The sequence below is a fragment of the Labeo rohita genome, chromosome 21, assembly GCF_022985175.1.
Source record: "Labeo rohita strain BAU-BD-2019 chromosome 21, IGBB_LRoh.1.0, whole genome shotgun sequence".
Classification (NCBI taxonomy): Eukaryota; Metazoa; Chordata; class Actinopteri; order Cypriniformes; family Cyprinidae; genus Labeo; species Labeo rohita.
In genome coordinates, this window is record NC_066889.1 from 11,332,701 (window position 1) to 11,391,544 (window position 58,844).

The 58,844-nt window shown below is 36.8% G+C and overlaps 5 protein-coding genes across 7 annotated transcripts in view; 3 read left to right on the forward strand and 2 right to left on the reverse strand.

Moving 5' to 3' along the window:
- Window positions 1-4,611: 4,611 nt before the first annotated feature.
- Window positions 4,612-16,762, forward strand: adra1ba (adrenoceptor alpha 1Ba). The gene is made up of 2 exons (XM_051093918.1): window positions 4,612-5,823; window positions 11,407-16,762. The coding sequence occupies exons 1-2, from the start codon at window positions 4,896-4,898 to the stop codon at window positions 11,949-11,951; spliced, it is 1,473 nt and encodes a 490-aa protein (XP_050949875.1). The 5' UTR covers window positions 4,612-4,895; the 3' UTR covers window positions 11,952-16,762.
- Window positions 16,763-21,076: 4,314 nt separating this feature from the next.
- On the forward strand, window positions 21,077-33,023 carry ttc1 (tetratricopeptide repeat domain 1). 2 transcript variants are annotated; one of them, XM_051092875.1, is made up of 8 exons: window positions 21,077-21,186; window positions 21,744-22,277; window positions 22,412-22,472; window positions 24,307-24,419; window positions 24,752-24,788; window positions 24,987-25,135; window positions 27,914-27,968; window positions 32,540-33,023. In XM_051092875.1, exons 2-8 carry the CDS (start codon window positions 21,768-21,770, stop codon window positions 32,674-32,676), a joined length of 1,062 nt encoding a protein of 353 aa, XP_050948832.1. In that variant the 5' UTR covers window positions 21,077-21,186; window positions 21,744-21,767; the 3' UTR covers window positions 32,677-33,023. The 2 variants fall into 2 exon arrangements, with proteins under 2 accessions (XP_050948832.1, XP_050948831.1); XM_051092874.1 differs by having other exon boundaries at window positions 21,102-21,175.
- A 3,543-nt stretch (window positions 33,024-36,566) lies between these two features.
- Window positions 36,567-46,517, reverse strand: pwwp2a (PWWP domain containing 2A). 2 transcript variants are annotated; one of them, XR_007825063.1, is made up of 3 exons: window positions 45,445-46,517; window positions 36,777-40,559; window positions 36,567-36,677 (listed from the first exon to the last, which is right to left on the reverse strand). XR_007825063.1 is itself a non-coding variant. In XM_051092872.1 (2 exons), the coding sequence occupies exons 1-2, from the start codon at window positions 46,509-46,511 to the stop codon at window positions 38,624-38,626; spliced, it is 3,003 nt and encodes a 1,000-aa protein (XP_050948829.1). In that variant the 5' UTR covers window positions 46,512-46,517; the 3' UTR covers window positions 36,567-38,623. The 2 variants fall into 2 exon arrangements, 1 of the variants encoding a protein (XP_050948829.1); XM_051092872.1 differs by having other exon boundaries at window positions 36,567-40,559.
- A 3,092-nt stretch (window positions 46,518-49,609) lies between these two features.
- On the forward strand, window positions 49,610-51,446 carry fabp6 (fatty acid binding protein 6, ileal (gastrotropin)). The gene is made up of 4 exons (XM_051092451.1): window positions 49,610-49,745; window positions 50,882-51,057; window positions 51,143-51,232; window positions 51,308-51,446. Exons 1-4 carry the CDS (start codon window positions 49,679-49,681, stop codon window positions 51,368-51,370), a joined length of 396 nt encoding a protein of 131 aa, XP_050948408.1. The 5' UTR covers window positions 49,610-49,678; the 3' UTR covers window positions 51,371-51,446.
- Window positions 51,447-58,282: 6,836 nt separating this feature from the next.
- Window positions 58,283-58,844, reverse strand: part of ccnjl (cyclin J-like) — an 18,197-nt gene continuing 17,635 nt past the window's right edge. Inside the window, exon 6 of the mRNA XM_051092272.1 lies at window positions 58,283-58,844. This exon is cut by the window's right edge and continues 1,649 nt beyond it. The gene's annotated coding sequence lies outside the window, so the exon portion shown is untranslated.

Genomic DNA, 58,844 nt, shown 5'->3' on the forward strand with positions numbered 1-58,844 from the left:
AATGACTGCATGCTTTCTGCTGTTTGTGTGTGTGCTACATTAGAACCAGACACCAGAAAATGTGTTTTAGAACGAAAAGTGGTACTTAAGAGCTAAAAATAAGTGTTTTTAGAAAGTTGTAGACATATGGCATGTGTGAAAGATCGGTATTGTATAACCGCACAGTCCTTATGGGACTCAAATGGGCACCTAGATGCCACCGTGCATCAACAACCTTGATATTGTTTGCAAGTTTTCCATATTTTAAATCGCAAATGATCCTAAGAATAGAGCGGCTGGTATGTCCATTGGCATGCTTTCCAGTTGACATTGTATTACATTACCTGACAGCAGGCTGTGAAGCTCAAGTGACCGATTTATTATAATTTATATCTGTCACCATGAAGGCTAAATAGGTGTATGACAAGCAACATTTTGTCCTTTAAAATAAACTACAGTGCTGTCTATTTTTATGTTAGTAGTACTAAATTTATATTACTAGTAAATAATCCAGTCATGGACAACATCTTTATCAATTTCTCTAGTAACTATTAATTAGTACTTTTGGCTTGTATTTATTAAAATAGTCAGTAAAATAGTAACAAATTACACGTTTATGCCATTGAATATCATCAGATAAATAGTGGCTCAGATATCAAATATTAATTTCAAATTAGAATGTATTTGAAAGGTTAGCAGCACTGATTCATATTTTTGTAACTTATACAAGGATGCATTTATTTGATTGTACTGCCTGCTTAAAATGGGCTGGAAATTAAAAATCACAAACAGAATTATAGAGGTGACAGCAATAATCAAAAGATGAACATTTTATTTTTAAGCAAAAACAAACATGGACAAAAATATGACAAATTGAATTTATTTGGGTGAATACAGCATAGTTTACAATATTACACACATTTAAACTTGTTTAACAAGCATTTTTTAAATAAAAAATGTAACATTTTTAAGTGTAATCCAATATTTAATAATCCATTAAAAATCTGAACAAAAACAGCTTAGTTAAAGAAAAACTACCCAGCACCTGTGTAAAAAATATTACAAAACGCAAAATGACCCAGCAAGCTAAACCCAGTATTTGGGTTGTTAGAGTGCAGAAAAACTACCCAGCACCTGGATAAAATGATTAAAAACAACCCAATAAAATGACCCAGCAAGCTGAACCCAGCATTTAGGTTAAAAAAATAACCCAGCATTTTTTTAGAGTGCAGAAAAACTACCCAGAACCTGGGTGAAAATAATAAATTCAACCCAATAAAATGACCCAGCAAGCTGAACCCAATATTTGGATTAAAAATTAACCCAGCATTTTTTAGAGTGCAGTAAAACTACCCAGCACCTAGGTAAAAACATGAAAAACAACCCAATAAAATGACCCAGCAAGCTAAACCCAGTATTTGGGTTAAAAAATTAACCCAGCATTTTTTAGAGTGCAGAAAAACTACCCAGCACCTGGGTAAAAATAATAAATTCAACCCAATAAAATGACCCAGCAAGCTGAACCCAGTATTTGGGTTAAAAAATAACCCAGCATTTTTTAGAATGCAGAAAAACTACCCAGCACCTGGGTAAAAACATGAAAAACAACCCAATAAAATGACCCAGCAAGCTAAACCCAGTATTTGGGTTAAAAAAATAACCCAGCATTTTTTAGAGTGCAGAAAAACTACCCAGCACCTGGGTAAAATGATTAAAAACAACCCAATAAAATGACCCAGCAAGCTGAACCCAGCATTTTTTAGAGTGCAGAAAAACTACCCAAAAATAATAAATAAAAATAAATAATAAATAATAATAATAATAATAAATAACCCAGCATAAAAACTAACATAAAAACTACCCAGCACCTGGGTAAAATGATTAAAAACAACCCAATAAAATGACCCAGCAAGCTGAACCCAGCATTTAGGTCAAAAAAATAACCCAGCATTTTTTAGAGTGCAGAAAAACTACCCAGCACCTGGGTAAAAATAATAAATTCAACCCAATAAAGTGACCCAGCAAGCTGAACCCAGTATTTGGGTTAAAAAATAACCCAGCATTTTTTAGAATGCAGAAAAACTACCCAGCACCTGGGTAAAAACATGAAAAACAACCCAATAAAATGACCCAGCAAGCTGAACCCAATATTTGGATTAAAAAATAACCCAGCATTTTTTAGAATGCAGAAAAACTACCCAGAACCTGGGTAAAAACATGAAAAACAACCCAATAAAATGACCCAGCAAGCTAAACCCAGTATTTGGGTTAAAAAAAAAATAACCCAGCATTTTTTTAGAGTGCAGAAAAACTACCCAGCACCTGGGTAAAAATAATAAATTCAACCCAATAAAATGACCCAGCAAGCTAAACCTAGTATTTGGGTTAAAAAATAACCCAGCATTTTTTAGAATGCAGAAAAACTACCCAGAACCTGGGTAAAAACATGAAAAACAACCCAATAAAATGACCCAGCAAGCTAAACCCAGTATTTGGGTTAAAAAATTAACCCAGCATTTTTTAGAGTGCAGAAAAACTACCCAGCACCTGGGTAAAGTGATTAAAAACAACCCAATAAAATGACCCAGCAAGCTGAACCCAGCATTTAGGTCAAAAAAATAACCCAGCATTTTTTAGAGTGCAGAAAAACTACCCAGCACCTGGGTAAAAATAATAAATTCAACCCAATAAAGTGACCCAGCAAGCTGAACACAATATTTGGATTAAAAATTAACCCAGCATTTTTTAGAGTGCAGAAAAACTACCCAGCACCTGGGTAAAAACATGAAAAACAACCCAATAAAATTACCCAGCAAGCTAAACCCACTATTTGGGTCAAAAAAATAACCCAGCATTTTTTAGAGTGCAGAAAAACTACCCAGCACCTGGGTAAAAATAATAAATTCAACCCAATAAAGTGACCCAGCAAGCTGAACCCAGTATTTGGGTTAAAAAATAACCCAGCATTTTTTAGAGTGCAGAAAAACTACCCAGCACCTGGGTAAAAACATGAAAAACAACCCAATAAAATTACCCAGCAAGCTAAACCCAGTATTTGGGTTAAAAAAATAACCCAGCATTTTTTAGAATGCAGAAAAACTACCCAGCACCTGGGTAAAAACATGAAAAACAACCCAATAAAATTACCCAGCAAGCTAAACCCAGTATTTGGGTTAAAAAAATAACCTAGCTTTTTTTAGAGTGCAGAAAAACTACCCAGCACCTGGGTAAAAACATGAAAAACAACCCAATAAAATTACCCAGCAAGCTAAACCCAGTATTTGGGTTAAAAAAATTAACCCAGCATTTTTTAGAGTGCAGAAAAACTACCCAGCACCTGGGTAAAATGATTAAAAACAACCCAATAAAATGACCCAGCAAGCTGAACCCAGCATTTAGGGGGGGTACTTTTATAATGATGTAACTCGGTTACTAACTCTATTAGTTACTATTTACTATTTGTTAGAAGTAACTAACTATAACTAATTACTTTTAAATACTGAGTAATATTCAGTAATACTCAGTAATAATATTATTAATAATAATAATAGTAATAATGTTCAGTAATACTCAGTAATATAATACTGAGTAATAATCAGCAACATGTACTTTGGAAATGTAACACGTTGCAGGTTACAAGCTACCCTATTTAAAATTCAATTAGCTGTGTAACTATTTTAATTACTTTATTAAAGTAATGTAACTGATTACATTTGATTACTTTTCTCATTTTTTCCTAAACTGTTAATCATTTTGAAACATTTAAAGCAGGCAGGATTAACCTTACAGTGGGGCTCAACACTCATTACTGTCAGACTTTCAAAATCCTTCAGCACTTGAATTAAAATTATAATAATTTAATTTTTAAACAGCCACCACAAAATCAGACTTTAGCACTTCTTTTTTTCCTTGAGATCATTCTGAGGTTAATTACAGATTTAAAATCAGGCCTACTGTTTTTGAAAACAAATCTTTTTATGGCTATGTTAGGAAACACTTGCATCTAACAATGCCTTGGAAAAAAAACGTTTAAAGAATAAAACATATACACAAACCCAAATAGGAAATAAAACAGTTATCAGATAAGCATGTGTCCTAAACTGATGAAACATTGGCGTCTCATATTTTAAAGTAGTCACTGCAATTTTGGAAAGAAATCAGTCGAATCTGTATGTGTGTGAAAATATTTAGATGTAACCCGCTTTGTAATCATTAACATTTAAGTAACTGTAATTTAATTACACATTTTTCTCAGTAACTGTAACAGATTACAATTACATGTTTGTAATTAAGTAGTTCCACTATATGTAACTAGTTATTCCCCAACACTTAAAATAGGGTAAGGATTAGGGCTTTAATTAGGGTTAGTTGCATGTAATTATACATAGCCTAATTTACTGTTATTACTATGGTAAATTCATGTAACGTGCAACAAGGAAGCATTGTGTGACAATAAGTCACTATTAGATTACTCGTTAACGAAAAACAGCAGATACTCGTAAGTTTTAAGATGATAAAGGTTACATCGGCTTGCCATAAGTGTACAGGTTAATAGGCCGTGAAAATGTTCTGCTTTGCGAGGTCTATTCGTGTCTGCCTGTATAGTCTCCATAGGGGAGGGGGTTTGGTGAATGCAGGAGTGGTCAGAAGCAGTGCGCTGGATCAGCCGGGAACACCAGGAGAGACACTGCGGAGAACTCGGCCAACCAAGTTCCAGACACGCACATCTTCAGCTGGACTTTATGCAAGGTTTACAATTATGGACTTTTCCTATTTTGCACTTATTGCGCAACAGGACTCACGGATCCGTTGAATTTCGTGTCTATCTTTTTTTCTTTAATATACAGAAATAACAATTTGCGCATTTGGCGGTGAGTGCTGCTCTTAGTTTGGTATGGAGGTACTGCAGAGGCAAGATGAGTTCTGATACAGATCATGCCGTGAACTTCTTGAGTAATGCTTCCACCGAACTGTCCGACGTCTCCAATTCGAGCTCCGCGGGCAACGGGACCGAACCGAGCTCGTTCAGCCTCAGCCGCGCGCTTCCACTGGGCATGGTTCTGGGCGCTTTTATTGTGTTTGCTATCGTGGGCAACATTCTCGTTATTCTCTCTGTAGTGTGCAACAGGCACCTGCGCATCCCGACCAACTACTTCATCATCAATTTAGCCATGGCAGACCTGTTGCTGAGCACAACCGTCCTGCCGGTGTCCGCCACGCGTGAAATTCTTAACTACTGGGTGTTCGGGAGGATTTTCTGTGACATCTGGGCTGCGGTGGATGTGCTGTGCTGCACCGCATCCATCATGAGCCTGTGCGTGATCTCCATAGACCGCTACATCGGGGTGCGTTACCCGCTGCAGTACCCGAGCATTGTGACCGAGAAACGGGCGCTCTTGGCCATGCTGGGTGTTTGGGTTCTCGCATTTGTCATCTCCATAGGACCCCTGCTTGGGTGGAAAGAGCCTCCTTCGGAGGACGACACTGTGTGCCTCATCACGGAGGAGCCGTTTTACGCGCTCTTCTCCTCGCTGGGCTCTTTCTACATCCCTTTAGCGGTGATTCTGGCCATGTACTGCCGCGTGTATATAGTTGCCAAAAGAACCACGAAAAACCTCGAGGCTGGAGTGATGAAGGAGCGCATGGACTCCAATGAGCTGACGCTCCGGATTCATTATAAAGGCTCTCAGACGCAGGATGACTGCAGCAAAGGCCACATGAGGAGCTCGCTGACAGTCAAATTGCTCAAGTTTTCTAGAGAAAAGAAAGCTGCTAAAACGCTTGGTGTTGTTGTGGGCATGTTCATCCTGTGTTGGTTACCATTTTTCCTCGCTCTACCCATCGGTACGTATGATGGTTTATTCATTATAACCTACAAACTTTCTATCTCAATCCTCACAAGTTCCGCTGTTTAACAAATCAATTTCTTCCTTTTATTTTACATTCAACTTTTTTACAGTTAAACGTTTCAGTTACTTGAAATGTTTTGAAGAAGGAATTCGTGGGGCTTAATATGCTAAAATAAAGCCTTTTTTCTTAAAACCTCAAATTACTAATTACAAAAACAGCGTTTTAAAGTTTATAGCAAATATGTTTGCTGCACTTTATATGTAGAAAGTTAAAAAAGTAACAGAAGTTCGCATTTTGTCAAATTATCTGTTGGAAAAACCTGTTTTTTGGTTGTCCAGTGTGGTCTACCAGCCAGATCCATCATTTAGACTAGCTAGAAATCAGATTTGTAGCTCATACATTACAGCAAACATGTAAACAGCTATAAACTTGCTAAGCTTATGATCTGTCCCACATAAAAGCACATTTTAAGCCTAGTTCAGTCATCCTAGTTATAATTCTGACCACTCCTGCATTGTGTTATTGTTGTGGCATGAAGGAGTCCCAGGACATACAATTTGAGACAGTCTGTGCAGGATGGCCTATTATTTCATTAGTCTATCAGAAGAAATAAAGTTCAACCTTGGATAAATGCAAGACAAACCCATGTGACATTACCACAATAATTAGATTTTTATAATTATTTGTAGCATCGTGTGTCTTCTGTGGAATTTATTGGCAGTTATAGCTGTTCCTGAGGTGGATGGTTAACAGCAGAATGCATGCAAATTATTCTGTTGGCTGTAGAAGCATGTTATATACATTATATCACTATGCATTGCAAGAGACAGCATCATAAAATATCATGTTATATGAGACCCTGGACCATAAAACCGGTTATAAGGGTCAATGTTTTGAAACTGAGATTTATACATACATAATAAGGATAGAACAATATTTGGCCGAGGGTGTAAAAGAGAAAATCACCCTTAAAGTTGTCCAAATGAAGTTCTTAGCAATGCATATCACTAATCAAAAAAATTTGGATATATTTACGGTAGGAAATTTACAAAATATCTTCATGGAACATGATCTTTACTTAATATCCTAATGATTTTTGGCATAAAATAAAAATAGATCATTTTGACCCATACAATGTATTTTTGGCTATTTCTACAAATGTACCTATGCTACCTAAGACTCGTTTTGTGGTCCAGGGTCACTTATTATATTTTGAATAATAGCATGTTTATAGTTTATTTTAGTTTAGTAGTTACTACTAAAGCATGCAAGGCTGTTACAGTTGAATGAACAGTTGCACATTGCTATTGGCATAATTTAAAATAATCATGTGATTTTAAAGATTGAATATCAAGATAATGCCCTTTCTGACACTTTAGAATGTGATCCTGTTGCCAGGAAAAACTGCATGTCTTCAGCTCGAACGCTCAGTTGGCAAATTCATGTTCTGTTTGTGGTACCCAGCTCAGAGCTCTCGGTTATTCAAAACATATTGAAATAAAAACGTTTGCTCATGAAAAGAGCAGTTTCAAGTTCTGTCAGTGGAGGTTAATTGCGAAGATGTAATTTATGACACCCCCCTTTGCAGTAAATTCTAACGTATGAAGCCTTCAACGTCTGTCGTGTTAACCTGACGTGTGGTCATTTAATTTAGCAATGGATGAGTGACTACAGAGCCGTTCCCTGAAGCTTGCTGAAGTCTCCTGGTGGAATGCATTGGAGATGCCAATGTCTTCAGAGCTCTCTCATTCCCAGGCTTACTCCCTATCTGAACCCAGAGGTTTCTGATGAGGTGTGGGAATATAGGAGAGGTACTATTCCCACCACCGAAAAATCTGGTCAAAATGTAATCACCCTCCTATATTCACTTTATGACCCAGAAGTTCAGCTCCCAGTGACCTTCTAAAGGGTCATATTAGCAGATGGGCCGATATGTTTTTCCTGCAAATGAGTGAGGAAATATTTTGAAGGAAAACATAGTCCATGTGTTCGAGCTTGAGGAGTTAACTTCCCTTCTTTGAGTGGCCTTTGTTTTCATATGCCATGTTATGAATATCGGAATGAACTGGTGTATGAGAAGATTGTCATTTTTGGTTGGACATTATAGTTAAAGCAATAGTTGACCCAAAAATGAAAATTCTGTTATTAATTACTCACCCTCTCGTCGTTCCAAACCCGGAAGACCTTCGTTCATCTTCATAACACAAATTAAGATATTTTTGATGAATCCGAGAGCTTTCTGACTCTGCATAGACAGCAACGCAACTACCAAGTTCAAGGCCCAGAAAGATAGTAAGGACATTGTTAAAATAGTCCATAGTCCATGGCATCATTGGTTCAACCATAATTTTATGAAGCGACGAGAATATTTTGTGTCACTTTATTCAACAATTTCTTCTCTTCTGTGTCAATCTTCAATGCATGTTCACAACATGCTCTTACTACTTTTCTGCTTGGGCATTGAATGTGTCAATTGCGTTGCTGTCTATGCAGGGTCAGAAAGCTCTTGAATTTCATCAAAAATATCTTAATTTGTGTTCCAAAGATGAACGAAGACCTTGCAGGTTTGGAACGACTTGTGGGTGAGTAATTATTAACAGAATTTTAATTTTGGCGTGAATTATCCCTTTAATATCCACAGGCGAATGTTCAACTTCCTTTAATTTTCTCACTTTTAATCATAATATCTATTGTTTTATTACCATAAATGGTTTGTTGAGTGTTGATTAAGCTCAAAATGCTGCAAACATTAATTTACTTGCTTTGTTATAATTAATTGTCTTTTCTAAATGGTAGATTGAATACAGATTGAATACAGAATTGAAAAATCAATGAGCACTTTGCCACTAGGCCACATGAGAGTTAAGTAATGTGTTTTCTCAGGGCAGTTCATCCTATTTTTGGCAATGATTTCTACAGACTTTATTTAATCACAGATGAGTTAAACAACTAAATAACAAAGCAGTTTCTCTATCAGAAGAGAAACCACTTGCTTAAAGAATAAAGGTTGTTGCAAGATTGTTTGTTGACTTCTTATAGTGCAGATTGTCTTAATTTATTGCTTCTCTGGCTGAGAGATTTCTCAGTGACATGTGATTTAGAGAAGGAAGAGGCGAGAACATCTTAACGTAATGGAATAATTCACTTACTGGCAGAGATAGGAGCTGACCAGAGGCCTCACACCTGTGGCTCTTCTTGAAGTGTGGTAATGAACCCAAGTCTCATCCGGTTCTGTACTGATACACATCATAATGAATTAGACTTCGGCCATCCATCCTTTTCCTGTCAGAGGAGTTATTGAAAATACATAACATATAAAAACGTATTATTTGTTGACTTATTGAGTCGAAAAAATGGTATGGGCTGCACAAAGTAGTGAATTCCTCAGGGATGAGTGAGTTAGTAAACACATGAGCGGAGATGAGCTACAGTCAGAGTCTGGAAAAGCATGATGGATCTGTGTGACCTTTTTCTAATGTTTTAAAGTCCGGCGGAGTAGAAACCTGAGAAAGATTTCCAGTTAGAAAATAGGACCGATTTTCTGGCTTGTTTCTTTAAATAGATAGTTGATTTAAGCTGGAGTACAGTTGTAAAAGCATTATAAATCGTCCTCATGAGACATAGATTTTAGAATTTAAAAACTTAAGATAACCATTTTAATAAAAGCTTACAGAGTGCACAGCAAAGAACAGGTTATTCAAATTATGCTCTTTATGACAGGATGAGTGTGTTCAAAAATAGACTTGATTTCTAAGACCGAGACAGACTTAATATTGAATTAGAGGCTTAGAAATATAAAATGTAATTTCATTAAACCTTTCAAGAACATACAGTTGAGGTCAAAAGTTTACATACACCTTGCAGAATCTACAAAATGTTTATTTGACCAAAATCAGAGGGATCTTACAAAATGCATGTTTTTTTTTAATTTAGTACTGACCTGAATAAGATATTTCACATAAAAGATGTTTACATATAGTCCACGAGAAAAAAAATAGTTGAATTTATAAAACTGACCCTGTTCAAAAGTTTACATACACTTGATTTTTAATACTGTGTTGTTACCTGAATGATCCACAGCTGTGTTTTTTGTTTAGTGATAGTTGTTCATGAGTCCCTTGTTTGTCCTGGACAGTTAAACTGACTGCTGTTTTTCCAGAAAAATCCTTATGGTCCCACAAATTATTTGGTTGTGCAGCTTTTTTGTGTATTTGAACCCCTTCCTACAATGACTGTATGATTTTGAGATCCATCTTTTCACACTGAGGACAACTGAGGGACTCATATGCAACTATTACAGAAGCTCCAAACACTTACTGATGCTCCAGAAGGAAACACAATTCATTAAGAGCCAGGGGGTGAAAACTTTTGAACAGAATGAAGATGTGTAAATTTTTATTATTTTGCTTAAATATCATATTTTTTTCATTTAGTACTGCCCGTCAGAAGCTACAGAAGATACTTACATGTTTCACAGAAAACAAAATAAGTTCAATTTACCCTGATCTTCAAATTCAAAAAGTTTTTACCAACCGGTTCTTAATGCATTGTTTTTTCTTCTGAAGCATCAGTGAGTGTTTGAACCTTCTGTAATAGTTACATACGAGTCCCTCAGTTGTCCTCAGTGTGAAAAGATGGATCTCAAAATCATACAGTCACTGTTGGAAATTTCAAATGCACAAAAAAAAAAAAAAAACAGAATCTGTGGGACCTGAAGGATTTTTCTGAAGGACAGCAGGCAGTTTAACCGTTCAGGACAAACAAGGGACTCATGAACAGCTATCACTAAACAAAAAAACACAACTGTGGATCATTCAGGTAACAACACAGTATTAAGAAAGTGTATGTAAACTTTGAAACAGGGTCATTTTTATAAATTCAACTATTATTTTCTCTTGTGGACTATATTTAAACATAGTCCATAGTTCAGGCCAGTACTTAATAAAACGTAACATGCATTAAAATAAAAGGTGTATGTAAGGTGTATGTAAACTTTTATTGTTGAGAACATTTTATTATTTTATAAATTGTATTTAATACTGTCTATATATATATATATATATATAGCAGTTTTATGCAGAGAGATTTTTGCCTTTCTGACACATTTTAATGAGAAGTAATCATATTGTCCCAAAAAAGCAAAAAATCCATTGAATTATTTGTGAAACAGAAAAAAAATATAGTGTTTGTGACACATTTTAATGATAGCTAAAAGAAGAAAGAAAGAAAGAAAGAAAGAAAGAAAGAAAGAAAGAAAGAAACTATTTGATTTTGTGTTATACTGCCTTTTGATTTATGCTGATTTTAAGGAAATGGAAATGTCTTTTGTATTGTTACAGTGATGAGACTAATGAAGCACACTCAGATATCTGTTCACACAATGACAGAGAATATGGGGGGAAATATAGTTAATGTCATTAGGATTAAAAAGATTTACAAAAACGTAATGGTTTTGATTCTTTATTTCTGTAGAGTACATGTGGGTTGATAAAGTCTGCCATCTATTGGTGAAAGATGAAAAAGCATTGTACATGCAGGGTGTTTACAAAAACTCTCTTTTATTTCTCATATTTTTAGGGTCGTTTAACACCAGTTTACGTCCTCCTGAAACATTCTTCAAAGTGATTTTCTGGCTGGGTTACTTCAACAGCTGCCTGAACCCCATTATTTACCCCTGTTACAGCCGTGAGTTCAAGCAGGCCTTCATTCGGATTTTGCGGTGCCACTGTCAGCAGAGAAAACAACAGGGCTGGAGGGCGTACAACTACCGCGTCCAGACGGGCTCGGGCAACCAAGTCTACACAGACACAAGCTCCATTTGCATGAACGGCAGTCAGCAGACCCTGGCCCCGGTACAACCCAGCCCAACGTTATTCAGCTCTCGTCCAGCATCAGGCCTTCTTCCAGGCTGGGGCCCTTGTACCTCCTCTTCCTCTTCCTCCCTATCTGGGAGCCCTTTTCCTGGTACGATGAGGTCCAGTACTAGGTCGATGAGTCCTTGCAAAACTAACAGAATGGCTTTGCTGTTTTCCAGTGGGTCGCAGCATGTCAACGGACAGAATGGGAAGCGAGAAACAGAGCATGGGTCGATATCTAGACACACACCGGAGACTACAATCTAGTGACTTTCATGCTAGTGATTTCTCCGTCTCGCAGTTCTTTCTGGACGGATCTGATACATTATTCTAGACGTGAAATGCATTGGGCAACTTCTCATGCATGTCAACATTGTTTGATTTGAGAGTTGCTGTTCCTCTGTACGAAATTATCTACAGGCAGCCAGTAATTATTGCAAAAAAAAAGCCAAACCAGGTGATTAGGACGCATATGCGAGTAAGTAAATAAATGTACATGAAATATTTATTTGAGTTGATATTATGTTATCTGCATATTGTCTTAAAGCTTATGCTAAGAACAAAAATGGTCTATTGCAATATACAAATCAACTGATCGAGCAACAAGACAAACACTACAACAATAAAGTAATATGTGAACATTAAAGTCCTCTGAGGTAATTTTCACTGCAATCAACAGCTAAAATGCACAAGTGCCAAAATTGCGTTTGCATAAAACATCATTTACTGACCCTCATGTCGTTCCGAACCCAGAAGGCCGACAAAAATAGTACTCTTGTGAACGCACGTCAAAGACTGACCAAGAAAAAAAGATATTATTGAATGAAGATGCACATAAAGTATTCTCGTAGCTTTGTAAAATTAAGGTTGATGTCACACTGATGTCACATCAACTATTTTAAGGATGTCCTTTCTATCGTTCTGGGCCTTGAATGTAGTAGTACAGTTGCAGGGTCAGAAAGCTCTTGGATTTCATTCAGAATATCTTAATTTGTGTCCCGATGATTAACAAAGAAGGTCTTACAGCTTTGGAATGACATGAGGGTGAGTAATTAATGACAGAATTTTTCATTTTTAGGTGAACTAACCCATGCGTGATGGCGAATAGTGCAACTGTTCCCAATTGCTATTTCATTTGCTTCTACTTTCCCATAGGGATTTTTGAAATTTCTCTCTTAAAATACATAGACCAAACCAACCAGCTATGAGGTGAAGTACATTACAAACGTCAATTTGAGGCAAAAATGTGTTTGAAAATTGCACAAGACTGTGTATCTAATAGCTTTATTAAGGGAAAAAATCCAATGATGTATTGGTAATGACATAATCAAATTAAAAACAATAGATAATTATTCATTTAAATGCTGATAATACATACAAACAATATATTTTACATTTATTACAAAATATTCATATAGTTGAGACTGAATTCGCAGTACTTCATGGGAGTGGGTGAGTGTAAAGAGTTCTTTGGCATGCTTGGTTTGTTGCAGTTCTCTAATTGGTGGAGATTTCTTTACAGCAGTGGTTCCCAACCACGTTCCTGGAGGCCCCCCAACACTGCACATTTTGCATCTCTCCTTTGTCTGACACACCCAGTTTAGGTCTTGGAGCAAAGCCACTGGATGGCTAGCCTGCAACCATTAGCAGAACAAGAGTAACTGCTAAAGCTAACACTTCCGCTCTGGCAGTATGTGGGAAAGGAGACCAGAGGCTGTTTTCTTTGAATGGATGTCAATGGAAGAGAGGCTTCACTATGCTGAATAAACAGCTTTTAGAGGAAATGACTTATCATTTAATGAATCAACAGCCTACCTGCTAATCTTCAACATGTTTTACACTAAACAATACTTTTGGATTAAACTATTTTTAGAATTTACCACAAAAAATGCTGTTTTATAAGAGAAGTCACTGACTTTTTGCGACAGGTGGGATTCAGCTTACGGCACTTCTCATTCATTCCTATGGTATCCGATTGAGTGTCGCACAACTATGACTGAAATTCAGTGACATCAAGGCTGTAATGTGATTGGTTATTAAGGGACACGTGATCCAAATTAGCCGTTACGCTTTCTCAAATAGTAAATAATACGGACCCTTTCATCTGCCTATGGTAAGACAGTCTCTGCTTGGAGTCTCTACTACTGAACTGATGATCTGAATCAGGTGTGTTTGATCAAGGAGACATGGAAAACATGCAGTTTTGCTGGGCCTCCAGGAACGTGGTTGGGAACCACTGTTTTACAGGATCATGAATAATGTAATTTTTCATCACTGTCAAATATGATTATATAACCTGATCATACATACATATTTTACGAGGTGGCTATTTTGTACAAATTCAGACATTTTGTGAGAAATGTATACGTTTTGTGAGAATTCATACGTATTTTATGAGGTCCAAAACCCCGCCCTTAAACCTACCCCTCATGGAAAACATACAAAATCACTCGACTGAGCTTGTACGTATTTGTACGAATTAGCCACCTCATAAAATATGTACGAATTGGTCATGAGATAGCATTAGATTTAAAAAAAAAATCATGCAGGCTGATGGCTTCAGCGTGAATTACTCACCTTCATGTCGTTCCAAACCTGTAAGACCTTTGTTCATCTTCAGAACACAAATTAAGATATTTCTAATGAAATCCAAGAGCTCTCTGACCCTGCATAGACAACAACACAACTTACATGTTCAAGACCCAGAAAGGTAGCAAGGAAATTGTTAAAATAGTCCATGTGACATCAGTGTTTCAACTGTAACTTTATGAAGCTAGGAGACTACTTTTTGTGTGCAAAGAAGACAAAAATAATGACTTTATTCAACAATTTCTTTAGTGAACACGGCAACTGCGCTCAGATCTGTGCCAAAACAATCGGTCCAGGATCGCCTGAACGAGGTGGTCTCAGCTAGATTGAAAATGAACTCTGGAGCGGCTCAGTTGTAGTGAGAAAACAATCCGATCCAACTGACCAACGAACCAGGTTATATCACGATGTATGAAGGGAAATTACAGTTCCATGAAAAGCAGTAGCTTTGTTGTTTTACTAATACCTCTTAAAATGAACCTGTGAATGTCTGTTTGTTGGCAGGTCTTTGACATTCAAAATCAAAGCACGCCTTCCCTGGTGAAAAAAACAGCATATGCTGGTAGGTATGTTTTGGTGCTGGTTTAAGCTGGTCCTTTGCTGGTTTATGCTGGTCCTTTGCTGGTTGATGCTGGTCTTTGACCTGCAACATGACCAGCATAAACCAGCAAAGGACCAGCAAAGGACCAGCTTAAACCAGCATCAAAACATACCTAACCAGCATCCCAGCATCAAAACATACCTACCAGCATATGCTGGTTTTTTAACCAGGGTTTTCATTTTATAATGCTGTCTTATTGCTCTCCTTGTAGTAGGTGCATTATAAAAATGTTTTCCCAACGAATTCTGAACTCCTGGTCAAAATTATAAAGCTGTTGTTGTTCCATCCTGACGGATAACAGCGTGGAATCATGGAAAGTAAACTGTAGAACGTAGAGGACGGTTTACTTGCGCATGACTGGTATTAACACATTCGATCCGTTTAAAAACTTTGCCGTATGAAAGCGAACTGCGCCAAGAATAAAAAGCAACATTGTAATAATTTTAATCCCTGTTTCAAAACAAAGCAATCGATCTACATGTGTGAAAGCATCCTTTGACGTGAACTTTTACAATAGTACCACTATTTCAACTGAACGGGTCTCCTGAATAAGCACTGAAGACTGATACGGAAGAGAAGAAATCTGTATTTTTTGTACACAAAAAGTATTCTCATAGCTTCATAACATTAGGGTTGAACCACTGATGTCATATGGACAATTTTATCAATGTTCTTACCACCTTTCTGAAGATGAACGAAGGTCTTACGGGTTTAAAATGGGATGAGGGTAATGACAGAATTTTCATTTTTGGTTGAACTGTCTCTTTCAAGGTTTAAAAGTTAGAGGTAAAAATCAGTTTTCCTATGGAGAAAATAAATGGGATATTTATTTCTGGAACCTTGCACTCTAAGACTATATAGCAGTGTTTACTATATTTTTCTTCATTTACAATGGTAATTATTGCAGAAATGCATCATCACAGTCTGTGAAAAATCTCTGTCCGTTCCAGAGACAGATGGGTTGGAAATCTGGGGTTTTCAGAAATACCAAAATCACTACTTTATCATCAATACATATGTATTGTTGTGTATATACTGTTTTAAATTTGTAGATTGTGAAGAGTCTATATTTGGCCTGTTTGATTGTAGTGGCTATGATTGTAGTAACGTTTGCATGAATAAAGGGATCAGCTCTGCACCTGGACTTGCTGTGCACAGCTGTGAGCAGCACTGATACAACTCAGTATGACTTGCTCACTGGTCTGTTCACCTCATTTATTTATTTCCCTTTTTGATCTTCATGTTATTCTTCAGGTTGTGTGTCAGTTTTATAATAATGCTTATTGGACTGGTCCAGTTAGATTGACAGTTATGACGCCTTGTGATGTCCAGTTCAAAAGGTGAGGGAGTTGAAGATGTCAGATGTCTAAACTGAGCTTGGTTTGGGGTCATTACAGCACACTTTTTAACAAATGAATGGATGGCATGAAAAGCTAATGTTTGACTGAACTCAAGGTACAAACCAACATATTATGTGTGCTTTGAACCAGCAAATTGGATTCTTTCAAGGTGTAAATGTGTTATACAAGCAGACTTTGTACTTAATAAGAAAATGTGGTCATTGGTTCTACATTTACTGTTCAAATCAGTGGGTATAAAAGGAAAATATATTTCAATTTAATTCAGCCTTGATTTGTTTGTTTTGTGTTACAGAAAAGTTTCCAAGGCAAACATCAGTGCTTTATTAGCAAAAAAAAAAGAATGTGTGCGTTCCTCCTGATATGTTTTTCTCCTTCACACTTGTACATCTTATTTACTAAGTGGACCATATCAAATTTGTCTCCCTATATTTAGAGTGTTATATTGTGTGCTATAGTAAATAAAGACTTATTTTCCTTTCTCTCAAGACAAGTGCATAATGAAGAAATAAATTTCATTTGTGAAGGTCCCTGTTGCCATGTCTTTGTTACTGTGTTCTAAACACATGACACATGATACCTTTAAGATGACAGATGATACCTTTAAGATGATACCTTTGGAAAATACAGTGCCCTCCACTAATATTGGCAACCTTGGTAAATATGAGCAAAGGCGGCTGTGAAAATAAATCTGCATTGTTTATCTTTTTGATCTATCATTCAAAAAATTCACAAAATTCTAACCTATCACTGATGTAAAACAATGGAAAATGAGGGGAAGATCTCATCATGAAATAAATAAACATCCTTTTCCCAAAATAACAGCTCTGGGTTTTCTCCTATAATGCCTGATGAGTTTGAAGAACACCTGACAAGAGATCAGAGACCATTCCTTTATACAGAATCCCTCCAGATCCTTCAGATTCACAGCTCCATGTTGGTGCTTCTTCTCTTCAGTTCACCCTAATCATTTTATAGGGTTCAGGTCAGGGAACTGGGATGGCCATGGCAGAAGCTTCATTTTGTGCTCAGTGACACATTTTGATGTTGGATCATTGTCCTGATGGAAGATCCAACCACGGCTCATTATAAGATTTTTAACAGAGGCAGTCAGGTTTACATTTTTTATCTGTTGGTATTTGATAGAATCCATGATGCCATGTATCCAGGACCTCCGGCAGAAATATAGGCCCACAACATTAAAGATCCAGCAGTATATTTAACCGTGGACAAGGGGTACTTTTTATCCCTGTTTGCACCAAACCCATCTGGTGGGTTTGCGGCCAAAAAGCTCTTTTAAATTTCATCTGACCATAGAAGCCAGTCCCGTTTGAAGTTCCAGTCATGTCTGACAACTGAAAATGCTGGAGTTTTTGGATGAGCGAGGAGGATTTTTCTTGAAACCATCCTAAACAACATGTGGTGATGTAGCAGCTGCTTGATCTGTTTTTTTTAGGCTTTCTGACTCTAAGACTCAATTAATCTCTGCAGTTCTCCAGCTGTGATCCTTGGAGAGTCTTTGGCCACTCAAACTCTCCTCGATATAGACGCACATCTTTTTCCAGGCTGATTTGTAACATCTTTACTTGATTGGAATTTCTTAATTATTGCCCTGGTGGTGGAAATGTGGATCAGTGCTTTAGCTCTTTTTTCTACAGCCACTTTCTATTTTGTGAAGCTCAACAATCTTGTTCTGCACATCAGATATTCTTTGGTTTTGCTCCTTATGATGGACGACTAGGGGAATTTGGCCTTTGTGTTCCTCATATTCATAATCCTGTGGGACAGGAAGTCATGTCTGGACTGAATGTCATGGTCCTATTTACACTGGTGTGCTAAAAAATGTGAATATATATGGGAATATGCTAGAGAGATATTTTACTCATATGAAATTCTAGGGATGCCAATAATTGTGAAAAACATTTATTTCATTTCAATTTATTTATTTATTTCCTCCGCCTTTCAATTGTTTTTTTTTTTTCAATGAAAGGTCAGGATTTTGGGATTTTTTGAATGAAAGATTTTGAACGCAGATTTATTTTCACAGCCGCATTTGCTCATATTTACCAAGCGTGCCAATATTTGTGGAGGGCACTGTACATTCAAAGATGTGTCCTTTGGTATCTGTGATGTTTACATATGGACAAAGTGTGTTTATAATTCATGTGTTTCATAAGCATGTGCAGAAGTCACCATATTCCCGAGCAGTCATTTAGAGAGTTCCTCTTTTTTTGTTTTTGTTGTTCATTTCAATCACTTTTATTGTGATTTCTTTATCATATTGTTTTATATTTTGATGCTTTCAAAATGAAGTTTTCTTCATTTTATTCATTTTACATTTCGATTACTTGTGGACTATTGTGATGTTTTTTATCAGCTGTTTGGATTCTCAGTCTGACGGCACCCATTCACTGCAAAGGATACATTGGTGAGCAAGTGATGTAATGCTGCATTTCTCCATATCTGTTCTGATGAAAAACAAACTCATCTACATTTTGGATGGTCTGAGGGTGAGTATATTTTCAGAAGTTTTCTTTGGTGAAATTCTACTGAAAAAAAAAATGAAACATAAAAGACAATTTGCAACTATATCACGTTTTAATGTAACCACAGCCAGTATCGTGTTTAGGCAACACACACCATGCAAATTCTACTTCTAAGAGCCCCCAAAACTCTAAACATGCCCCTGTCACAGCACAGAGCATCACTTCCCAATAAAATTTCATATTTGTAATACTATACTAGCAAATTTCTGTTATTATTGTGACTCACTTCCATTAGATAAACACTGCAAGTAGGCTAGCAGTGCTTGTAATGCTTTGTTTGGCGGCGCTTGTAAAGTTTTCATGTTGCTTATTTTCCCTGGATGTCACGTTTGCCTCTATATTTAAATGCCACATGTATCACAAGACCGTGCATGAGCATACCAGGATGTCACACAGACTTCTGTTACTATCTTGGTCCTTCTCTCTCTTTTTATTTTCACTGTTGTCAGTGGAAAAGTGAAGTCATACACTGAGAATACATGTGCTTGTTATATGTGAAGTTTTAAGGGCAGTTTCTTCCTATCAGTGGGTTTTACGATCTTTTGCTATGCCAGGATTTAGCAGGTGGCCCACAGGCGAGCCAGACACAGAACATAGCTGGACGTGTTATGAGCCAGAACTGTCTATCATGTCATTCTCTCAGCTCCTCAACACATCAAGCTGCCCAAGCGAGAACTCGGAAGTGAGAGAGGAAGACTGCCAAAACTCAGACTGGCTTCATGTTAGTATTCCTGTTCCGCTGGCCTCATTTAACCGCTGTTGCATATACACTCAGGGTCAAGAACAAAGCCCTACACGCTAACCGCACAAACAATAAACAATGCAGCCAAATTAAAAAAAAACTGACATTGCAGCCAAAATTCTAGGGTGAACTGTGCAGGGGTGGAGCAGTGTTTGTTAATGTTGAAGCACTGATAAAAGCTTTATATTCTCAAAGTTAAATGTAAGCATAACAATTTTTGTTAAGCACAAAAATATTTTCCTTTTTTGTGAAAAGATCTACATCACTACTAGAAAATCATGTCATGAACAAGGCGATTTTTGTAACATGGTTATTACTGCCACATGCTGGTCTTACCGCTTGATCAAGGAGGATGGCACATATATAATGTAGGAGGTCATCCAATAATTTTGTTGATGTTCCATGTGGATTTTCCATTTCAGTACATTTTTGACAATAACTAATGACTATATGACATTTAGACTCCTGATAGGTAAAAAAAATCAATCGTTAAAATGATCTGAAATGTATTCATCATCTGAATACTGAATAAATAAGCTTTCTGGAATCTGAGGGTGCAAAACAAAATCTAAATATTAATAGAATCACCTTTAAAGTTGTCCAAATGAAGTTCTTAGCAATGCATATAAATCAAAAATTAATATAATTAAATTAATAAAATTAAAATTATATAAATCAAAAGTTTTGATATATTTATGTTATAAAAATTTACAAAATATCTTAATGAAACATAATCTTTACTTAATATCCTTATGATTTTTGGCATTAAATTTTGACCCATGTAATGTATTTTTGGCTATTGCTACAAATATCCTCGTGCAACTTATGACTGGTTTTGTGGTTCAGGTTTACATAATAATTATTTTTATTACTAAATAAAAAATATAAATGATAATCTTTCTGTCTTTTTTTTTATTAATTTACTTATTTATGTATTTACATTTAATTGTATCTTGATATTTAAAAGGCAGTCAGTAGTGAATAGTAATTGTCTCCCTTTTCCTGCTTTCTTTTTTTTTTCTTTTCTTATTTTGCTTATAAATACATTGTAGCTATTTATTAATCATAAATCCCAAACTTTTTGTCATTTTATTAAATCGCTTATTTATTTAGCTACTTACATTTTATTACCTCCTGATAATCAATTGTTCCACTGATGTTCCATTTTTTCTATAGGTATATTTTATTATTATTATTCTGTTAATATATATATATATATATATATATATATATATATATATATATATATATATATATAATATTTTTTGTGTGTATATATTGTGTGTGTATGCTAATTATGTCGTTTTAACGATATAACATCTGGTTATTACGAGAAAAGATGTCGTTTTAACGAGAAAAAAAAATGTTTTAAGGAAATAACACCTTTTTATTACGAGAGAGGATGTTGTTTTCTCGTCATAACAAAACATCTCGGTATTACAACATAATTGAATGGAAAATATATGTGTGTGGCAGCAGTGCGTCACCGTAAGTTATGTATGATGATATGTAAAATGAAATCCACTCTACACAACACAAATAAATGTTTCAGTAAGCAAATACGAACTCGTACTACATATCCCAGAATCCTTTTCTACCCATGCGTCACGGACCGAGGGATTAACCGGAAGAGACGTATGGCTCCTTTCTAGAAGGTGAGGAAGAGGTACTGAGTGGTTGTTTTTATCTAAAATGTTCTGTTTAAAAGTGTTTTTTTCATGTGACCTGTAAATATCAGTGCAAATGAAAATTAAACTTTTAAAATAACGTTTGTGCTTGCCAGGTGTACAGCTGATGAAGTAAAATCAGCCCTGTTAACACATGTGCTAATAGTATGTTTTGACTGATAGTTTTGCCTGAATTGTACTACATTTCATAGTCGAAGGCTGTTATGGTTTCTCTTTTTATTTAATACATGCAAGAGGAAACAGTTTAATATAAACTAAGTATATTACGAGGTATATCAGGTCTAAAGTAAAAATGACACGCGAGTCAAAACCAGTTTATCAGAGTCTTGTGATATTTAGCAGTACATGGTTGTATAAACCGATGTGTGTAGGCTTATTTTAGACTTATTACATACTTGCTTTATATGGCTGTGTGAAATAAAATGGGAGTGCTGTCGTTTTATTCATGTGAGATAAATGTATGATCATTTTTGCAGTGTTGGAGATGAATGTAATTTAAGGTCATTTATATTTGCTTTACTTGAATACTGTTTAGGTTGTGGAGACAGCACAACTCCAGATGGAGATGGAGTCGGAGTCTGAGACGCTCTCGGCCGTCATGGCTGACAGCTTAAAAGTGTCAGAGACTAGAGAAACCACTACAGACCAAGAGGACGACTGTTTCTATGATTGTGAGGACACATTACCTGGAGAAGATGGACACACTGACGTTAAACGCACAGAGAGGGAGCACAGCGACAAGCTGGAGTCAGATGATAGGACAGAAAATGAGAGACTAGAAAATATGGATGGTACTGAGCGGTTGTGTTCGGATAGCTCATCAGCAGAGGATTCTGAAGGGCACGAGGACAGTTCAGCTGAAAAGACACATGACTCTTTAACAACCGACCTGGATCCTGGGAAGGACAATGATGAAGAACAGGAGAAATGGGATAGGTCTGTGGAGAGCGACGAGCTGAAAGAGGGCGACTCTGATTCAGAATTTAAAGAAGAGACGGTCAAGGTGAACGAGTATGATGAGGAATACCTGCGTGAGCAGGAGAAGGACCTGACAGAAGAAGAAAAAGAGGTGACGGTTATTCTGCTCTTATTATTTTCTTATGTCCTTTAAAAACTTCAGTTGTCCTATACCACTTTTCACACCATAGTTATTGATATTCTCACTTGATTTTGATTTAAAAAAAAATTTTCTTCTAATTACAGAGCAGAAGAAAGGAGAGTTTAGAGCTGAAGGAGAAAGGCAACGCACAGTTTAAGAGTGGCGGTAAGGAAATCCCACTGTTCTTCATTCACACCTATTTTTACCACTACCTTCTGTTTATATATGAAAGGTTCACCAAAGATAAAAAATTCTCTTATTCAGCAAGTATGTATTTAATTGATCAAATGTAACAGTAAAAACATATATAATGTTAAAATGTTTGATTTCTACACTACCAGTGAAAAGTTTTTTTTTCAGAAGAGGCTTCAGAAGAGAAGCCTGTTCTGCTCCCCAAGCCTGCATTTATTTGATCCAAAGTACAGCAAAAAGAGTACAATCTTGAAATATTTTTACTATTTAAAATAACTACTTTATATTTAAATATATTTTAAAATGTAATTCATTCATGTGATCAAAGCTACATTTTCAGCATCATTACTCCAGTCACATGATCCTTTAGAAATCATTCTAATATGCTGATTTGCTGTTCAAAAACATTTATTATTATTATTATTATTATTATTATTATTATTATTATTATCATCATCATCAATATTTAAAACAGCTGACAGTTGAGTTCTTTGATGAATAGAAAGATCCAAACATCAGTATTTATCTGAAATAAAAAGCTTTTGCAATATTATATACTATACCATTCAAAAGCTTGGTGTCATTTCTTTTTTTTTTTTTTGGTTGGGGGGAGAAATTATAGAAATTAATTAGCAAGGATGCTTTAAATTGATAAAAAGTGTTACAAAAGATATCTAATTTAGAAAAATGCTGTTCTTCTGAACTTTCTTTTTCATCAAAGAAACCTGAAAAAGTATTCTACTTAGCTGTTTTCAAAAAAAAATAATAATAATAATACTAAATTATGTTTTTCTGAGCAGCAAATCAGAATATTAGAATGATTTCTGAAGCATCATGTGACTGGAGTAATGACGTTAAAAATTCAGCTTTGAAATCACATGAATAAAATACATTTTAAAATATATTCAAATAGAAAACAGTTATTTTAAACAGTAAAAATATTTCCAAATGTTACTGTTTTTGCTGTACTTTGGTTCAAATAAATTCAGGCTTGGTAAGTAGAAGAGATTTCTTTAAAAACATTAAAAATCTTACTGTTCAAAAACTTTTGACTGGTAGTGTATTTCAAATAAATGTCGTTATTTTGAACTTTTTATTTTATCAAGAAATACTGAAAAAAAAAATGCAGTTTACACAAAATTTGAACCATTTTCAACATTTATAACAATAAGAAATGTTTCTAAAGCAGCAAATTAGCTTATAATGATGCTGAAAATTCAGCTTTGTCATTACAGAAATAAATTACATTTTAAAATATATTTATATATTTTAAAAAATATTATTATTGTATTATAAAATATATTTATGTTTACAGACTTAATGAACCTACGTGTTTATATATTTTTTAAAAAAACTACCAACCCCAAACTTTTGAACAAAAATGTATTTAAAGGTAAATCAGAAGTCAGTTGTACTTAATAATTGTACTATGAAAATCAGTTAATAAAAACTTCAATTTTAGTCTATTTTTGCGTCTCATTTTGGAGGCTGCATCCTCCGGATGCCGCATTTGAAGGCTGCATGCGTCATTGGGGCAATCTCATTTAAGAAAAGTAACCATTAAATTGCAACATAAAAAATAAATTACAGTATTTTACACCTCACAAGGGCTAACTAAATTTTATTACGTTACTTATCTTAAATAAGACATCTTTGATGACGCAGCCTCCGAATTGAGACGTGACCTATTTCTTCTAAATTGTATGTTCATTATGACAAATCCCTAATGTTTTTTTGCCTGAGGCTGTTTCATAGATTTCAAAGCTAACATGTTTGTGGATGAGCTTCTGACATGTCATGTTTACAGAGCATGTAGAAGCTGAAGAGTCTTACACAGCCGCCCTGAGAGTGTGTCCTGTGTGCTACGGTAAAGAGAGATCCATACTCTTCTCTAATCGAGCTGCCGCACGCCTGCATCAGGTGAACTTATGGGTGTTTTTGTACACTTATAAATGTATATTTCTTTTTTGGAACAGTGGAACAGATGCACACTGCTACATTTTGTCCCTATGAACAATAGTTTGTTTAAATGTCCTCTGAGGACACATAGTGTTTGCTTACTGTGTTGCATCACATAGATATATTATGTATTGTTAATAATAAACATGCATTGTTTTTTTTTTTGTTCTTTTTGCATAACTCTAGATCATTGACTTAGTATTCTTCCAGTATATTTGTACATGATTATTCAAGTGTTCCTTTATCCATTCATAATTTTGCATTAAACTTTTTTCCTAATTTTCATCTGCCAGGATAAAAAAGACAGTGCTATCAGTGACTGCTCTAAAGGTAAGAGCGTATCTTGCACACATTGTGTTCTGTATCTAGAGAAAGAACATGACTCACAACACACATTTTATGGCTATATTTATTTGCTGTATCTGATGTATATCTTCATTTCCTTTTCCTGTGGAAATGTAATTTGACATTTGAACTGCCATGAAACAAAGGCACTGGAGACAATGTGTATTGTCTTGTCTTCCACAGCCATAGAACTAAATCCAAATTATGTCCGTGCCATTCTGCGGAGAGCAGAACTCTACGAGAAGACAGACAAGCTTGATGAAGCTCTAGAGGACTACAAAACTGTCTTGGAGAAAGACCCAGGCATCCCTGCTGCTAGAGAGGCCTGTATGGTAAGCGGTTCTATATCACCGGTTCATAGCATTTTGGACTCCAAGACTCCAATTGTCTACAACAATATTCGAATTCTCAACACTGCTGAATACTGTAAATTATATATTAGATTTCCAACTGTTTTAACCAATGATTTTACATCACTTTTACAGTTAATGATTCACCAGATAAGGATTATTGAAAATATGTCAGTTAAATGCCAAGCTCTGTCATGAAAATCTAGGTGGTGCAGGCTGATGATATTCACAATGTTAAACTACTTGGCACAAGCTGATTGGTTCATGTTGAAAAAAAAGCCAGTGAGCTTACTATATTATATTTAAAAGGCTGGTTAGCATTCAACAGAGCATTTCGCAGCGCGCTTTCACAGTTACTCTGAAACCCTCCACCTCCCCAGCTCCACCTGTATAGATCTGCTACAGCTTATTATATACAGTCATGGCCATAAATATCAGCACCCTTGCAAATCTGTCAGAAAATGCAACACTTCTCTCAGAAAATTGTTCCAATTGCAGATGTTTTGGTATTCACGTGCTTATTGTTTTTGTTTGCACTGCAACAACACAAAAAAACAGAGAAGAAAAGACAAATTTGATAAAAATTTCACACAGAACTCAAAAATGGACAAAATTGTTGGCACCTTGTCAAAATTGTAAAAAATAATTGCTTTTCAAGCATGTGATGCTCCTGTAATTTGTATTTAGACACACCTGTGGCAAGTAACAGGTGTGGGCAGTATAGTAATCACACTTGCAACCAGTTAAAATGGAGAAAAGTTGACTCAACCTTTGTTTTGTTTGCCACACTGAGCATGGAGAAAAGAAGTGTAAAGAGTTTTGAGAGAAAAAATAGTGGAAAAACATGGACAATCTTAAGGCTACAAGTCCATCTCCATAGATCTTAATGTTCCTGTGTCCACTGTGCGCAATATCATCAAGAGGTTTACAGTCCATGGCACTGTAGCTAACCTCCCTGGACATGGACGGAAGAGAAATATTAATGAAAAATCACAACGAAAGATTCGAATGGTGGATAAAGAACCCAGATTAACTTCCAAACAAATTCAAGCTGATCTGCGGACACGGGGTACAACAGTGTCAGCCCGCACTGTCCATCGCCATCTGAATGAAAAGGTACACTGCAGTAGGAGACCCAGGAGGACACCACTGCTGACACAAAGGCATAAAAAAAAGCAAGACTGGAGTTTGCCAAAACTTATGTGAGCTTTTTTTGTAATGGACATCATGGCACTGTTTACAGAAAAATAAATGAGGCATTCAGAGAAAAAAACCCAGTCCCTACACAGTCCCTACAAGAAAAAAACACAGTCCCCATGGTGGAGGTTCAAAGATGTTTTGGGGTTGCTTTGCTGCTTCTGGCACTGGATGCCTTGACTGTGTGAACGGTATCATGAAATCTGATGATTACCAAAGGATTTTGGGGCGCAACTTGGCCAGTGTCTGAAAGCTGTGTCTCCACCAGGGGTCATGGGTCTTCCAGCAGGACAATGACCCGAAACACACTTCAAAAAGCACTCAGAAATGGTTACAAACAAAGAGAGGAGAGTTCTGAAATGGCCAGCAATGAGTCCAGATCTGAATCCCACAGAACACCTGTGGAGAGATCTCAAAACAGCAGTTGGGAGAAGACATCCTGCAGATCTGAATGACCTGGAGCAGTTTGCAAAAGAAGCGTGGTCCAAAATCCCAGTAGAGAGGTGTAAGAAACTCATTCATGGTTACAGGAAGTGATTGATTTCAGTTTGTTTTTTTTTTTTTTTTCCCAAAGGGGGTGCTACCAAATATTAAGTTAGGGGTGCCAATAATTTTGTCCAATGCATTTTTTGGGTTCTGTGTGGATAAACATGTAAGTACCAAAACATTTGCAACTGAGAGAAGGGTTGCATTTCCTGACAGTATTGCAAGGATGCTGATATTTTTGGCCATGACCGTATGCTACTTGTGCAACAGCTGTATGTCTTCAATACTCACAGTACTGTATCTATGTATTGGCAGTAGCAAGTTCCTGTAGTTGTTTTGCAGCAGCAATAATCTACAACAACAGCAGCAATTCAACAGCGTATCAGATCTGTTTTGCCAAGACCAAATACATTAACATTGTCCTTTCAATTTCCATGCTAAAATTTTCTTTGAGAGCTGTAATAAAAGAAATTGTTTTATAGCTTGGCAGTAGCTAAGTAGAAAAATGTATATTCTTCATCAAAATGACTGTGGTGTTTTAAGACATTCCAGGTCTAGAAATCACACTTCTTCCCTACAAAAGTCTAGGTTTTCCAAGTTAATGGAAAATCCTGATTCTTTAATGAGAAAAAACAGTTGTTTAGCTTATTTTATAGCCTGTCTTATTTTTAATCATTTTAAGTCATCTTGGGGACCACTTGGAAGTCTCCTGAGGCCTTCTAGTGGGCCCAGGCCAATTCTTGAGAGCCTTTGCTTTTCCTAATTATCATTAAGCTTGAATATATCCATCATCTAATATATGTGTTGCATTGTTGTTTGAAAATGTACATGTCTGATGCATTTTAATATTTCATGATTTTGAATGAGAAGCCTCAAAATATGGTGTTTTGTGCACAGTGAGTGAAAGAAAATGTAAACCATTTTGAAACAACAAGAATAAGCAGTTGGGACTTTATTGAAACTTGAAAATTGAAACTTGAAAACTGAAACTTGAAACTTTTTTTTCAGTACTTTTAAGAGTTCATTGTCAAGACACCACAGTATCTTGAAATTTCTCTTTCTGTTTGTCTTTCACAGCGATTGCCACGGCAAATTGAAGAGCGAAACGAGAAGCTGAAAGAAGAGATGATGAGTACGATTCAGTTTTTCTTATAAAAAGCATATTGTGATTATTTTGTCTCATATTGCAATTGTTATATGACTTTGAATTTCATTTAAAAATGTCTTCTATTGCTAACTCTGAGACATCCAGACACTACAAAACAAAAACACTTGGGTTCACTCTTTACAAGAATTAACTAAGACTACACATTACAATACAAATATTTACATCTTAAAGTGCTGCTATTATGCTTTTTCACTTTTTGAACTTTAGTCAGTGTGTGGTGTATATGTTTGGCCATAAAAAAGATCTACAAAGTTACAAATCTCAAAGTCCACTCCAAAAGGAGATATTTCGTTTTTAAAAAATCTCTTTTCAAGAACTACAACGAACAGCTCATTTGGACTACAACGTTTGTTTTCCACATGCAATGATGTCACAACGCGGTCCATTAGAATATCATTAAAATAAATCCCGCCCACAGAAATTTGAATTGTTGGAGGGAGGGTAGGCAAGGTCGGGGATTAGCCTAACTTTAGCAATGCAGAACCTTTTCAACGAGTCGCAGCACAGCGGGTATAAACACAAGCATTGACTAGAGTGGCCACTTCAGAGCTGTAACGCGCCGCAGACGTGCAGCACAGGGGGGTCAAAACACGTACCGAAGCCGTGATCTACTGTTGCTGTGTTGGAGCCGTCATGTATTGGCGTTCTCGCAGGCTGATGACTGGACCCAACACTACTGTAGAGTATTATTTACTCGCCCTCCATGCATCTTAGGTGTATATGACTTCCTTCTTTCAGATGAATGCAATCCGAGTTTGGCACTCCCAAGCTTAAGAACGGCATAGACGGGTGTTTCTCTTCATCAGTCCAAAACAAGTCCAATAATATGCATCCATCCATAATAAAAAGTGCCTCACATGGCTCTGGGGGGTTAATAAAGGCCTCCTGTAGTGAATCGATATGTTTTTGTAAGAAAAATATCCATATTTAAAATGTAAGGATCACTTTAATCTAGCTTCCGTTAACAGTTGTACACAGAACCTGCTTCTTTGACTAGGGGCGTGGCATTACGGAAACACCGTCTAAGCTGTTTGCCAATCGCAACGCAGTGGGAGAGCTAACCAGCTTCATTAAACCCGGAACTAATCGAGCCTTATGTGCCAGGCTGGGAGAAATGTATTGTAATAATATAAATGATTAAAAAATGCATTAAAATGAAAATTAAATGTGTTTTTCGAACCACCAACCATGAAAGCCTGTTCTAGTACACCCCCAAAACAAAATCAAGACTTTGTAAAAGAGCATAATAGGACCCCTTTCAATTCTTCTCTTTCAGTGTTCAAACACTCAAGCTTTTATTTTGGCATAGTATTGGTAAAATGCTTGTGGCAGCTTTGAAAACACTATTCACTATCACAACTATTTATAATCTCCATGCAAATAAGTGAATACAGTGCCTCTCTTTATTCTGAAACATGCAGTGCAGCAGACTATTATACTTCTTAATTAAATTGCAGCATTTGATTTGCTATCTGCAATATTCTAAAAATTTCAGCACCTTAAAGTGCATGTAAAATCGCTCCAAAATATGAGTCAATATGACTACACAGTAATTTAGTAACATTTATATGGCTGCAGAAATGGTGACATCAGTCTTTGAGTGCTGCAGTGCAATAGTGCTGTTAATTTTGAAGGTTGTCTGGAAAAAAGACACACGGTTGCTCTTAAGGATATTGCTATTAGAATGTTCTGGTCTGATCCATTAATTAGTTTCAAAGAGTCCTTTCAAATCAAAGAACCTTGATTTGAAAAAGCCCTTGTCGCATAAACCCTGTTTGAAATCTCTAATGCAGTCTTCCTGAATTTTTCATTTCCACTAAACTAAATTGCACTGCATTGAGACAAAGGTTTGTTGCTGTTTGATAACTGGCCACATTTTAAAACGTGTTGCTTTTTTTGCTGACACTATCATTTTTAGGTTTAAAAAATGCTTTGTAATAAAAATATGACATTATAAATCAACAGCACAGTCATGAAATGGCAGTTACTGGAGACTGATAAATGGAAAAATATTTGTTTTTTATTCCACTTGGTCATAATTCACATATTATTTTTATTATTATTAAAATTATTGTTAATAATACATGCATTAATTATGCAATAATACATTTATATATTATTATAAAGTATTATAATTCTAATGTCTAATTATTTTATTGTCAAAAAGCAGAAATATAACAATTAAAAGCAACTAGAATGGTTTATATATCGATTATCAGACACGATAATAATATTGGTATCACTATTAAAACTACATCTAAAAACTTTTTTGCCTAACAATAATTTTAGTTTTTAAAAATTCAGAATAAAAATGACTTTACAGTGTAAAACAGCTGCACAGCATGAAACTACATTTACTAGAGAAAGATTAATAAATGGCAAATTCTTCCTTTTCAGTGTCATTATTCACATAATAATGGTTATTATCATCAAGTGATAGGAATGATAATAAATTATGTATTTGTATAAATGTTTTAATCCTAATATCTAATTATTTTGTTACGGTGTCAAAAAGCAAAAATAATTTAAAAAACAAAACAAAAATGATTTATATATCGATCACCAGGCAATTAAACATTAATAAGTTTGTATTAATATTGATCATAAACTTCAGCTGATCGGTAATATGGGAACTAGTGTAACAGAGATGTATAGTTTTCTCTGCTGGTTAAATGTTGCTGCGTTTTCTCCGAGCACATGCTGCTATTGTTTGTTTCAAGCCACTGTGTGTTTGCTCTAAAGATCAGATTTCTAGTTTGAGATAAAGACTGTTGCTGTCAGGCTGAATTTCCTGCAGTTCTGTGTGAGGGTGTGGTTCAACACTTCATATTGATCTCACTGCAGTCCCAGTCACAGAGACAAAGCTCTCCACAATCACATTACACCTTTAGACTTTTCAACCTTTTTTTTTGACCAAGGACCACTTGATGGTAGATAGTTGGAAAAGGGAGATCCCCATTATATATTGAACAAAATGTAGTGTTGCCTTTAAAGCCTAGTCTGTGAAACATATTTAGGACCAAGTTAATGCATTTACACATTTATACATTGTTATAAGACTTAAATTGATTGAAACTCTAAAAAAAAATCATTGATGGACGGAGTATTTTTATGAAGGAGGGATAAACATTTAGACCAGCTTTTAGTTGTTATATTGTAATTTTGTTTAAAGCATATTTTCATTTTATTTCATAGAAATACACTACAATGTATTTTTTTTAATTAATACCTTTATTCAGCAAGAATAAAACTGACCAAAATTGACATTTAAGACATTGTTACAATATGTTATATATATATATATATATATATATATATATATATATATATATATATATATAAAATACAAATATTTCCATGAGCACCAAATCATAAAATTAGAATGACTTTTGAAGGATCATGTGACCATGTGATCAAAATTATAGTAATGATGCTAAAAATACAGCTTTGCATCACAGAAGTAAATTACCTTATTAAATAAATTCAAATAAATAAAATAAAAAAATAAAGTAAAAATATTTTACAATATTTCTGTTTTTACTATAATAAATGCAGTATTGGGGCACAAGAAACTTGCAAAAACGTCTCTTCTGCTCGCCAAGCTTGCGTTTATTTGATCCGAAGTACAGCAAAACCAGTATTTTTTTATTATTTAAAATAGCTTTTCTATTTTAATATTTTAAAATGTAATTTATTCCTGTGATCAAAGCTGAATTTTCAGCATCATTACTCCAGTCTTCAGTGTCACATGATCCTTCAGAAATCATTCTAATGTGCTTATTTGCTGTTCAAGAAACATTTTTTATTATCAAAATTTAAAACAGTTGAGTACAATTTTTTTTTCAGGACTCTTTGAATAGAAAGATCCAAAGATCAGCATTTATCTGAAATAAAAGCCTTTGTAACATTATACACTTATACTATTCTTTCTTTTTTTTTTTTTTTTTTTTTTTAGATATTAATAAGAAATTAATACTTTCATTTAGCAAGGATGCTTTAAATTGATCAAAAGTGATGATAAAGACATTTATAATGTTACAAAAGATTTCTTCTAAACTTTCTATTCATCAAAGAAATCTTAAAAACCGCTACTCAGCTGTTTTCAAAATAATTATATATATATATTATATATATATTTTTTTTTTTTAAGCAACAAATTAGAACATTAGAATGATTTCTAAAGGATCACGTGACTGGAGTAATAATGCTAAAAATTTAGCTTTGAAATCACATAAATAAATGACATTTTAAAATATATTCAAATAGAAAACAGTTATTTTAAAGTTATAGTAAAGATATTTCAGGATTTTACTGTTTTCCTGTAACTTGGATCAAATAAATGCAGGCTTGGTGAGCAGAGGAGACTTCTTTAAAAAACATTAAAATCTTACTGTTCAAAAACTTTTGACTGGTTGTGTATATGTAATTAATTTTAAATATCATAATTTGTTAATACTACTTGTTAAAGACCCCTCCTGTATTTATAGCTTTTTGTTGTTAACATATTTTATTTCCTATCTCTTTTCTCTTCTCAGGTAAGCTGAAGGACTTGGGCAACATGATTTTACGACCCTTCGGTCTCTCCACCTCCAATTTTCAGGTCAACCAAGATTCAAACACAGGATCCTACTCCATTAATTTTGTTCAGAATCCAAATAACAACAACAGATAACTATCCAGAGTCTTTTTATAAAGGGACACAACAGTCAGCTGCCCCACAAGTGTTCAGTCACTCTGTGACTACTCAGTGCACTAATTCATTGATGCAAGTAATGTAAGCTGTTTTTCCATTGACCATTGTCAGCTCATGTCAAGTCGCTTTTGATTTTGGGTGAACTTTTAAGCCTGTATTATATAGAAATTAAGTTGTTTTTGGCATGGCAGAATGTTACATTTGCTGTGAAGCTGGTCTCTGTGATCCAGACTGTCAAAAATCATGAGCAGTGAGATAATGGCCTTCATCCAAACTGTGTTCAACCTTACCTGCGTTCACATTAAACCAGCGATTATGATCCTGTATGTTTTATCGTTGTCATTTCTTGGATGTATTTAATACAGCATGATTTAATACCAAAGAATACAACACACAACTTGGTACAAGGCAAAAAAAAAACAGGTTTAATTTCATAAAGAGATATACATTTAATACAATAATAAAACAAATTTACGCCCACGACCACCATCTTCATATGTATAGTCAGGAGAGCGCTCCGATTGTACTGAAACGCACGTATGTACAACAGTTTCTCGCTCACTCTTAATTCCCTTTTTACAGGCCTCAGGTTGAGCGTGTGCAATGAATGATGCTAACAGGAAAACCTTGAAGCAACTGCGAGATAGAAAAGATGCTTTCTTACTATCACGTTTGACTTGTATATTTAGAAAATCATTTAAAAACGAAGGGTAGCGCAAAAAACTCGACTAATGGCTCGGAGTGACAGATTGCATTGATCGTTTAAAGGAGAAGTCCACTTCCGAAACTAAGATTCACATATAATGTACTCACCCCCTTGTCATCCAAGATGTTCATGTCTTTCTTTCTTCAGTCGTAAAGAAATTGTTTTTTGAGGAAAACATTGAAGCGTTTTTCTCCACATAATGGACTGATATGGTGCCCCGAGTTTGAACTTCCAAAATGCAGTTAAAATGCGGCTTCAAACGATCCCAGCTGAGGAAGAAGGGTCTTATCTAGCGAAACTATTGGTTATTTTCATTTAAAAAAAATACAATTTAAATACTTTTTAATCTCAAACGCTCGTCTTGTCTTGCTCTCCCTAAACTCTGTGTATTCTGGCTCAAGACAGTTAGGGTATGTCGAAAAACTGACCGTATTTTCTCCCTCAACTTGCAAAATCATCCTACATCGCTGCAGAAATACCGACCCTGTCTTTGCAAAGTGAACATGCAAAGAAGATCAAACACTCTTAACAAAAACAGCGATATAGGGCGGTTTTGAAATTGAGGGAGAACATGAGATGGGAGTTTTTTTTTAACAAATCCTAACTGTCATGAACCGGAACAAAAACAGTCCATGCAGAGTAAGACATGTGCCTTATGTAAATACAAGGGTTGTCATAAATAGTCTTAGTGATTTGACGTTTGGCATTTTAAAGTATATAAATTGTATTATTTTTATTAAAATAATCGATCGTTACCCTAGATAAGACTCTTCTTTCTCGGCTGGGATCGTTAACAACCGCATTTAAACTGCATTTTGGAAGTTCAAAATCGGGGCTCCATATGGCGAAAAATGCTGAAGTGTTTTCCTCAAAAAACATAATTTCTTCACGACTGGAAAAAAAAACATGAACATCATGAATGACAAGGGGGTAAATTATTTGTGAACTGTTGTTCTGGAAGTGGACTTCTCCTTTAATGTATGGTGCCACAGAGTGGAAAACTTCAAGCTCTCTTCAAGAACAGTCTAGACTGTATTAAGGCTCAGAATTTCTCAATATAAAGGAGCAGAGATGTTGGGAAAGAACATTGGGATTTTATCCAAGACTAGAAGCACAATAAGACCCAATCCTCTGTTAATTGTACTGTGAAGCATAGCACATGCAATATTTATTGCATTTTACATCAAATATTTTTATAAGTTATCTTCATTTTTCTCTTTCTTTACAAATAAACACAAAAACCCTGCTTTAACGTGTGCCGGATCGCCACCTTAACAATCCACAACGGCTGTAACTCCCCTGTGCTGATCTGTATTTGCAAGTGTCCTTTCACATGCTTTAAACACAAAAGCCTGCGTAAAGAAAAATCTGGTTTGAAAAATTTCAGCATGACGGATCGGGAAATAGGTGGAGAGTCTGTAAATCATTGTTATAAATATATAATTCTTTTCTTAAATAAAAATAATTTCTCCATTACACCTGCATGTCCAAATGTGGATGGCTCCTCTCGTCTTACTGGCTCTTGACCAATGGCAGTGCTTTGGGCAACAGACCAATCAGCAGCCCTTCAGAGTTGCAGCACTGGAGGGAAGAAAAAAAAAAAACAGAAGGTCAGCTTTTATTTATTTATGTCAAACAGGATTATTATAAATTATAAAAACAACAAAGAAAACTATACACTTTGGACTTTATTAAAAATAAAGGCTCAGAAGGGGTGTTTTTGCAGAGATGCCATAGAAAAAAACATGGTTACCAAAAGACCTTTTTGAAGAATGTTTTTTGACTAGAAATACTTTTCTGCATTTGAAAGGATCAAGGTTTTCACAACAAAACCGCATGATTGGTCCTCCGATAAAAATCATGCTCCTGTGGATAAAATGTTTGTTTTTTTTTTGTCAGGGTTCCGCTGGTAAATTCTTATTTCAGGAGCTAAATATGACGTTATTGGGGTTGCTTCGACCCGTGGATATCAAAAACAACCCACAGGAAATGTTAAAGTAGCCCAATTCTTTGAGAAAACTGTGGACTTGGCAACACTGGGTTCCATGGATGTTCAAGGCTCTTCATGGAACCATCGATGCCAATAAAAACCTTTATTTTTAAGAGTGTGAGATAATATAAAATTCTAAGATCTTCAAAAACATTTTGAGAAAGTATCCAGTTTAACATTCTGAAATCATCTACTGGTTAACAAAAGAAAAAATAAAATGCAAGCCGTCTCTTCAAGTGTTCATTCACTTTTCAGAAATTGCTTAATTTCAGGTGGACCACTGTACTGAAAAACGCTATACACTCTTAAAAATAAAGGTTCATTATTGGCATCAATGGTTCCATGAAGAACCTTAAACATCCATGGAACCTTTCAAATGCAGAAAAGGGTTTTTTTAGATTTTTAAAATGTTCTTCAATATGGTTCTGTGGCAAAACCGCCCTTTTGGAGCCTTTATTTTTACGAGACAATAGTCTTAGTCTTATTCTGACTTTCATCTAGGAAAATGATTGACTTGCTCCCTAGTCCATAACTGATATTGGACACAAAAAAAAAAAATTAGTTCACAGAATTTCGCTAAAAAGGCCTCTATAAATAAACAAGCTGTAAAAAATGAGCAAGGGGGAATGTTACTTTCTGCCATTTACAATTTGCAGATGAATATTTCCTTATATGATGCCAGGTAGGGCAACACAATTTTTTTTCTTTTCCCCCAACATTTGATGTTTCTAACACGTGTATTGAAAACCAAGTCAAGCACATTACAGAATTAAGGTCACTTTACATTAGTTTCATGTCAGGCACAGCTGTTTTTCCATTGTAACGTCAGATCTTATAAAGCTGAAAAAACGTGGACGCTGACAGCATGAAGACAAACTCGCACAGCAGTGATCCACTGAAATGTCAAATCACTAAGACTATTTATGACAACCCTTGTATTTACATAAGGCACATTTTGGTTAAGTCAGCCCTACGGTTTTCTCATCTGTTTGCAGGTATGAAAATCTGTTCAATTTTGATTCATTGCAAAACGACTTAAATGATAGAAACAGTCACTAGTTTGATTGGGCTGTCAAGTGAATTTTTCATTTAAGAAACACATGGAAAAACAGCTTGGGTTGTGCAAATACGGTTTGGCGTGAGAAATAAAATACGAAAATAATGACGACTAGGTAAAATTCTTGAAGTTCACAGTTTATTTATATACTCTTAAAACATCAGAAAACATGTACACAATATCTTCAACTGTTACGTTTTTTCAATGGTTTTACAGCATTCTCTGACCTGCAAACAGATAGAAATAATAAAAGTAAAAAATAAGATGCTGAAATGAAACAAAGCCAACCACCGAAATAAATACCGTTTTTACTCCTTTACACAAACCTCCATCAGTCAGTCAGTCAGTGTGGTCTACCAAGCATTGTTTTGTGTTTTCCTCAAGTCTTCGATCTCTACCTGCTAAAGTCATGTGGAAAGACCAAGATATCTTACAGTATGTCCCTTCTCAGATGTGTCAATATAACTGGACAGGTGCTAATGGATATGCAATGCAAGGACATAACCATGATTACAGACAAGAAATAAAAACAAAAAAAATAATGCTCATCCACACAAGTAAAATCACTGGTTCTCAGCATTGAAATAAGATCCAGGCCGTTCATCTTCAGATCAGTCAGGCAGAATACATTTTGAACACTTTACATACAAGACCTTCAGCCCTGTTTTGCAAATAGTGAAATGACAGAAAATAAAGTTCAGGCACAACAAATAAATTCAAAACACAATAATCCTCAGCAAAACATTTCAGATGAGAAACAATGAATACTGGAATCACTGAACAACTAAACCAGCCAGAGGCCCATAATTATGACGAACATATTCACACATATGAGAACTGCTGCCTTGTGCTCCAATGTCCCACCTTGCGGTGGGACGCCACAGTTGACGAGTGTTTTCATCGAGTTACCTAAAGGAACTCATTTTATTAAGAGTTTTGCATTCCACTGCAGCTACATCAAAACTTATAGTTTGCTTCTTGATGTGATATGTCTAAACATATGAAGCTATTAAAAAAAGAGCTTGTTAATTCATTTAACACGTATGCACGCCCAAATTCATGCAAAAACGAAGTCGGGGTGGCCAGCGGGTTGGCTGAGCAATCAGACATATAAAAACAGTCGCAAAGACGCAAACATATGACAACGGCAGGAGGGAGCAAAACAAGTGGAGGAAAAGAAAAAGAAGCTAGTAGATTAGGGAGGAATGAGCTTGGGAAGCAGATGTTGTAGCTGCGAGGGGTGGGGAAAGAGGACGCACAGATAGGCTGGCAGGTTTCTCCGTGTCTGAGGTGGTACTCTCTGCGTTTACAGAGTCGCTGTGCTCTCCTCACAGTGGCACTTGAGGTGACTTCGGCTTACAGGCACCTCCCCCCGTAACAGCAGCGTGACGGGCCACAAAGCCAAGGCTGGCCAAGAGCCACGCCCAGATCGACAGCCGTCTGCTCAGATCACCGCGCTCGGATTAGTCGTCTCAGAACGTCTGAGAAAGATCAGCACCAATAAGTCCCTTTTTCTACCTGAGCGAGGCACTACCCAACAGGGTCAACTAACTTCCATAAGAAAAGAAAACAATTGGGAGAATGGCCTAGGTGAAATCCAAAAGTTCATGTAAGGGAGATTGGACATAAAGACGTCTAGAAACACTGTAGTGATAGAAAACGCAGCAAAACCTGTAACACCTTCTCAGATCATCCGAAAGGAAGCATTAGCTGTGCTAAGTTAGGGATCCAGACTAAGTAGCAGTCGACTGGGCCACCGTTATGCCTAACTCTTCAGGCGAAAGCTATTCAATCTCACAAATCCCACCTTGAGACATTGACCAAGAACGACTAAGTTCAAGGCAAACGAGTATTGTTACCACTCAGGAACCCATAAAACCTGTTTTTGAAACAAATCTCTGTCATCTGTTTTCAGGATAATAGATGTGTGATGATATGACAAGACGTACGAAGGGGCGAACACTAGATACTCGACACGGGGGAACCGTTTGCTTTCAGTTACTCGATCCCCTTCCTCTTGCTTTCTCAACGAAAATAAATTAGTCCTGGTTGCCTGGCTGACGTTTTTCTGGATTTCAACTCTGGAAGCTGACTGGGTACAGCAAAGTTTGAGAAGTGTCAGAAGGGGCCAACTCGAGCGCCTGTTTTGCCTACCTTACCGAGGCACACCGCCTCACGTCTCGAACTGAGTTAGCAAGGCTCGGACCTCAGGCGTGAGCTGCTTGGCAGCCTTGGCGGCCTCAGTGATGGCTTTACGATACAGGCCCTTTCTCTTCTTGTCAAAGCGAGACTGGAAGTTTTCTAGAAACGGGGCGAGTTGAGTAATGGCCAGGAAGGAAGTGGTGGGTGACCCAAACCAAGAGACCCGGGCCTCCTGCCTGACTAAGAGCCCGTTATCTTTGCGACTCACTGTGATGGCTAGGATGCGGGCGGGCCACCAAGGGAAGCCGAGGATTTTGGCCCAAACAATGTCCCCTACGCAAATCGTCCTGCCATCCAGGGCAACGCACTTGGTGACGTTTTTGGAAAAGACGGCAGCTTTGAGGGATTTACTGCGCTTTTTGTCGTCCTTAGGAGCAGAGGGAGAGGCAGAGGCAAAAGCGGAGGATGTGCCAGGGGCAGGGGCCGATCGCAAATCACCAGGAGGGGGGAAGTCAAACGTTTCGGTAGAGCTACACTCAGAGTTTGATGACTTTAAGTCATCTGCGCTATCAACGCTGCACATGGAGGTGCTAGAGGAGTCGGGCTGGCTGGGGTTAAGGGTCATGTAGACCACTAGGTTGCCAGCCTTGCTCCCACGCGTCTCCCGCTTTTCCTCCCGCCCCTCCTGTTCCTCTGGCTCAGCTTGGGGTTCCCTGTATTCCGGGGCTGGGAGGGGCTCGGGTTGGGCCTGGCTGAGCAGGGACTCGAATGCTTTGTCTGGCCTCTGGGGCTCTACAGCTGTGGCGGCTTGGCTTGCGGAGCAGGAGGAGGAGGAGGAGCGTGTGGAGGTGCAGCGGGGCACGGCTGGTTTAGGCAGCGGTAAACGGCCCCCTCCCGGCACTTTCTCCAAGCAAGGCGGCTTACATGAGGAAGAATCGTTCTCTTCATTACGGTACCTTTGGGGCTTGATGCGCATCCGGGGTGGCAGGGGGTTGGAACCGGGACCTCCTCCACTGATCTGCTGCAATCGCCTGGTGAAGTGGACCTTTTGGTGGGCTTCCTGGAGGGCAGCGGCTCTGGTTATGGCCTTGGTGTTCCCGCCGCTGCCTGTGACGGTCTCTCTCTGTCTTCTCTGAGCCTTGGCCATCTTCAGCACCTCTCGTGCTTTGGAGTGGTCAACGTTTTTGCTCTGAAGCACTTTTTTGGCATTGAGCTGCACTCGAGAGTTGGCCGAGGACGTCGTCGTAGTAGACACCCCCTTCACCATTTTGTTCCCTGCAGCTGCACCTTTGACCTGACTGTGACCCAGAGAAGAGGCGGTGGCTGACGCCACCCGTACGGCCGAACCCTGCCGTTTGGGCCCGTCGGTACCGCGGCCCTTCTCGTCCGAACGTGGATCGCTACGGGGCCGCTTACCAGCAGCTGCCGTCGCACTGTCGTTACGCCGTCTTTTGGCATCGTCACTTCGGCAGTCCGAAATGGGGCCTCTGCGTGTCTCACGCTTGTCCCCTTGCACCACAGCCCCTTTACATTTATCGCACAGAACTTGTCTTGGTCGGAGCTTGATGGCATTCATTATAGAAGTGGGCTCCTCTCGATACAGCCTACGCTTGGGCCGCTTAATTTTGCGTGGTAGAGGCTGAGGTAACGACTGGTTGTAGGTGTCCCTGATGAACAATGGAGGTGGATAAGGGGCCCCCTCCTGAAACAAAGGAGGTGGTTTTGAGGTCCATGGGTTAGGTTGAGGGTTAGGACAGGGCTGGGGGGCTGCAGGAGTTTCAGCAGGGTCCTTCAGAGGGGCGTCCGGAACATCCGCAGGGTCCTTAATGGGGGCATCACTGGGTCCTTGAGTGACACCCTTTTCTGTCTCTGACTGGAATGCTTCCGTCTTTAGCTGCATAGATTCTGGTTTGTCCTTATATTCTCTCTTGGGGAACACGGTTATAGGAATCCCGTAAGGTCCAAACCTGAGGTACAGAAGAAGAAAACAACAAAGACACTAAGATTAAGCTTTCCCATACAATGAGGATGGGGTCTAATCTATAAAAAAAAAAAAAAAATCTCAAGTGTACACTACTATATTACAGCTACATATATGCAGTAAAATCTAGCACATATCTGTTTGTTCTATCATACAGCTGATGAATTACGGTGAAGTCTTACAACATTCATTATTTTGCATGAAATGTTCAGCATCAGTCACTTTATTGTTCTGTTTTTATTTAAAAGTCATTTCATCTTGTCATGTTTGTATTCATGAGATGGGAAGAAGGATGATTAACTGACAAAGCAGGAGTACAGATTATTTTCTACAACAATAACACAGAAAACGCATGATAGATTAAAATGCTACTTCAGCTGACTGAAATATATGAAAAGATAAAATTCCTCAAACTCTTTTGGCCTTAGTTTTCAAAATTACAATATTCTTTCAAGTGTAGTATATTCTCCTACATTGTAATAGTACATATACCGCTACAAAAGGATGAAAAATGAACTGAAACCATTCCGACTTCGTCTGAAAGCTGATCTTGTTTGACCCAAAACATATTACAAGCAAAGTGCAATGAAGCAACCTTGCTAAAAAATGTTATACTAAAATGTCCTTGGATGTCAAAAACAGAACCCTGGGCCTGACAGAACCATTATCTGTGGCAATCACCCTGTTCACAGTTTTCACATCCAATGTGGGTCAACTTCACAAATAAAAATGAATAATCTACATTCTGCAGAGTAAAGTATTAACCAGCATACAGCTTACTTTAAGACGTGAATCAACACCTTTGCACACACCCGTCTAGCTTTAGCTTTAACAGCCATACAAAAATGCATAATACACTAATACTTGTTAGCGTCAAAATCAGATTATCTACTTCGCATAATGTCCTGTAGAATAAGAGTGCAAAAAATGTGCCCTGGAAATACTGTCCCATAAAAAAGGGTTGAGGTCTGATTTGTTAACTGGCAGAGGAACATACATTATACCTAACTTGCACTTAAGCAGGGAGTGATCCGACAATCCGGAGACATGTTTCTCCCATTAGAAGTTTCATCCAGAAACTGGGAATGATCTAATGTTGAAAAATGCAAATGAAGATAGCCTTTAGAGCGAAAGCTAAAAATAAACTGGACAGTATGTCTGGCAATCCACTTCATCGCCATGACACTGACTTGTGTTCAAGTTCACTCGGTGTACTGCGGCTGTTACGTCACAGAGGAACAGTGGGACCTTCAGAAGGAAATTATTCCACACCCAAGACATTAGCTGCTTTTAACCAATTACAGAATGAATAGGCATCTCTTCATACGTCACCACGTCCATCTTGCGTCACCACTCCAAAACATCAGCAATTACACTCAAACCATTAAAGACCAAATGGAAATTGAAGAAAGGAAGCTTCAGTTTCCCCCCCATACCCTCACAGATGCCTTACTCGCAGGAAGCATGAAATTAGCTGAGCTAGTGACACTTTCTCAATTAAGAACATCTTTTTGCTTCTGTTTGAGATTGAGAGCTACAATGCATTTAATCATTAACATTCTAAACACAATATCAATGCTGTGGGCTTTAATGTAATACTAAGACTTAAGTTAAACTTCAGTGGCAGCATCTGTGATACGCTGTGAGGTACAGAACATGATTTCAACTCATCCCACAGACAACTAAGGTCTTCTCGACCCAGAGCAATCATTGAAACTAGTGGTCTGCATCTATGTCAGGGTTTCACAAACAGGGGATTGTGAATAACTAGTCGGTTTGTGAGGGAACTACAGAGTTTTCTGAGTAGAGCTAATAATTATATTGTATGTAAACCTAAAATATGGGGCTTCATAATCGTCACAAATAAACGTAGTGTGATTATTGAATCAAATGCTATGTAATTACAATTTAGTTAAATAACTGTATATTTCGATGTGTTGCGTTACAGAGGAAAGAATGGCTTGGGTTCATAGTGAATGCAGCAAACTCTGCATTTGCTGTGAGTTTAATATGGGAATTCAATGTGCGTTAGGCTTACTTTGTTTACATAGTCGCATGATTTCCAACATTTTTGTGAATAGAAGTCTACAACATTTCGTTTGCATTTCACCAAAACAAAAGCTTGAGAATTTGAAACATTATTAGGTTTGATTATATATTAAACACATTATGTTCAAATAGTATATCTATTCACTTGCATTTCATATGAACTGCACATGCAAATTTGCCACTGAATAGAGGGTTTGCACTTGCGTCACGGTTCGTGCGACCATATTGGCAATATTCAAATGTAAACAAAAGCATGGATTGCACAGTTAATGTACTACTGAATATGTCGTTCAGCTAATTTATGCTGTCTAAACCATGGAAAAAACGTTTAAAAGCTGCTAAATCATATAGTGACGGACTTAGTAAGCAGGAAATGGTGCAATATTTTGACAAACTAAAGTTAATAGGTGGTAAAGATACGTACAAAACAGCAAAATTTAAGATATTATCCCAATATTTCACCTACCTGACTGGAAATGATAAGAACAAACACAAATTTTGTCAAGATTCTTGCCCTGGAAATCCTAAATTCATTTTGGCCAACCACAAACGCCTTTTGTTCCTCAGACAGTTTTTACTTGATTTGTTATAACTTTTGGCAGTCTATAGTACTCCACATGTTTTTCCCGGTCCGACCAATTAGTACAGCCCAAAACACTGAACCATGTTCAGCAGCAATAATCAGCAAAATATGCAAGTTTCATTGGGTTCAGTGGCACTGTTTACATTCAGTGCCACCAATATGGCCGATTAATAACGAGTCATGTACACACTCTATTATTGAAATCTCAGGGTGTATTTCAAGTAAACATTTTATACCTAGGAGGTTCGGCTGACAAAAAAATAACCCCTCGTTTCTGTCACTGATGTTAGACTAAAGATGCTGGACATGTCGGCGCCAATAACCTCGCGGTTAGTGCGCCGACATACAGTGCAATTGCGCTCACGGCGACCCGAGTTCAAATCCCACCTCATGGTCCTTTGCGGATCCCACACCCCTCTCTTCACCCAATGCTTTCTTGTCTCATCTACGCTGTCCTATCCAAATAAAGGCATAAAAAAAGCCCAAAAATGCTGAACATCTTTGGGATATGCCCACAGCATCGGTTTAATCCTGAAATGCCACAACTGCCAAGCTCACTGGTGTGATGTTTAATTAATTTGTTGACTTGGTCTTATCAGCATTGGGAAATTTCTCTGAAAGTGCCATTTCCACTTGATGTAATAATCACTTCCTAACAATGTGGCTGCACAGGTTCTTCAGGACTTATTCCCTACACGGCAACATCAAAAGAATGTTTCATGTTGACTTCTCTCAAGTGAGAAGTGAACTGAGAGACTGGAGATCCCACTGCAGGCCGTGTGGATGGCACTATAAATTGGGCTCCGCTATGATTCATCCCTGACACCGAGAGAAAACGTGTGAACGAGGGTGTTGAGACAGACAAACTGTGGGAGCAATTTGTAGGGTGTTAATCACCAGTATAACACTGTTTTTCCCCCCTGGTTATTATGATCATGTATGCCTAGTTACATGTCGGTATATGGGTGACATGAAAATTCAAGTAGTGACAGCAGTGTCCTGGAATGATAGACTTCGATGTTTTTGTTCATTCTTGTATAATTTGTAAAATTAATTTGTTGCATGTCACTACTTATACAGTTTATTAAAATAGTTTAAGTGAAAGATGGTGACCAGTTCCACCAACCAAAATATTTACCCTTATACAATATTGTACAATACGTTTTTTTTAAACATACACTGCCAGTCAAAAGTTTTTGAACAGTAAGATTTTTTTTTATGTTTTTTAAAGAAGCCTCTTCTGCTAATCAAGCCTGCATTTATTTGATCCAAAGAACAGCAAAAACAGTAAAAATTGAAACATTTTTACCATTTAAAATAACTCTTTTGTATTTGAATACGTTTTAAAGTGTAATTTATTCCTGTGATTTCAAAGCTGAATTTTTAACATCATTACTCCAGTCACATGATCCTTCAGAAATCATTCTAATATTCTGATATGCAACTCAAAAAACATTTATTATTATTACTATTATGCAAAAAAAAAAAAGATGAATAGAATTTGATGAATAGAAAGCCCAGAAGAACAGCAATTATTTAAAATAGAAAAATTTTGTAACATTATAAATGTCTTTATCACCACTTTTGATCAATGCATCCTTGCGAAATAAGTATAATAACGTTCCCAAAAAATAAATAAAAAAATAAATAAATGTTAAACATTATACTGACTCCAAGCTTTTGAATGGTGTAGTGTATAATATTACAAAAAAGCTTTTTATTTGAGATAAATTCTGATCTTTGGATCTTTCTATTCATCAAAAAAAACCTGAAAAAAAAATAATGTACTCAACTGTTTTAAATATTGATAATAATAATTAAAATGCTTCTTAAACACCAAATCATGATATCAGAATGATTCCTGAAGGATCATGTGACACTGAAGACTGGAATAATGATGCTGAAAACTCAGATTTGATCACAGGAATAAATTACATTTTAAAATATATTCAAATAGAAAGCAGTTATTTTAAATATTAAAAATATTTGTCAATATTACTGCTTAACTTCAGATCAAAGAAACGCAGGCTTGGTGAGCAGAAGAGACTTCTTTAAAAAAAATCTTAGGGTTCAAAATCTTTTGACTGGTAGTGTAAATATTTTAGAAAAAATGAGTAAAACAATAAAATAGAACTTTAAACCAGGTGAAGATGCTGTTTATCTGCCTGACAGCTACTTTGGTAACCATGCTTTTATAAGAAAACACACTGTAATTTCTTTGCGCAAATACCGTGTTTACCTTTTAGAAAGGTCCATGAGTACCCCGGAGAAGATCTTCTCGCCTAAGCGAAACGACACTACGAGCGCATCGTCGATGATGTGATCCAGCGTGACTCGAACCTCGGACCCGAGCACCAGGCGCTCCACCGTGCCCGGCTCCGTCGAACACAGAACCGGGTCTTTCGTCTCCGACTCCCTTTCGGGTTCGCTGAGGTCCGTTTTGAAGCTCTGCTGATGAAGAGGATGCGAGCGCACTTCGTCCGACTCTGCTGATGAGATGAGCGACTGATCCACCACCGCTGGAAGTTCGGGAGAGTCCTTACTGGAAACAGTAGAAAAGTCACTAATGCAGCTCTGACCCACCGATTCTCCCAGCGAGGTCTCCTCTGCGGTGGACAGAGAGTCCATGTGATCCGAGGGGTGCGGGATGTCATGGAAAGCATCCTCGGGAGTTTTGAGTTCCGACCCGGGAGCATCGTTTGCGGGTTCGGGCTCCGGGTCCGGTTGCGTAAAGCCTATGAGTTCACACTCCAGATCGGGGGGATGGCTTGACACGGGATTGGAGTCATATTCGACAGCCAGCGACAGTCCAGTTTCAGGCTCCGACGGAACCTGAGCGGGAAGGGAATGCAAGAAGACCACAGAGGGCTGGGAGTCGGGGATGGAGCTGGGGAGCAGAAGGCAGGGGCTGGATTCGAGAGCACTGACCTCGTTTGCAGCCTCCACCTTGGGCGAGAAGGATTCCTCGTAATCGGAAACGTCCGTGCACCTGTAGTCTATAAGCACGGGCTGCTCGGCTGTGCCCAAGCGGCCCCAAGAACCCCCCGTCTCGGTGCGCTCACCGTCCGCATGGGCAGCGAGGGCTTTTCCCGCGGCTTGAAGGTCCGGCCTTCTGATTTCCATTTGGACCTGGCTGCATTCCTGAACTGCATCCACATCGTCGGGTTGGTGACAAAGCTCCATTTCCGGGACGGAGTGCGCCTCTAGGTCGACCACATGCTCTCCTGGCTCGGGTTCGTATTCCACCCCGTCCCCCGCTGTTGTTGATGCCGCAGCAGCTCCTGGCTCCGCAGCCACGGCCGCCATTTTCTTTCCGCTTTGCAACTACTACTTGGCCCTCTCCTCCTGATAAGATTAGAGCCCGCCCACTTACAACTACTGACACTTCCTATTGGCCGCTTCAACGTGCGGTTTTTATTGGTTGGCTCACGTTCATGCCGTTCAAAGGAAATCCCTTGAAACACTATTGTGATTGGCTTCTATTATGTCAATATACTTTATTATGAAGATACAACTTTCGCGCCACCAGGGGCGATGTTGAGTTGTATATTTACGTCAGGTTTTGTTGGTGTGGTCCATTTTTTATCTTCTGAGAGTACTAAAACGTAAACTGAAATTAAAATGAAAACCAAAGTACAAAATTAACCCTCCGGTATTTTTTATTTGGGAGTCACACTTGTGCTGTTCGCCAGTCAAAACAGACGGGAGGCCATAATCGTGTACTAATTTTGTTTTTTTATTAAATGAGTATGCTATATTTCATTTCAGTTATGTTTTTTTCTTTGATATTTAGAATTTTGTGTGAATTTCATGTTACTAATCAATAATATGTATCGAAATTATGTACTTTTTCTGTGACCCTTGATCACAAAACGAGTTATAAGGGTCAATGATTAAATGAATAAATAAGCTTTCCATTAATGTATGGTTTGTTAGGATAGGACAATGTTTGGTAGAGATACAACTATTTGAAAATCTGGAATCTGAGGGTGCAAAAAAATCTAAATATTGAGAAAATCACCTTTAAAGTTGTCCAAATTATTTCAAAGTATGAATAAATACTATATGTGTATTCCCTTATTACACATAATATCAATGTCATCTGATTGAAACACTGTCTGGGTTTTATTCACATTTTTATAAATGTGTTTTATTCAAAATGGATCATACAGTATTGATCTCCATGAACCATTTGGCTCATAGATCATTTGACTTGTCAAATGTGTTTAATGAGCTAAAGGGTGGTTTTGAGTCATAAAATTTTAATGTGCACCAATGCTGATATTTGATAAGCACATCTAAATCAGCCACTAGACTACATGTCATTGTAGTCAATGACCTCCTGATCATCAGTCTACTGACCTTTCACCTTTCCCCTTATCTTATTACTCTGCTATAATGTAAAAAAAAGGTAAGCTGTAAGGAGTCATTACAGGAAATAAACTTTAAAGAGGAGTTTGCTCACACTTGGCGTTAGCTTTCAGGGCTGAAGAACAATTATAGGTTACTAATTATATGTTAAATCTGATTTCATAAATTAGGCAATCTTGCTTTGCAAAACTAATTTGTCACTAGTACATAATGTTTCAACATGACATATTTATTGCAAAGCTTACAGACATTTGGAGAAGAACAGTGGTATTGTAAAAGTTTATGTTTCACTATATGGTTTTCATTCATTACACTCTTTTTTGGTACCTGTGTTGTGAAAGACACGAGTGCACGAGTAAGAGTTTAACGAGTGTTTTGCAATCAGACCATATAATGTAAATGAATATGCTCTTCAGAAAGTTACATGACAGCTACCTGCTTGAGTCATTTAGTAAGCTGGTGGTTACCCGTCTGTTTGCTATTAAAGCAGCTTTCCTAATTCATTCAATAGCATGCAATAAAACATATATATATTCCATTTTTGGTTCGCCAAAGAACCTTTCAGTGAACAGTCCCGAGTTTGAATCCCAGCTCGTGGACCTTTCCTGATCCCACCCCCTTCGTTCTCTCCCACTTTGTTTCCTGTCCAACTACACTGTCCTATCTAAATAAAGGCATAAAAACGCCAAAAATAAAATCTAGAAAAAAAAGAACCATTTTAAAATTCTAAAGAACCTTTTTCAGCTAAAAAGAACCTTTTCTGCATTTGAAAGGTTCCATGGATGTTCAAGGTTCTTCATGGAACCAACGATGCCAATAAAGAACCTTAATTTTTAAGAGTGTATGCTGTTGTAGCTACATTTTCACGACAAAAAAAGTGCAGAAAAATCTTCCTTGCAGCACTATCCCATGATAGTCCTCAACCTCACTGATAATAATAATCTCATCATCAAATGACCTTTTGATGCTTCAAAAGTTCCTTTTCCCCAAGAATCAATGTGTGCTTTCAGAGGTGAGAGCTTACAGCTAGCTCCGGAGGTGAAAAAGAGAGCTCATCTTGTTCTGTTCCTGCTTTTATCTCTCTTCAGCTCGTCATTCTGCTGGATGTGTGTGTGGTAGACATCTTTGAAGCTGAAGTGTATCTGTAAATCTTAACATAAGACTTGAGAAAAAAAAAAAAAAAGAAAAGGTAAGGCTAAAGGGAAAGGAGATGATGCAATAAAAGCTGTATTCTATGAGAAACTAACAAAGGTTTATGCGCTGAAGGGCATTGGCCTCTGGCATGGCTTTCCCTCCTTTTAAACGCACAGACGGACAATTTTAAAACGGTTCATTTGATTACAGCTTTTTTTAAATCGATTCATTTGAAGAACACTTCAGCCAAAAATGAAAATTACTTCATAATTTACTCACCCTCATGTGGTTAAAACCTGTGTGGCTGTCTTTCCTCTGGGGAAACGCAAAATAATTTTTTTTAGGTTTATTTTGGATGGTCAATGTAGAGAGCATCTCAGTTTGAGTTTTCTAGATGTATAAATGGTTTTTATGTGTATGAATCATTATCTACTGGAACATATAGTTCAGTCTGACATAAAGAGCTTTCTTTCCTTTCAAAAGCAAGGTCAAGGCACATGGCCTTCAGTACTACCAATCTTCAGTCTCGACAGCAGCAATCTAAAATGGTTTTGTAGCTAGTCCATTACAAGAGATACTACAGCAGTCTGCAAAAATGAAAGATATTGCTATATTTCTCCCATTTATCATGTATTTGTCATGAATATTAGAGATCATATAGATGGCAAGTGCTATTTTCATCATATCCAATGTATTGGAAAAGATTTTAAGCATGAATGATGATGAATGAACGTACGGTACATCCGTACAAGGTAAGGTAACCACCCGTGCGGTCATGAACTTGATGACTTGTGCTTTTGTGAGACCATTGTAAAAATTTATTGCTTGGTTATGGTGATGGTGTACCAATAATGTCATGAAAAAGAGGCAGAGTTGAAGATCGGTTGGGTATATAAGTGCGAAAACTTTACCCATCAGTACCTTAGCTCTCAGCTTGCTCTTCCTGCTCAACAATCAACACCCAAACCATGGCTTTCAACGGCAAGTGGGAAACCGAATCTCAGGAAGGATATGAACCATTCCTTAAAATCATTGGTAAGCCGCTTCTTTTCAAACAACTGTTATTTTGTCCTGTTGATGCTGGAGGACCTCAGTGGATGATTTATGAGTTGTTTTAACTTGGGAATATTTGGCTGCACTTCCATCCACGTAAACCCAGGTTGCTCTAGTTTAGACTGTCCTTGTACTATAAATTGCTTTGAACAAGATGTTGTCCTACATGTTCTGGTGTGTTTGCATATCATTTGCAAGCACGTCTTAAGAACCTACTCAAAAAAACAAAGGTTCTTTATTGGCTTCCATGTTTCTATTAAGAACTTTTAACATTCATTGAACTTTTGAATTGCACAAAATGTTCTTTTAAGAGGAAAATGGATTCTTTAAGGCTGTGTTTACACTAGTGCAGTTTTGTTTTAAAACGCACAACTTTTGCTATGGTTTACGTCTGTTGTTTACATTACTCCGGCATTTTCGAACTTCGAAAACGGAGACTTTTGAATACGCTTTAGTCTGAAAACTCAGAAGCTGCGTTTCAGTGTAAACGGACCAAAACGGAGACGTTTGAAAACGATAGCGTGGCTGCCCACATTTGATCTGAAAAACAATATCATGTTCATTTTTGTACCCATAAATAGATGCACGTAGATGCCCCATTCGATCCCTCCAAGCACCTGACGCGTCCACCATCTAAATAATAGGGATTCTACCTATACAAATCTACGGTTGTACCTGCATGAATTCTCATGTGACATGTGTTTTCGGTTCTGTAGTGTGGACGGAGATCGTTTTCGAAATGCAGTGAAAACGGCAGTGTGTAAACGGCAGTGAACGCAGTGAAAACGGCAGTGTAGGGCCTAAATGATTAAAAAGCTCCTCACACAATGCTTCCTTTAAAAACTGTTCAGTGAAAGGTTTGGGGAACCCAAAATGTTTTATGCTGTAAAAATCCCTATTTGTGATCAAGAGGGTGTGTTGAAATTTGAACAGTCTGCTGGTAAAATGATGGAATGTTTTTATGTTTTTGAAAGCGTGAAGGTAAAGTAAACTGTGAAATATCATTACATTTAAAAGAACTTCTTTCTATTTTACGTTACTGGACGTTACTCCAGTCTTCCGTGTCCCATGATCTTTCAGAAATCATTCCAATATGCTAATTTGATTTTGTACTTCAGGTATCCCTGATGATATCATCGCAAAGGGGCGTGACTTTAAGCTTGTGACAGAGGTCATCCAGAATGGAGATGATTTCACATGGATCCAGTACTACCCAAATAACCATGTTGTGACCAACAAATTCGTCGCTGGCAAGGAGAGCGAGATGGAGACTGTTGGAGGAAAGAAATTTAAGGTATGGCGGCATAATGGCTACTGTTTATGACTTCTTTGAGATAAAATGCTTCACGATGACACTCACACTTGTGTGTCATCACCAGGGCACAGTCAACATGGAAGGAGGCAAGCTGACTATTGATTTTCCCAAGTACAACCACACTTCTGAGATCCGCGGTGGAAAGCTGGTGGAGGTGAGATATCATCGTATTTGACTTGAGTTGCAGTGCTTGTAAAGTAGCTAAAATTCCCTTTGCTTTGCTTTACAGACCTCCACGGCGAGTGCTGCTAGCGGTCCAGTTGTTTTTGTTCGTACCAGCAAGAAGATCTAACTGCTGTATTGAGATAAATGACCCTGTTCTGCTCTGACCTCCAATTTACTTCAATAAAGTGTACGAGCTAAACTGACTAATGTCTCCTGATCTCTCTACTTCATCCTGCTAATGCATAAAGTGATTCAGTGATGAAATGCTTATTCAGTAAAGTCACATTATTAAGAGATAAAATATCTAATTACATTAGAATGATTGCTGGCTGCCTGATCACCACTGGAGGGCAGTCAACACTTAAATCCTGCATGTAGCCCGCAGGCCGAGCTCTAACAAAGACATAAGCACTCATTTTTTAATGCATCCTAAGTACCACTAATGGTAACAAAGAAAACAGGTGGAGGAGTGATTTTTACAAGGTATCCTTTTAAAGATTAAGATATTCTTAACAAAGCTAAATAAAAAATAAAATTATAAAGAAAAGAGGTGTGGCATGATTTAAGATATTCTTAAGCAATATATAAAATAAATAAAAAATAAAATAAAATACTGACAGCAACAGCTACAAAGAAAGGAGGTATGGCATGATTTAATATATTCTTAAGCAATATAAAATAAAATAAAATAAAATACTGAGGGCAACAGTTATAAATAAAGAAGCTATGGTATGATTTAAGATATTCTTAAGCAATATATAAAATAGAAATAAAGGAAAATAAAATACTGAGGGCAACAGTTATAAATAAAGGAGGTATGGTATGATTTAAGATATTCTTAGGTAAAATCTAAAAAATAATATAAAATACTGAGCATGATTTAAGATATTCTTAAGCAATATATAAATAAATTAAAATATAAAATAAAATAAAATAAAATAAAATACTGAGGGTAACAGTTACAAAAAAAAGGAGGTATGGCAAGATTTAAGATATTCTTAAGCAATAAATAAAAATAAATAAATAAAATAAAATAAAATAAAAATACTGAGGACAGTTATAAAGAAAGGAGGTGCATCATGATTTAAGATATTCTTAAGCAAAAAATAAAATAAATAAAATAAAATAATAAATTACTGAAGGCAGTAATTATGAAGAAAGGACGTATGGCATGATTCGAGATATTCTTAAGCAATAAATAAAATAAAATAAAATAAAAATACAGAGGGCAACAGTTATAAAGAAAGAAGTTGTGTCATGATTTAAGATATTCTTAAGCAATATATAAAATTAAATTAAATTAAATACTGAAGGCAACAATTATAAAGGAGGTGTGTCATGACTTAAGAAATTCTTAAGCAAAATAAAATAAAAAAATAAAATAAAAATACTAAGGGGAACAGTTATAAAAAAGGAGGTGCGTCATGATTTAAGATATCCGTAAGCCAAAAATAAAATAAATAAAATAAAATAATAAATTACTCAGGGCAACAGCTACAAAGAAAGGAGGTATGGCATGATTTGAGATGTTCTTAAGCCATAAAATAAAATAAAATAAAATAAAATAAAATAAAATAAAATAAAATAAAATAAAATAAAATAAAATAAAATAAAATAAAATAAAATAAAATAAAATAAAATAAAATAAAATAAAATAAAATAAAATAAAATAAAATACTGAGGGCAACAGTTACAAAAAAAGGAGGTATGGCAAGATTTAAGATATTCTTAACCAACAAATAAAAATAAATAAATAAAATAAAATTAAAATCCTGAGGGCAACAGTTACAAAGAAAGGAGGTGCATCATGATTTAAGATATTCGTAAGCAAAAAATAAAATAAATAAAATAAAATAATAAATTACTCAGGGCAACAGTTACAAAGAAAGGAGGTATGGCATGATTTGAGATATTCTTAAGCCATAAATTAAAATAAAATAAAATAAAATAAAATAAAATAAAATAAAATAAAATAAAATAAAATAAAATAAAATACCAACGGCAACAGTTATAAAGAAAGGAGGTGTGCCATGATTTAAGAAATTCTTAAGCAAAATAAAATGAATAAATAAAATAAAAATACTGAGGGCAACAGTTATAAAAAAGGAGGTGTATAATGATTGAAGATGTTCTTAAGCAAAATAAAATAAATAAAATGAAATGAAAATAAAATACTAAGGGCAACACTAATAAAGAAAAGACTTGAGGTTTGATTTTAAGACAATTTTAGATTTAATGCTTTTCAGAAATAAATAAAATACTGAGGGTAATTCTGTAAAACTTTAATAAATAAGGATGTGTTTTTACTACATTTTAAAAGGTTAAAGCAATAAATAAAATATTGTTTTTACATTTTTTTTTTAATTTCAAATTCAATCATTAACAAACTATAGCATGTTTAATCTTTAACTGGCCAAATCCCTGTTAATCCTAAATCTCACTATATGTAAACAATATGAGCTAAATATCCATATGAAAATTCAGCATGAATAAAGAAATACAACAAAGGCAGTCGAGGGCACGTTTCAGTTTAGAGGTACCCCCTCCTGGTAATTAAGAAAAAAGGTGCCAGCCCCTCCCCCTCCTTGCTTTGCAAACAAAGGTTGTGAAAATGATCCATTACCCAACTGCCCCTTTGCCAGCTCTCAACCCCCCCTCGTCCGATTTCGTGTCTCTTCATCATCACACCAATGCAGACATGTGGCCCACCTCCCAGGGCCTGCCCATGTACCCCCCACCAGGCTCCAGCACAAAGGGAGGGCCCCTCTCTCTGTCTGCTATCCACCCAATCTCTTTAATTAAACAGATAAAAACCCTAATCCGCTTCGGTGCAGCGAGCTCCACCCCGTCAAGAATTCATTCTTAGCATTTTAAATGGATACTCCAGCTAAAAAAAAATAATTTACTCGACCTCATGCAATCCCAGAATTTTTTGCAGATGAACACAAATGAAGATTTCAAGTAAAATAATGCATTTCTGAGAGTCTATATAATGCAAATGTTTTTTGAAGCAAAATGATAGTTAAAAAAGCTAATATTTAAAACACTTTTTATCAATCATAAACCATCACCAGTTTTATAGCCTATAGAATTATATGGCCTCCTAAAAGAAGAGTTACACAAGGCTTCTCGAGTCAAGAAAGGTTTTTCAAGGTCATTAAAAAGATAGTTCACCCAAAAATTGTGTCATCATTTACTCACCCTCATATCAGACATCTGCTGAACACAAAAGATATTTTGAAGAACAGATAACCAAACCGTTTTTGTTCCTATTGACTTTAATTGTACCTTTGTCCATACAGTGGAAGTCAAAAGGAACTGAAACCGTTTATTTAAAAATGATCTTCAAAATATATAATCTTTTGTAAACAAGAAAATCAGTCATACAGGTTTGGAACGGTATGAGAGCTAGTATTTTGTTTTTGGGTGGACTATCCCTTAGGCTTGGCAGCTGTTTACCTCTGTTCCTAGGTATTGACCTTATTCTCCAGAGAAACAAGCGCGTCACCATCTATAGAATATATAGAATATAGAATCTATAGAATATAGTCTTTGAACTTCCGTTTGTGCGGTAGCTCTGTACATTTATATAGCATCGCTGTCTAACAGTAATTTAGCTAGTAAGATTTTAAGACGAGCAGTTCATTCATAACTCCGTCAGATCTCGGTGGAAACCCTGGTGAAAAAACCAGCATATGCTGGTAGGTATGTTTTGATGCTGGTTTAAGCTGGTCCTTTGCTGGTCCTTAGCTGGTTTAAGCTGGTCCTTTGCTGGTTTTTGCTGGTTTAAGCTGGTCCTTTGCTGGTTTTTGCTGGTCATGTTGCTGGTCAAGGACCAGCATGAACCAGCAAAGGACCAGCATGAACCAGCAAAGGACCAACATGAACCAGCAAAGGACCAGCTTAAACCAGCATCAAAACATACCTAACCAGCATCCCAGCATCAAAACATACCTACCAGCATATGCTGGTTTTTTCACTAGGGAATACAATCGGAAGACAGCAGACCGCAAACATGGCGCTAAAAATGGGCGGGAAGACGGCAAAATGAATGAATGCTTAAGGGTAATAGCTTGCTTTTTGTACTTAATAGCTTGCTTTTTGTACTTTTTTTAATTTTGAAGATTTTGATTCAGAGCGCCAATACAAAACGGCACGTGCCTTTTGGTCCTGACTGTAATGCAAAGGTTCAAAAGAACGGGAGAGCCACTTTCTGAGAATCAGAAATGAGGTAAAATTTTCTCTCTGCTGCTGTGCCTCAGTAAGACTTTTCAGGAAAGGGAGTGACTAAATGCATAAATACACCGTTTGACCAGTTTAATACGTTAATAGCGGTTTAGTTCCGTGAATTAGTTCGACTGCGTTCACATCAAAAGCAAAACGTACCCCAGACCACCTTTTTAGGCGGACTTGGGTACGGTTCACGAGTGCGAACAGAAAAACAGCATTCACATTATCCAAACAAACACGGGCGCACCAAAAATGCTAGTGCGAAAGCAACCTAAAGGGATAGGTTGAAAATTAAACTAAAATTGAAAATTCTGTCATTAATAGAGGGTTTGCACTTACGTCACGATTTGTGTAGTTACCCGGATATGCGGGTTATATTGGCGATACTCGGATGTAAACAACAGCATGGTTGGCATGGTTAATGTACTACTGAATACACTGTTCTGCTAATTTATGTGGTCTAAACCACGGGTGGAAAAAACATGTGGAAGCTGCTTAATTGTATAGAGAAGGGTTTAGTAAGCAGGAAAGGGCGCAATATTTTTACAAACTAAAGTTAATGGGTGGTAAAGATACATATAAGCAGTATTAAGAAAGATATTAACCTAATTTCACCTACCTGACTGGAAGTAAGAACAAACATGAATGTTGTCAAGATTCTTGGCCTGGAAATCTGGTTTAGTTTAGCCAACCACAAATGCCTTTTGTTCCTCCGACAGTTTTTTGCACTCTTCTCCTTGATTTGTTATAACTTTTGGCAGTATATAGGACTTCAAATGTTTTTCCTGATCCGACTGATTAGTACAGCACAAAACATGACAATATTTGTCCATTTTCAGTAGCAATAATCAAGAATATGCAAGTTTCATTCAGTTCAGTGGCATTGATTACTTTCAGTATAGCCGACTGATGACGCGTTGTGAAAACTCTATTACTCACCCTCATGTCTTTCTAAACCCGTAAGACCTTCGTCATTTTAGAAACACATTTTTCTGGTCAACTAGTAGTCGTTCATTTTAAGCATTAGTGGACTAATTGCACATTACTAATAAACCATTTAAATCATTATAATGAGCCTTTAATTGCCTGCATAGCCTAATAAGTGCTCAAGCACATGCATGAAGTTTGCCACAGCACACCGGCAGAAGTAATGATCATGAATGTGTCAGGAAAAAACAGTAAGGAGGCTGCAATAATATTTTAATGTTTACACTAGTGCTTTCTTTGTTTTCCAGCTTAAGAGATGACGATGGCAACATCTCCGCAGTGGGCATGTTTCATACAGATAACAATCTAAGAATATTTGCTTTTCATTTGAATTAGTTTATTTGAGAGTAGACATTTTGCTCTCTATAGATATTTTTCATATCTGTAAGGGAAGTATACACAGAGTTTCACGCTCAAGTTCACAGAGACCGAGACGGCAGAAAGCGCATCCTGTTTGCTTTCATTATTTTACAAAAGCACAGTGCTTTGTTATTGTGAATGCACACAAATAAAAGTAGAGTCTTTACTTATTTGAAAGATGCATTACTCTTATCTGTATGACCAGAAATAACTGAGTAAATTTTTAAGAGCGAGGGAGCACACCAGCGCCTCCATCTGTCATGCAGTGAGCACGCTACTGTTCAGCTTCCACACTCCACACATTTTTCTAGGTTAACTTTCGATTGACCGGCCATGTAAAGTTGCTAATATTTACATATTTCAGATATTTCAAGCCATATTTGAGGTCGATGAATGATAGGCGAGCATTTAAATGTCCTGTCCGAAATACTGTATTACCATAAACTAGCAGTTAACGATCTGTCCATCACGGACTGCGTGACTTCACCTGTGGATTTTTCCTTTTTTTTCTGCGACTAATAAAATTTTGGTCGACCAAGCGATTTGAAAAAGGGGATATTATTTTTACAGATTAATTAAAAAAAACCTATGCTTGGATTTTTATTATTAAAGAGTAGATGTGAACATACACTGCCATCACACATTAATGTTCAAACAACATGTAAAAGTGAACTTTGCATCCGATGACCCCTTTAACATCTGAGAGCTTTCTGACCCTGCAACACAACTGACACATTCAAGGCCCAGAAAGGTAGTAAGGATATCATTAAAATAGTCCTTGTGACATTAGTGGTTCAACCGTAATGTTATGAAGCTACAACTATACATTTTGTGCGCAAAGAAAATAAAAATATCGACTTTATTTAACCATTTGTTCTCTTCCGTGTTAGTATTAGACGTGCATTTACACATGCGTTGTGGGACTCTCGTAAACGCGTGTCGACTTCATTTACTTAGTAAAAAGCTATAGCCCACATAGTCATAAAGGAGATCCGTCCATCCAATTCTTTTTCTTTCCTCTTTTGCACCACACAGATGTTTCCTAAAACACCCACTAACACAAAAATCACATTTTTTTACCATCACACCTACACTACTGTAGCTATTGTCGGCTGTTCTTTGAGCCCAAGAGCTTTTATCTCGGAAACGATCAGTGGTGCTCAGTTGGATGCGCTTTATTTGTTTAGTGGTGTTTAGTGACAGGAAGAGCCACCATGTGGGGCAGGAATCTCCCCCATTGTCTTCAGTCCAGAGCGTTACATGTGGGGAGGAAGGGGGAGGGCAGTGGTATTTGGGGTGGAGCCAAGTGAACACGACCCCCCCTCACTCCCCTTCACCCACCAAAGACCTTTTCATGTGCAATGAGTCCAGACATTCATATGAAACAACTCGCCCTGAGGCATGCAAATCCAGCCTCTATTCAAAACGTATGATTCACACATGAACGAAACGTGTGCTTTTCTCCATTTTATTTCTGCGGTTTCATCCAATTTACACCTGTTATCCCCCTCTTTTCCTACCCAAATACAGGCTTTTAAATAAACCCATTAGATCACTGAATGAGCAGAATCATTGTTCTCTATACTAAATGTCTAGAGATTCAGGAGACATTGGTTGCAATGTGCAACATTTTCTTGGTGGAAAAATAAATCACTGCATGTATGCAGTAATAATGTGTTAAAACAAACCAAACCAATGAAAAACTAATTCTACGTTGTAAAAAAGTAGTGGTACAAAATAAAAAAAAAAAAATATACAAGTAACAAACTAATGATTACATATTGCACACACAGAGGCTTCAACAAGAGAATGACTTGAAATATCAAAACAGTGCGTGTCTGTTACAGTGAACACAGTTCTCTACCTATACAAAACACGGGACTTCAACACAAAAAAAAACTACGTTCTGGGTTAAAAAAAAAGCATTTGAATGTTCTGACCAAGATGAAGGAACAAAACGAAAAGACGAGCCCTGCAGAATCAGCACGCAAATGGCAATATATTGAGGTAGTTCAAAGTTCAGG

Coding starts and splice junctions, on each gene's coding strand:
- adra1ba (XM_051093918.1), top strand. CDS start 4,896: ATGAGTTCTGATACAGATCATGCCGTGAACTTCTTGAGTAATGCTTCC. Junction 5,824..11,406: donor TTTCCTCGCTCTACCCATCG/GTACGTATGATG, acceptor TCATATTTTTAG/GGTCGTTTAACACCAGTTTA.
- ttc1 (XM_051092875.1), top strand. CDS start 21,768: ATGGAGATGGAGTCGGAGTCTGAGACGCTCTCGGCCGTCATGGCTGAC. Junction 22,278..22,411: donor TGACAGAAGAAGAAAAAGAG/GTGACGGTTATT, acceptor TTCTAATTACAG/AGCAGAAGAAAGGAGAGTTT. Junction 24,420..24,751: donor CTGCCGCACGCCTGCATCAG/GTGAACTTATGG, acceptor TTCATCTGCCAG/GATAAAAAAGACAGTGCTAT.
- fabp6 (XM_051092451.1), top strand. CDS start 49,679: ATGGCTTTCAACGGCAAGTGGGAAACCGAATCTCAGGAAGGATATGAA. Junction 51,058..51,142: donor TTGGAGGAAAGAAATTTAAG/GTATGGCGGCAT, acceptor TGTCATCACCAG/GGCACAGTCAACATGGAAGG. Junction 51,233..51,307: donor GCGGTGGAAAGCTGGTGGAG/GTGAGATATCAT, acceptor TTTGCTTTACAG/ACCTCCACGGCGAGTGCTGC.
- pwwp2a (XM_051092872.1), bottom strand. CDS start 46,511: ATGGCGGCCGTGGCTGCGGAGCCAGGAGCTGCTGCGGCATCAACAACA. Junction 40,560..45,444: donor CTCATGGACCTTTCTAAAAG/GTAAACACGGTA, acceptor TCTGTACCTCAG/GTTTGGACCTTACGGGATTC.